The sequence below is a fragment of the Theobroma cacao genome, chromosome 9 (genome assembly GCF_053813885.1).
Source record: "Theobroma cacao isolate CCN51 chromosome 9, ASM5381388v1, whole genome shotgun sequence".
Taxonomy (NCBI): Eukaryota; Viridiplantae; Streptophyta; class Magnoliopsida; order Malvales; family Malvaceae; genus Theobroma; species Theobroma cacao.
Genome location: NC_142647.1, coordinates 38,026,239 through 38,098,327, shown reverse-complemented (window position 1 = coordinate 38,098,327; position 72,089 = coordinate 38,026,239). Strand labels below are relative to the sequence as shown.

The following is a 72,089-nucleotide window of genomic DNA, read 5'->3' as shown; positions in this document are numbered from 1 at the left end:
ATAGCAAATTAGGTGAATCTATCTAAACCAAACCATTGTTTTCCTTTAGACCAATGGGCAACTTTAACTCACGCACTAGCAAGTAGTTATCCTGCTTTTGCCCTCCCTTTCTCTTTCTACATAAGTTGTCTGATGCTAACTTTTTCATTTCTTTATAGAGTTGTATGAAGATTATTTTTATCATAAAAAAAGCTCTTAGATTAATCAAATTTTTTTCTTTGTAGTGATTTTTCTCATCCATTCCTTTAATTATTAAAATATTGCAAATGCTATATAAAATGTTTTCATCTAAAATCAAACATGCAAATAAACTTATACAACAAACTTGACATCAAACTTTCAATTTCAATGTAATTAAAAATGACTTTGATCGAAAAAAAATAAAAAATGACTAACGTTTTTCTGACTTCAAATCCAACAATGCTAGTTTGTTATTAAGTTTGATTTTCATTGCACATGGATGACAATTAGAAAGGAAATTCATTAGGTAATATTGTTTATTCCATGTTCATCACATTCATTGTAGAGTTTATTTTGGTGCAGATTGATCGGCTAAGTATATAGATTAACATTCTTTCGAACCTTCATGAGTTTTCAAAAATTTTGATTTTAAATTAGACGATTATTTGCTTAAAAATACTACCAGTTTTCTACTTTCTTATACCGAAAAAACCAACTAATGTTTTCTTTCTATTACAAACATAATATGCATGAAGTTTGGCTGTGGAAGTAATTACTAATATTCTTTAAATCAAGTCATATAAAAACAATATCTTCATTTGGACCATCACAAGACATAAATTTTGTGGAAGGATCTTCTTCTCATAAATTATTACCTGTATTATTTACGAAGAGCATTAATTTAGAATAAACCCTATACGAGGAAGAATGTGTTGGCTCCATAAGTTTTTTATGATAATAAAACATTCCCACTTATTTATGTCTAACTATACTACTTGAGTGTGCAGGACGAAAATGTATGTCAATAATAAATTAATCATTGAAAAGTAAATATCAAAACTCACAAGAATAAGGAGTTACAAATGAGCCACAAAACAGAAGCCTCTTAATCGGATAATCAAGGGAGTTAGTCAGCTAAAATTCAAAAGTGAAGTTGGTCGGTTCAAGGACAGTAAGCTCTTAGTCGGTTAAGGCCTTACTCAATTGAATAAGAGAGTAAAACAGATTATGAGACAGAGAAGACTTAGTCGACCAAGAAGCATGGTTAGTCAACTAAGAGCACACTGTCAGAAATCTCAATTACAAGACAGAAAGAACTAATCGACTAAGAAGCATGTTAAGTCAACTAAGAGCTCACAGCCAAAGAATTCAATTTCAAGACAGAGAAGACTTAATAAACTAAGAAGCATAGTTAGTAAACTAAGAGAACACTGTTTGAAAATTTGAATTTGAATGCTTGAAGACAAATTAACGACTAGAATTGACTCCAAACTATTTCCAACAGTCTAAAGCTGTCAACATCCATCAGAGTTGGTTTTTCAAGTATAAAACACACCCCTAACGGCTAAGAAAGAGAATAATTGCTTCTAAGATCAAAAAGAGCTCAAAAATAGTAAAACTCTCTCCATCCTTCTTGCACTTCACTCTAATCTTTGTAATAAAGTTAAGCACTTCATCTTGTACCATTCAGATCAGGTTAATGATCATAAGTTCTTCTCTATATCTTTTCTCCTTGATTACTTAAAGTGTGCAAGTCACTCTAAGAGGATTAATCAAGCTTGGATAAGCTTGATTGGGTGTATAGGTTCTAACTCAGCTTAGAAAAAATTAGATTTTAGGTTTTGGTTGATCTAGTGAAAAATCATTGTTAAAGGTTATGGCTGAGCTTGTGAAAAGCCATTGTAAAAGCTTGGTGGAAGCTTGGGAATTCCACCGTTTATAGTGATTTGGTTTAAAAATCCTTGATTGGAAGGTCAAGATAGTGGATGTACGTCAAAGAAATCGAACCACTATAAATCTTTGTGCATTGTCTACCCTCTTTTATTTTTCATTTCATTCTTCTTTAAATCATTCTTTCATCCATCATTTAACTTCTCATCATTGACCTTTAACTAGCCCACAATTAGAAGTCAAGTTTAGTGACATTCACAAAGTGTTATTCGCCCTCCTCTAGCACACTTCTTAGGGACCAACAAGTAGTATCAGAGCTTATCTCTCATTCTTAAGGCTTAACATTCTAAGGGAGATCCAAATGGCTCTTCAAAAATTTGTAGTTGCGAAGGGACAGTCCACAAATAGACCACCTCTGTTTGATGGATCAAACTACCCCTATTGGAGCACTGAAATGTCTATCTATATAAGGGCAATAGATTATGAAATGTGGGATGCCATCACTGATGGACCTTTTATCCCCTCAACCATAAATGTTGTGATCAATGAAATGATTCCTAAACCAAGGGCTGAATGGACTGAAACTGAGACCAAAAAGGTTCAAACAAACTTTAAGGCAATAAATACCTTACATTGTTCCTTGACTCCCACTGAGTTTAACAAAGTGTCAAGCTATACCACTGTCAAACAAGTTTGGGACAAACTTAAAGTTATCCATGATGGGACTTCATAAGTCAAGGAGTTCAAAATAGCTCTTCTAACTCACAACTATGAAATGTTCAAGATGGAACTTGGTGAAGATATCAGCAGCATGCTTGATAGGTTTACTAACATTACCAATAAACTCAATCAGTTAGGTAAGCCAATCCCTGCACAAGAACTTGTGAAAAGACTTCTTGAAAGCCTACCTAAAACTTGGAAGCCAAAAGTGACTACTATTCGAGAAGCTAAGGATTTAAATGTCATCATTCTTGATGAAATCTGCGGCTCTTTTCTCACTCATGAGATGGAGCTTAAAGAAGAAAAAAAAAAGACAAAAGAAAAGCCAAAGAAAAAAAGAGGAGCATTACTTTAAAAGCAAACACCTTTGTAGAAGAACTAGATAATTTATCATGTGATGATGATAAAGAGTTGGCTATGGTCGCAAGAAGATTCAAAAAACTTATGGGACAAAGAGATAGAAGACTAGCTAAGAAAAGCTACAAAAAATATCAAAGTTCTTCGTGGAAAACTAGAAATAATAATGAATTAAATAAGAACGAAGAAGTTATATATTTTGAGTGCAAGAAACTTGGACACTTCAGATTAGAATGCCCCTTGCTAAAGGAGAAAACTCCCAAGAAAATTAGAAAATCCAAGAAAGCTATGGTGGCTGCAATCTGGTCTAACAGTGATGCTTCAAGCTCAGAAGGTGATGAAGAGAAAGTGGAAGAAAGAGCAAACATATGTCTGATAGCCAAAGATGATGAATCTGAAGTATCTTCCACTCCTTGTGATATTTCAATTGATGAATTTCAAGAAGAATATGAATGCCTCTATGATGAGTTTGAAAAACTTGCATCAAAATATAATGCTTTAAAAAGAAAGACTACGTTTCTTGAGAATGATTTAGAAAAGATAAGACATGATTTCAACTCTGTTTTTTAACAAAAAAAATCATCTTCAAACTAAACTAGAACACTCTAAAACTGATTTTGAAGTTCTGAAATTGGAACTTGAAAACAGAACTGAAGTGTTGCAAAAGGCAATTAATGAAAATATTGTTCCTAAAGGTTTGAGAAAAGAAGCATCAAGAAGAAATACAAACTTTAAGAGAAATTCTGATGGTTTCTCATCTAGATGTTATGTTTGTGGCAGAATAGGTCATCTTTCTTATGACTATTATAAAAGAAAAAACACTCAAAGAACAAAAAAGATTTAGGTACCAAAAGGTTCCTATGTAGCAACTAACCTTTAAGGACCCATCAAAGTATGGGTACCTGTTAAGAAAAACTAAAAATTTGTCTTGCAAGTTGAGCCAAACCAAGAAGGCATATGTTCAAAAGCTCAACTGAAGCAGAAGCAACCATGGTACATGGATAGTGGCTGCTCAAGGATATAATTAGGAAGAAGGTATTGACTATGATGAAACCTTTGCACCTATTGCTAGGATAGAAGCTATAAGATAATTACTTGCATTTGCATGTTTCATGAATTTCAAATTATTTCAAATGGATGTGAAAAATGCATTTTTAAATGGTCTTATTCAAGAAGAAGTCTATATCAAACAACCCTCCGAGTTTGAGGACTTTGAAAAGCTTGATTATGTCTTCAAACTGCATAAGGCCTTATATGGATTAAAACAAGCTCCAAGAGCTTGGTATGAAAAACTCTCAAAGTTTAATTGAAAAAGGGTATATTTGAGGAAGTATTGATACAACACTATTTATTAAAAAATACTTGAATGATTTAATTATAGTTCAAATTTATGTGGATGATATTGTATTTGGTGCTACTAATGAAGCTTTATGTAAGAACTTTGCTGAAGAAATACAGGGTGAATTTGAAATAAGCATGATTGGTGAACTAAAATTCGTTATTGGCCTTCAAATCAAACAATGCAAAGAAGGTATCTTTATCAATAAAGAAAAATACACTCAAGACATGCTGAAAAGGTTTAATGTGATGAAGCTGAAGTCAATCAGCACTTCAATGAGTCCCTCTACCAAGCTTGATAAAGATGAAAAAAGAAAGAGTATTGATCAAAAGCTTTATAGAGATATGATTGGCTCTTTGCTCTACTTAACTGCTAGTAGACCTGACATACAATTTAGTGTATGCTTGTGTGCACGTTTTCAATCACATCCCAAAGAGTCACAGTTAATAGCTGTAAAAAGAATCCTTAGGTACTTCTTGGACACACAAAGTTTAGGATTAGGGTATCCAAAAGCATCATCATTTAATCTTATTGGATACTCTAATGCTGATTTTGTTGAAAGTAAAATAGATAGGAAAACTACTAGTGGTACCTATTAGTTTCTTGGAAATATGCTTGTATCTTGGTCAAGTAAAAAGCAAAACTTTATTGCATTATCAACAGCTAAAGCTGAATACATATTCTTGGAAGTTGTTGTGCTCAAATTATATAGATTAAACAACAATTAAAAGATTTTGGAGTAACTATGCATAATATACACATATTTTGTGATAACACAAGTACTATAAACATCTCAAAAAATCCAGTTCAGCACTCTAGAACCAAACACATTGAAATTCGACATCACTTTATATGAAATCATGTGGTTAAAGGACACATTAAGACTAAGTTTGGTAGCACATTACATCAATTGTCTGATATCTTTACCAAACCCTTAAATGAGGAAACATTTTGCGAAATTAGGAGAAATCTAGGAATGCTTAATGTAAATGAGTTTTAGGTAAATCTCTTGAGTTTTTCTTTCATAGGACAGTAAAAACTTAGTTGATTAAGAAAATTGCTTAACCAACTAAAAACGTTTTGTGCTGATCTTTTCTTTCAGAATGATAGACTTAGTCGGTTAAAGGTAAAACTTCGTTAGTTAAAAAACAGAAATAAAAATAATAAAATTTAAGGGAAAAGAAAAGCATAACGGGGAAGAAGAAAAAGAAAAACTGTCAAATTGAAAAACAAAAGTGGGAGCCAAAATTTTGAATTTTTAAAAAAGGATGTCCGACCGTATTTAAAGAGGAAGTTTAATAACCTATCTTAACTCCTCACCCTCTCTTTTTATTCACTTCCATTTGAAACCGCTCCTTTCAAAACCGAAACCCCTTATCTCAAACTCTTCAAACCTTAAGTTTGAAATTGCCAAGAATGATGGCCAAATCTACACTACCAAGTGACGCTTTGGAAAATAAGAAAGGGAAACTACCCATGGAAGATAGTCCACCATCCAAGGTTCAAAAGAAAGGAAAGAAGAATGAGCCAGTTTCAATAACTGAAAAAGTAGGGAAGAAACAGAAAGAGAAAGCATGGAAATCAAAGAAAGAGATGGAAAAAGGAAAATCCAACAAAAAAGGTAATCCTTCATCCTTGAAATTTAGGACTAATATTCATGAGGATAGATTCACCCATCTCTTGTGAAAAATATATTGATTGGGGTAGTTTTAATGAAGTTTCATAGATCAAAGAGGGTCTGCTAGAATATTTTGAAGAAATAAAATTAAAAAAATTAAGTGTCTTTGAGAATAAGTCTTATAAATCAGTATTGTCAAAGAATTTTACTCTAGCATTGCACTGGATGAAACTGAACTTGATGATCTAGAGGACTTTGTTAAGGATGGTCTTAATGTATTTCTGAATAGGAAGGAATTTGTGGTTACTGTTGCTGATCTAGGAAATTTGCTGAAAATCGACTATAATGTGGGAGAGTATGAAATTCCAAAGAAATATGATCCCTCATATCTGTGGGAAGTTATCACTGGGAAAAAGGAAATATACTCTTCCAAAAGTTATGCAAGTTTCATAAAGAGACCACAAATTATGATCCTGCACTATTTTATTGCTTCAACAATTCATGGAAAAAACGGTAACTTTAGCTATGTAAGTTTTCAAGATATGTGGTTGATGAAGCATGCATTCAATGCAACTCCACTCAATCTTGGAAGATTTATGATTGAAATGATGAAAGGAACCTGTCATGTTGATAAAGTTAATCTTGCTTATGGAAATCTCATCACTTCTCTGGTAAGAAAAAAGGGGATTTCGAACACAAGGTATCAGATGAATCAAGTAAAAAGCAAAGATCAAGCCATTTATCTAGGAAGTTTACCAAAAATGGGGTACAAACTTGAAGGAGAAAAATTCATCAAAACTCGTAAAAAAACCCAAAGGGATGAGTATCTTACCTTTGCTCAGACAAAGACAACCCCCTCTCAAATCTCAAATGAGATGATCTTGAATTTATTGATGAGAATTGATGGCAAGCTTACTGATCAGTTAGAGAGAATTCAGAAAATTGAAGATAATTTACAAAAGTTGGGAAATTTGATGCAAAAAAAAAAAAATCACCACCTAGTCTTGCAACTGAAGGTACCTCAACAGCCCCAAGTCAAGCACCAGCAAGACAAACTGCTGAGAATCTTACTTCTCAAGCTGAAGGTGGTGAACCTGAACTTGCTCCAATAAGAAAATAGTCTACTCCTGAACTTGAAGTTGAAGGAGAATTCAATGATGATACAAAAATGATTGGATCTATAAATGATAGTTCTAATCAACATGATGAAGCACAGAAAGATAAGCTATCTCCAACAAATTATGAGGAAGTATTAATTATGGATGTCTTTCATCAAATGGTGAGGAAAGAGCAAGCATGAAAAGAAGTAGCAAGAGGCAGAACATAGAAACCAACTCTTGCAAGAACTTCCCCTGAATCAGTTCACACCACAGGAAAAAGTGAACCTACTGATAAAGTAAAAGGGAAAGTAGTTGCATCTACACAAGAAAGACCTAAACCTACTAGAAAAGGCAAAAAGACTATGGCAACAAAAACCAAGTTCCTCAAAAGAATAGTGTTTTCCAGATTGGCTGACAAAGCTAGATCTTTAGTCAAATCCACTAGCTAGGATCCTCTCTAAGTCTCAGACAAGCCTTCTCCTGACTCCTTACCTCAAAAATCATCACCTCAATCATCCCCCAAACCCCTCAATGTTCATTTTGGAACTGATAAATCCACCCCCTCTGACTTTTCTTAAACTAGCAGACCATCCCTGTTTTGCTGATGATAAAAAGGGGGAGAAAGTATAAGTAACAATATAGTAATTTAGGAATCTGATTCTAATTATGCTTAGTTACTTATGACATTCTGCTATGTCAATTGTTGATGGTTAGAATTTGGATGCTGATAACTTACTTTTGTTATGCTTTTATGTTATCTTTATTGGCTTGTTAATGACATTTGATTTTGGAATGGATATGGTTTGTTGATGACATGCTCATGATGGTATGGATGGTCATAATATTGTTAATATCTTGTCACTTATAACTAGCAGTTCTGCAAGCTCATATGACAATTCATGAATATGTTCTGTCAAATGTCTGAATCAATGCTTGTTATTTCCATTAAGAAATAGATAAAATTAGCTAGCCTGCTAAGATGGATAACAAATTAACTTGAAAAGATTATGCATACATTAAGGTGGAGCACACGCTCAGGGAAAGAAATTCCTCATCTTGAGCAATACAAAAGGAACGAATAGACACTGTGCTATTAATCAAGGAATGTTTTGTCATCATCCAAAAAGGAGAGATTGTTGGCTCCATAAGTTTTTGATGATAATAAAACATTCTCACTCATTTATGTCTAACTATACTACTTGAGTGTGTAAGATGAAAATGTATGTCAATAATAAATTAATCACTAAAAAGCAAATATCGAAACTCATAAGAATAAGGGGTTACAAATGAGCCACAAAACAAAAGCCTCTTAATTAGATAATCAAGGGAGTTAGTCAACTAAAATTCAAAAGTGAAGTTGGCCGATTCAAGGACAGTCAGCTCTTAGTCGATTGAGGCCTTACTCAATTGACTAAGAGAGTAAAGCAGATTGTGAGACAGAGAAGACTTAGTCGACCAAGAAGCATGGTTAGTCAACTAAGAGCACACTACCAGAAATCTTAATTACAAGACAAAGAGAACTTAATCGACTAAAAAGCATGGTAAGTCAACTAAGAGCTCACTACCAGAGAATTCAATTTCAAGACAAAGAAGACTTAATTGACTAAGAAGTATAGTCAGTCAACTAAGAGCACACAGTCTGAAAATTTGAATTTAAATGTTTGAAGACAAACTAACAGCTAGAATTGACTCCAAACTATTTTCAACAGTCTGAAGCAATGAACATCCATCAGAGTTGGTTTTTCAAGAATACAACACACCCTTAACGGCTAAAAAAGAGAATAGTTGATTCCAAGATCAAAAAGAGCTCAAAAATAGCAAAAACTCTCTCTATCCTTCTTGCACTTCACTTTAATCTTCCTAATAAAGTTAAGCTTTTTATCTTGTACCATTTAGATTAGGTTAGTGATCATAGGTACTTTTCTATATCTTTTCTCCTTGATTACTTAGAGTGTGCAAGTCACTCTAAGAGGATTAATCAAGCTTGGGTTAGTTTGATTAGGTGTATAGGTTCTAACTTAGCCTATGAAAAGTTAGATTTTGGGTTTTGGTTGATCTCGTGAAAAACCATTATTAAAGGTTGTGGCTGAGCCTGTGAAAAGCCATTGTAAAAGCTTAGTGGAAGCTTGGGAATTCCACCATTTATAGTGATTTGGTTTGAAAATTCTTGATTGGAAGATCAAGGTAATGGATACAAGTCAAAGAGATCGAACTACTATAAATCTTTATGCATTGTCTGCCCTCTTTTATTTTTCATTTCATTTTTCTTTAAATCATTCTTTCATCCAGCATTTAACTTCTCATCATTGACCTTTAACTAGCCCATAATTAGAAGTCAAGTTTAGTGACATTCACAAAGTGCTATTCACCCCCCCTCTAGCACACTTCTTTGGGACCAACAGAATGTGAGATTTACTATAGTATAAGTAACATATAATCATTTAATTTAATAGAGTTTAAGTAGTCTCATAAATAAAAAAACACTAGTATTTATTTATATAATATAATAATAGTTAATCTCATGAAGATAATTGGGTGACTGTTGTCCTAGATCAGAGTCTTGGTCTTCAATTGAAGCATACCACGTAAGAGTGAAAGGTCCTTTTGGAGACCGAACTCACATGCGATTGTGGGCTCCAATTAGGGAAATCTGATAAATGACATGAGAATTTTCGAGTTAAGGCCAAGCAGACCGACAATTGTCTCCAACCATAGGATTAGATCTTGGAACAATTATTCTTACTATAATACCCCGCACCCTTGTTGGACACAAATAAGACTTTATTGATCAAACGAATGATCGTTTGATGCGAATTGACGTGCTAAAGAGCGACAAAGGATGAAAGGAACGTTCAAGAATAAAATGCTTCGCGCGTGCAGAAACAATAATTAAATAATAATATTTTCGTTGGAAATGAATTAGTAAGCTAAAGGATGATTCGAAAATAAACCAAGATGTAATAATGCGTTTTCGGACCAAAGAAGGCAAGTGAAAAATTTTGAAATAAAATAATATTTTATTTAATAAAATAATATTAAAATATTAATATTTTATATGTTATCGGAATTAGTCATGAAAAGTGGAATATGACTAATTTAAGTGGGGGAGAAGAAGTAAAGAAGAATTTTGAAGGAAAACGACGATAATTGTGACAGCGTGATTTTATTAAATCGAGCTAACGCGGGTAAGTAAATATTTAAATATTTTGGTGACACCGCGTTGAAATGCGATCTCGATATTTTGATTATACACGTGTAAGAAAAGGAAGATAGAAGAAAATTAAAATTTTTAAATGTCTCAAAATGATCAAATTTTAAGATACGAAAATTAGAAGATTGAGTAACAAATAAAATAAAGTTGACGAATTACATGTAAATTGCATTATTTGGAGAGAATAAAATAAATAAATAACAAAATAATTAGGAAATAAAAAGAATAGGAATGATGTGGTATGGATGGGAATGAAGAAAAGTCAAACCCAAGAATTCTAAATTCAATGGTCGGCCATAAAAAAAATTAAGGGAACAAAGACATAAAGAAACAAAGAAAATAAAGAGAAGAATGTAGAAATGATGGTGGGACCGGCCATGTGAGAGGAAAGAAAGGAGAAGTCAGCTATGAAGAGGAAAGAAAGGACAAAAGGTTGAACAAAAGAATAAAGAAAAGGAGAGGAAGTTGGTTGAGAGAGGAAGAAAGAAATTAAGAGAAAAAGGGAGAGAAAAATCGTGGGAGAGGAAGAGAAAAAGGAACGAAAATTCTGCTCTTTTTTTTTTGCACAGTTTTGTTGCACTTTGAGGGAGGAAAAGAAAGCTTTTTGCTGCAATTTTTGGAGGAAGAAAAAGCTGAAATTTTTTAGGTAAGAAAGCTGATTTTTTTTAGGTTAATTGTTGGAATTTTTGAGGTTTTTATGGCTGATTTTGGTGCTAAAAATTCAAGGTTGTTGCTGCTGAAATTGTGTGAATTTGCAGTTGGAAATTTTGGAGGTTTTGCTGCCATTAAAAGGCAGCAAAGTGCTGCCAATTTGTGCAAAAAATTTGGAGCTATTTGCTGCCAATTTGTGCAGAAAAATTGTCAAAAAAATTGGAGCTGTTTGTGCAGAAAAATTAGAGTTGTTTGCTGCAGAAAAATTGGAGCTGTTTGCTGCCAATTTGTGCAAAAAAATTGGACAGCATTGTGCTGCCAATTTAAGGGAGAAAAAGCAGCTTGGTGTTGCCAATTTTTTGAGGAAAAGAGAGCTGAAAGTGCTGCCACCGGAGGAGGAAGAAAACGACCCAAGGAAGAGAGGAAGCCACGGTGGTGAAGAGAGGAAGACATGGTGGTGAAGGGAGTGACGGTGAAAGAGAGAAAAAAGAAAGAAACAGAAAAGAAAAGAAAAGAAATAGAAAATAAAAATGGGCATGGCTCAAATAGAAAATAAAAATGGGCATGACCCAAATAGAAAATAAATGGGCATGACCCAATAGAAAATAAGTGGGCATGGCCCAATAGAAAATAAAAATAAATAGGTTTGGCCTAATTAGGAAAAATGGAGAAGCCCATGGAGAAGGCCCAATGGTAAGTTAATTTTATATTTTAAGATTTATGGGTAGTTTAATATTGTGCATATTTTGGATGAAAAATATGCAAGTTGCTTAAGGAATTTTTAATTAAATTGCTACCCATATAAATGTGTGATTAAGTAACTAAGTTTAAATTGTTGCTAGGAAAGTTGTCGTGGAGGCATGCCGAACAAAGTATGTGACCGACAAATAGGAATAATTATACGCATACGAATCAATAGTGAAGTAATATCCCACTATTATGAGGTGAGTAGGGGCTGTCAATTTTAAAGAATTCCGTATATATATACATATACGTATATTTTACGTGATGTGCAAAATTTATGGAAAGCATGCGTTGATAGAATTTTAAGGAATTGTGGGTGTAAGTTATTTTTAGAAATCATTTGAAATATATATATATATATATTAGACGTAAAGTGTTTTAAACCGAGAAACAAGCTTTTCGAAAAGATTTATATCAAAGGAAATTGTGCCTTATTGTTTTTGTGGTGTGCATTCATGAAATTTATTACATATTCACCATGTTATTTTGATACAAAATATCATGCAAATATTTACAATGAACATTTTATGAAAAGAGAGTTTTAACGTGATGTGGGGACCGATATTTTGAGAAAGATTTAAAATATCCCCTTGAAGATCAAATTTGAATTCTTTTAAAAGGTGATTTCATTTTAACCAAGAAATTCAAGAGTAATTGGAGATTGCTACTTGTTGTGTTATAGATTGTATTTTGAATCGAATGGCTTGTGACAATATTTGCATGAATGGTTGAATTAGTATTTGTGTTGAAATATATGAACTGTGTATTTAGCCTTAAGAGGCTGGATTGTGAAATAATTGTCATGTCATGCTATTGCAAATTTTATTGTATGGTGGGTTTAGCTTGCTGCAGTGGGCGGATTCTGTGGACCAACCTATTAGAGGGGTACGAAATCTTGTTATATATGTACCTCGGTCGGAGAGGCGCGTAGGGTATCTCCTGAGGTATGGTTAGAGTTCACATCACGCCGAACCACCTTGTGATGATGAACTCCGCTAACGCCAAGGAATGGCTGTGTTTTCAAAATTAAAATATGATTTATGCGTACATTACTTTTTAACAGCCTTGGTAGATTCGGTTGGGATAGCCTTAGGCCAAGGTATCCTTGACAACCGAGTATGAGAATGATTTTCAAGCCAAGTTTTTAAGAAAGTCATAAGCCATGTTGTTTATTTTTGACAAAAATGTAATGGTTTTATATGAGTTGAAATAAGTTTTAATATTATGAATTATACTTCTTTGCATGGTGAAAATAGAATTAAACGGTTTTTCTCAGCTTCCCTTTTTGTTTATCTATGAAATGAATCAGTAATTCCTCGCATATGGAGCGAGTTATGATTTGTGCATGATTTTAAATATTATTTGGTTTCTCGGGAGCTTGCTAAACTTTATTGATTTGATTTGAAAATGATTATTAATATATTTTGATGCGAAAAATTTTATTATCTCGATTATTTATACTGTATAAGAAATTCTTGATTTTTATATAAGGCACAAACTCTCATTTGAAATGAATTGCTTTTATAATCTTGCATTTTTATATTCAACTGATCTGCCATTTGCTTGTTTCCCATCTACGCCCCACTCGCTGAGTCGATGATTATCACTGAGTCAATGAGACTTACACCCCTTTTATTTCTCCTTTTGCAGATAGGGATCAGCCTAGCATGTAGTCAGTGACGCATTCGGTCCACTATGAATAGGTAAAGGCATCTCCTAACATTTTATTCCGAGTCGTTTCGCTGTTAGAGGTCAAGTCGTAGCATTTTATTTATTAAGTTGTAAACGAATTCTAAATTTTTATATAAGCATTAATTTGGAGATTATAGATTTTAATGCATATACTTACGAATAAAGGGAAAAAGTTTGTATTGATTTTTATATTTATGGTTCAAGTTAGTATATGAAAGTATCAATATTATATGGTGATTAAATGTAGTGGATTAACGAGCAAATTCTAGACAAGCTTGTTCGAGACTTGGCGGGTCTTTTTCGAAAGTCTTGGACGCCGACAGCGACCGGGGAGAGGTCGTTGCACTTACTCCTATCTTTTCATCAAGTTCTCTAATTTACCCCACCCAAGCTCTTTTGGTAACAAACAAAAAGAGTTATGATGATTACTGAATTGACCTTACAGATAGTGGCCATTTTGGAATCTGAAACACCAAGTTTGTACTCAAGTATCAGAAAATCTAATGATTTTATCAATGGTAAATTAGTCTTTTCAAGGTTTGAGAATGACTACTTTTTTGTTCCTCGATAACTTTGCTTTGGTTCGTAAAGAATCTTACCTTTTTTTGAAATTTGAAATCACCTATTGAAAATACCCTTACCTTCTTGTGTTTTTTCATGCATACCCTTACATCATTGGTCTTATTAAATATGTAGTTAGTATCATTCATCTTTACAACAATAGCCATACAATCATAGATGCTACGGCGGCTAAGCTTTGGCTTAGTCAAGCAAATCATAATGATCATTTTGAAGTTATAATTGAACAAAAATGAATTTTACTTTTGAGTTCAAATATTTTGACATGTAGCAATCTATATTGATCCTTTTATTTAAAAATACTAAAGTTGCTCGTGCTCTGCACTCGAGTTATTGAATTTATGACAAATTCTTAAATAGTAAAAGTAAAAATATAAAATTTATTTAAAAGTATATTTAAATGTATAAAAGATGATTTATTGCATTGTAGTCATCAATCGAATTTTATTGTTTGAAACCAATACTTGTTCATGGTAGCTATACTATCATAGATAATATGTTTATTTTTGTATCGCAACACAACATCATTTATCAACATAATAATGTACTTTTCAGCATGCAAAAGAAATAGCAAAAACTAGCATTTCCTGCGTTTACAATGCAAAGGAATAGTTTCTTATTTGCACACATAAACATTAAATATGTATAAGAGAGCACTACAAGAATATTCATCAACAGCATGAGATTAAAATGAAGCTACAAAAACACGTTCCATATAAATTGAAGCATAGCCACAAAAATTATAAATGGTTGGACAGATGTTATAGTTAACATGTTCCGACAACCTATTAAGGATACCTATTTCATTACGTATGAAAATAAGATTTCCCAATAAATCACAATAATATAATAGTAAGTTGTCTTGTAGAACCATAGAGATGTTGTCCCTGTTTGATTTTCTGTTCATATTTACCATAGGATTGTAATACAATGGAGTTACAAAAAACATGCTCCAACTATGGCAAAAATTACTTGCTCCTTTTTCCATAAAGCTTTCTTCTGGTTTTTGCACTTATGCTAGTTTCTGCAAAGCTATTGTTAATATAAAACAATAATATAGTTTTAGGATATTGGTTGTTATTGCATTATAAGGTAAATAAAAAGTATGTTGACTAACATAATTTACATACTTGGTTTTGATTTTCTTTGTTGGTGAGTCATCTGAGAATATTTTTCTTTGTCTTTGGATGCAACCAAAGCAGTCACAAACTACATTTGCAATTAATCAACTCCCACATAACTACCATACAAAACTCAACACCCAAAGATTGTATAAACTATTCATGTGTTAATTGTTTTTTAATAGTTACATTAAACATTCACCTTTTTCTTACAATTTTGTTTCACATTGTAGTTGTAGAACACATTTTATGTATAATTTAATATGAAAAAGAATATAAGCTAATTTGACTGACAATATTTGGTTCATCATCATTAACATTGGAAGTAAGTTAAGTTTTAGTAAGCATATCAATTGATTAATTTGATGTAAGGATACCTTAATGCTTTTGTTTCTCTCCAAGCTAAAAACCAATAGCCAAAGGAATAAAAAATTACATCTTTAGTCTATTAATTCCTATATAACCACCATATAAAATTGAACATTCAAAGCTAAAATAAACTATTCATGTGATGACCCTTCTTTTGGGAGTTGCATTTAACCTTCAAACATGAAACCTAAATTGAGAGTTATCAAATTATAAATTTATTGTCTTTATGTGAACATATCCTAATAGCTCTATTTGTATGGAAAACCAAAGCTGCTTACAAAACCAAAAATGAACTACAACTCTACTAAATGGTCTAGTATAGAATTAACCTTGTAATATAAAAAAAATCAACTGTTTATATCTTTGTTTATTATTATTCTTTTTCATTGTTTAATGTTTAATGTGTAATTCTTTCTTGACAGATATAGAACTAATCATATTATCTTATCTAATTCTTTTTCATTTTTCTTAACCATATTATCGAAACTAAATTAACTGGCATAGAATTGACCCTATATAGCACTAACATTGTTTAATGTTATCTTGAATATTTTTTTTCTTCATTTTTATTAAGTTTATTCTTTTTATTTAATATTATCCAAATATCTTTGTTTGTGTGGAAAACCAAAATCGCTAATGAAGTAAACAATCAACTACAATTCTATCAAAAGGATTTTTATAGATGTGATCAAATGATAATTAAATATAAACAACAAATTAAACATTCAAACATAACAACATATCTAAAATATAGAAGAAAAACCAAAAAACTTTGTAAAGTTACTCCTCAAAGAATATATTCAATTGTAAATGCTTAAATAATTTACAAATACAGCTTAGCAATCCCAAATTGTAACTGGAATCAAACGAAAACAACAAATAATTTAAAATTAATCGTAACCAAAAATAGTAATAAAGAAGAATTAAACTTGATACATTACAGAAAAAATCTTATTTATCATTAATGAAAAAGCAAAAGAATAAAAATTGAAGTGCAATAATGTCTTGTTACCTACTAATGATATTACTAACAAACTAATGAAGGAAAGGATTTTAGTACCTTTACTTGAACTGAGACAAGTTTTCTTCCTGCTACTAAACAAACAAAATAAACACAATTAACCCATATTTCATATCATACAAATTTCATAGCAAAAAGCAAATCCAACTAACAATCCAAAACATACAATAAATTAAAATCATGAAATGTAAAAAAAAAAAAAAAAAACCTTCAAATCATAAAGGAAATCATTTTCAAAATTAAAGGATTATAGTAAGGCAAGGAAAAAAATGAAAAATATTAAAAAGAAATAGAGTAGAACTGTATAGTGAAAAAGAAAATAAACAAAGAAAAAAACAGACTAAATTGCAGTCAGCAACTGAAACCAGGGGCAGAGCTAGCCAACTTTTGTTAGAGAGGCCAAAAACAAAAAAGAATAAAAGTTAAAAATTTTTAAAACTAATATGTTGAACTTAATCATTAACAATCAAAAGATTCATAATAGACGCATTCGAGTATTTGGTTCATTGGTTGATGCATGATTTCCCTTTCAAAAAGAATAGAATTCTAATCCCCTTCCCCAAATATAAAAAAAAAATCATAATAAACAAGAAAGACTTATAATAGTTTTCTAAGAAAGTTGTGTTCGATGACTATTTAAACTTAAAATATTAAATATATAACTATAATTCATAAAATATAAATAGTTAAATACAATACACAAGATTAATAATTTCCTTTTATATAATCAAAATTGTTTAAAGACTAAATATTTAAGATAATTTCCTTTCAACTATATATAAATCATAAAGCACATAAAAAAGATATACTCAAGATAATTTCTTCTTATATAATTAGGATTAATAAAAAAATGATATATTGGTGAAATTTTAATTAACAACCAATAATGCAATGTTGCAACTTATATTTGAGAATTATATAAAAAAAATTTCATTTTTAAAGACTAAAATCATTGAAAATAAAATCTATATAATAAAAAAAAGAAGAACATAATGAGTAGAAGATAGAGCCTATATAACAAAAAAGAAAAATATTGTTTATAGTTCATAGAAATTTGGAGAAGAAAGTCTACAGAAAACTCAAAATCTATGAGCAAATAGAATAGAATTAAAAAATAAAAAATAAATAAAAACTTTAGGAACCATTAAAAATATATATGTAATATATAGAAATTTTTAAAAATTTTGAGGGGTATATAGAAATTTTCAAAATTTTGGCGGGCCATAATGATAAGGCATTCCACCCCTGATTGGAACGAAACAAAAATAACAAATAATTAAAAATTAATCATAACAAAAAATAATTATAGTAAAAAAAAGAATTACATAGCATAACATTAAATAAAAGATTCTTATTTATCAATAATGAAAAAGCAAAAGGATAAAAATCAATGTGCTATAATATCATGTCATCCAATAACTATATTATGATCATAATATACATTATCAAAGCCATTACTAACAAATTAAAGAAGGAAAATATTTTAGTACCTTTACTTGAACTCAGACAAAGATGCTACAACCAAATAAACAAAATAAAAACAACTAACCCAGATTTCATATCATACGAATTTAATATTTGGTTATAAGGTATTTGAATCTTATAATTGAAATTTCAAGAAAATAATGAGTCAAAAAGAAAAAGAAGATGAAAGAGAAGAAAACCTTGTGAATAGATTAACTATTCTAAGCTAAAGAATAGGTATAGCCTACCAAAAGCTACTCAATCAGTCTTTAAAATGTATTTCTGGGATGAAATTACATTTGAGAATAAGAAAATGGATATATTCTCAAAATCTATCAATCTCCCACGCTTAATTTGATTTAGATTGAAATTAACAAAAATATAAACTTTTCTTTATAAACTCTATCTCATAAATTATCATAAAAGTAAACAACACGTTCAGCTAATCCAAATTTCTAGTTTGATATGAATAAAGACATTTGATTCCAAAGCACTTAAACCTTCACCATGAATCTACTTAAACATATCCATCATAAATATCCAAATATTCAGTTCACTTCCTTTTTTGATTTTTTCAATCAATTTTAATTTACTGATGAATTGATACTAATAATTATCTTACACGCAAGTAAACTAAGGAGTTAGAAATAAAAGCAAGTATAATCATATACCAATTTTTATCGGCACCAAACACAGCAAGCATAACCTTCACTTTGGAATTGGGAAACAACATGCAAAATAAAACTTATTTATCACAAAAATAAAAATAATTACGAGAAATTAAATTCTAAAAATCAAATAGATTTATAAATATAAACTTGAGAGCTTGAATTGAATGTCTTGGCTCCTTTCCAAAATTCCTCACTCTACTAAAATCAAAGCTATATCATAATCAACACCTCTGGCTAAAACCTACTATATGAAAAACGAACATAATTTTCGAACTCACCCAAACAACATAGTAAAGCAACCAAATACATTAAACCTTAACAGATTAAAAATCAAATAAAACAAAAAACAAGAAAAATCAAAGAAGAGAATCCAACAGATAATTTCTATAACATTAACAATAATAAATAAAGAAGAAATACAACTCCATTCGATCAGTACTTAAGTAAAATACAACTCTATAAAAAAAGATACACACCTGCAAATTATAAAGAGGAAGTAACTAAACAAATAAAAATGCATATAAAATTATCCAATTATACCGCAAAAAGTCCCACTCTTTGCACCACCAACCTTCCTTAATCCATTAATTTGCTAAAATAAGTTGACTATAGAAAAGGCTCAGTTTATGTCCATATTTTCAAAACGTTTTGCACATAAAATTTTTTATTTAAGTTTTCGATTGTTTGCCAAGTAAAAATGTCACGACCCGGAACCTCCCTCAGGCCCATGACAATCGCCGCGACGTCCCGATTGACACTCATTATCCGAAATGCCAACCGGAACCCCGCAAGGCATACATATCAGTTTCTTTCCTTTCCTGTGAGCAATCATTGTTAAATATCAAGTTTTTAGAGAATATATACTATTTTAGATCAAAAACAATCAAAATAAAATTTTTACCACACAGGGGTATTTTGATCATTTTTTTCTAAAAAATTTCGAAACTGGCTAAAACGTAATATACAAGTACAAAACACATAATTCATATTCAAAATGAGTTTAAAAGTCTAAAATCTTCATTTAAAACGAAATTACGGTTATTTGAATATAATAAGAAAATAAAAGAAATACTAAGGAAAATATTCTATTTTCTTATAAAACAATATTTATAGAGTTATACGTGAATAATTTTTATAGCGTAAAAGCTAAATAAATTTATACATACTGAAATACAGTAAGCCAAAATATTTAATTTAATTTACAATAACAAGAGGGCCCCCAAATAAACAAAAGTAAAGAGGACTTTGAACCTACGGTTTGGAAAATGCAGATCCAATGGTAGTCCTCGATGAGATCAGCTATCTACAGTCTATACTGAACCTGAAATGGGTGGAAAGGAGTTTGGTGAGATTTTGCAATCCCAATGAGTAAACAGACATTATCATAAATATCTAAAGGCGAGTAAAATGGAGGCAAGTTTAAACAACAAATTTCAACCCATTTCATAATGTTTTCAATTTGTTTCTTAAACCATAAAATATTTGTAATTTACCAAAACAGTTGTTAAGGCTTATGTCTTTTATTAAAACAAGGCTCAAGCCAAAACTAATCCTCGGGGATACCTTGGCCGAGGCATCTAACCAAGTCCGCCAAGGGTGTTAAAATATTCACACGTGAAACACATTTTTATTTTTAAAACCAGCCGTTCCTTGGAGTTGGTAGAGTTACACATTCACGTTGGGGTTCGACGTGAAGTGAGCTCTAATACTACCCCAGGAGTTACCCTCCTCGCCTCTACAACCGGAGTAACTATATAATTGGGTTTACCGTGCCCCTCTAATAGGCAGTCCACGGAAACCCGTCACTGCAGTGACTAACCCACCAATTTTAATAAAATTTCGACAGTATAACGTGGCTTTTATTTATTTATCCAGCCTGCATAGTAAAACAACTTACATAAATTTCCAAATGCATTCACAAAATATAGCCACATATACTCATTTCTCATAAGCCATTCCTAGGAAGATATATATTTCTCAAGTCAATTTGTAGCCTCCAATTACTCAATTTCATAATCAATACAATATATTTTTATTTGTCACATTTATTCCTAAAACATCAAAAATCCCGTTTTAATCTCGTTCTCATTTCATAAAATACATAAAGGGCATTTAAAAATAAACTCTAGATAATTTACAATAATAATAAGTTTACTCACCGTTTGTACAAACTAAAAGCTTTCTAAGCGCCCCGATCACTACTCGTCGGGTACGACTTCTTTGCCTTTTCCGGAAGGCTCTCCTCCTAGACACATTACAAAAATTTACACAATTCATCACATTGATGCTAAATCACTATATAATTAACTTAAATCCTATACTAATGCATGGTATGAAATGCAATAGCCTAAAACGGCTTAAACGTGGTATTAACCTATTTTTGGCACTTTGCTCGATAAATTGCTAATGCGCTCCATTTTAGCTCTAAATCATCCCATTCTCTCTCCAACATTTCTAACCATTAAATATCAGCCAATAACCTTATAAAAACAACACAATCAGCTCACTCCCTTCCTTGGAAAATTCGGCCAAAAATGGGACATTAAGTCGGTTAATTTTCTACTTTGTTTTTCTATCACGTTTAATCGTTTTTCATCATTTTCTCTTCATTTTCCTTAGAATAAAATCAATTCATCACCATTGTACAGCATTGAGCATCCAGCCAAGAGTGGGTATTGTGAAAATTTAATGATTTCTTGCCCAATTTAATTTCTAAACACATTTAACTAACTAAAACTATCAATTTAACTAAAAATCAAAACCTAAAAATTTCAATTTCTCTCCCCTAGAATTTCGTCCAGACCTTGATATCACTTTTTGATCTCTCTCCTCAAGCATGCTAAATGGAAATAAAGGCATAGGAAAGGTAGAAATCAAGCTAAAATCGAAAAATCTTACCGTTAGACGCGTAAACGGTCGAAAACCGCGAATTTCCCTTTGAATTTTCTTGTTTCTCTTTGGTTTTTCTTTTCTTTCTTCCTTTCCTCTCTATTTCCTCTCTTGTTCTTCCTTATGGCCAGCCAGCACTTAAAATTTGAGTTTAAATGGGCTGACTTTTCATTAAAATAATATTATATCATTAAAAAAATGCCACATGTCACTTTCCCATTGGCCCATTTTTAAAATTTCATCCATTTGTTTCCAAATTTTCACCATACATTTGTCTCATATATTCATAGCTTAGATAAAATTCTCAGACTCATCCAAAGTCTCGGTGGAATAATTTTTGAAATTTACACTTTTGCCCCCGTAAAAGTCAAAAATTACATTTTTGCCCCAAAATTGAAAAATTGCCCATAGACATATTTTTCATCCCTTATACTCATACCATTCTCCAATTTGTCAAATTTGATCTAAATTCTCACAAAATCTCAAATTTTGTCCGTGGGTGGCAACATTACGATTTGGCCCTACACTCCAAAAATCACTAGAATTAAACTTTTTCACTTCCTATCATTAAATTATACTCCAAATAGTTAATCTTGGTCAAAAATTTCACTCCATGATCAAATTATTATCTTAGGTTGCAAAATGACGATTTTGCCCTTGAATATCAAAATTTCTAATTTTACCTCAAATGAACCCTCGAACTCCGAATAATCATTTTTAGTGATTCCTGGACTATAAAATATTAAATTTCATCCTACAATTCCTATTTGAACTAGTTCGAGGTTAAATCAATTTAAGTGTACCGTTAGGTATAATATCGAGTTTCGTCTATTCTTAGGTGCTTTTCTAGCGTAATAACATGCTACTCAATGCATGTATGTCATGACATGTATTTATAGGGTCGGGTTTTACAAAAAATATTAATGAATTGAATAGAGTAAATATATAATTATTTCAATATTTAAATTTGCTGAAAATATAAACGAAAATGAAAGAAATAAATGATATTTGGAAGGCTTGAACATACAAAGTTGAAAGTAGTGAGAGTTTTCTGATAAACAGAACACAATAAAAGCATCCATTGTCAAGCCCGACCTTATAAAATGCTTGACAGGACATACATGTGATGGATAGCATGTTTGCATCTAGGAGAGTCCCGAAAAATTTACAAAAGTTGGTATTGTACCTAGAGGTACAATAAAGTTGATTTAAGCCTCAAACTAGATCAAATAGAGATTATAGGGCAAAATTGAAAATTTTACAGTCCAAGAATGATTTAAAATGGTAATTTGGAGTTCGAGGATTAATTTGGAGTCAAACCAAAAATTTCACTATCAGGGGCAAAATGGTAATTTTGCCACTCGATGACAAAATGGGAAATTTTTTGAAAGATTTTGAACACATTTGACTTATTGGAGTATGATTTGAGGTTGAGAAGTGAAAAATTGTAATCACGATATTTTTTGGAGCATAGGGGTAAAATGGTAATTTTGCCACCACAAGGGCAAAATTGTAATTTTACACACCCAACACTTGTCCAGCACATGGATTTTACCCAATATTATCGTGGATAATTGAAGAAATTTATATGGTGGAGAGAGAAAGCTTAATAGTTAAGAAATGACACATGGACCGATAATAAGGTGACATGTGTCAAGTTTATAACCATTTATTATTTAACTTTAAATTTAGCACAAAATCAGCCCATTTTCTTCATATGGCCGACCAATGGAAAACTAAAGGAAGAACAAAGGAAGAAAAGAAGAACAAGAACCCTAGGTGGGAAAATTTAAGGGAAAATTGGTGGATTTCAAGTAATCAAGCAATCAAAGGTAAAATTTCTTGATTTTGACTTGTAATCTACCTTTCCCATGCATTTTTCCTCATTTTCCATGGTTAAATTTCATGTTTTCATGGTGAATTTAGGGTTGGCCGAATGGGTATGGAGAGAGAATGATGTTGGATTGATTTGATTTCAAGTTATGTTAGTGTTTTTAGTTAGTTAGTGATGTGTAGCAAGAAAAGCCAACAAAAAACATTCATTTTCTCCCATTTCCCATAAGAGGCCAAATTTTCTAGGGAGAATATTGAGGCTGAAATTAATGATATTTCATGATATTTTGGTGATATTTGATGTTTGGTGAGGTTAGAAATTAAATGAGAAATTTTGGTGTGAAAATCTGAATTTTTGCTCAACGTATAGACATGTGTCATTATTGACCTAGGACTGATAAATTGAATCTCATTCACAGTCACTGAGGTAATTTAGGTATAATTGGAGTGTAGAAAGTGAGAAGAATTGATTTAGAGTTAAATTGGAGATTTTAGCCGATTAGACCAATCATAGTGTGACTTAGGTCGAATATCACATTTAAGCGATTAATCGGACATTTTGCATTCCATATCATGCATTAGTCTAAATTAGTTTAATTTCAATTTAGTACCAATGTAGTAAGATTCTCGATTTTGTACTGTGTCAAGGTGGTTAGTCCTCCGACAAGGGCAAGGAAATTGTACCCGAGGATCGATAGTTGGAGTACTATAGAAATTCGGCTCCTGAAATAGTGAGTAACCTTACTATCGTCTTAATTATCTAAAGTGGTTTTTATCCGATTTTATGATTTTATGAAAAATAAGTTTAAACAGCAAATCTTTATGATTTATAAACAAAATGTGTTTAAACGAAATGATTTTTATAAATTGTCTTAAAATTGAATAATGATTTTGAAAAATAGAGTAATTGGAGATCATTGATATGTTGCAAATTTATGATTTGAATAAATGGCTTATGTTAATGTGTTGGCATGACTGGTTGGGTTGTGGTTTTTGTGAATTGTATGAATTGTTCTATTTTACATTTGCAGGCTAGGTAGTATTAAATTAACCCTGTCATGCTGTCAAAATTTTATTGCATGGTGGGTATTGCTTGCTGCAGTGGGTTGGGTTCTGTGGACTAGCCTATTAGAGGGGCGCAAAATCCTAACATATTTTACCTCGATTGGAGAGGCGAGTAGGGTAACTCCTGAGGTATAACTTTTAAAGTTCACTTCACGCCAAACCACCATGTGAGGGGAAACTCGACCAACGTCAAGGAACGGCTATATTTTCTAAATAAATAACATGATTTATGAGTATATAACTTTTTAATAGCCTTGACGAACTCGGTTTGGGATAGCCCTCAGCCAAGGTATCCCTGATAACTGAGTAAGAGAATAATTTTTAGCATGAGCCAAGTTTTAAGAAATTCATAAGCCATGTTGATTACTCGATTTAAATGAATTGAATTTTATTCGGTTGAAATGAGTTGAAAGATGATAAATTCAAGTATGATGATTTATTTTATTTATCTCCATTTACTCGACTTTGGATATTTTAGATGGTATTTGTTTACTCACTGGGATTTTATAATCTCACCACCTTCCTTTCCACCCATTTCAAGCTCAGAATAAACTGTAAATAGCTGATCGCATCAAGGACTACCATTAGAATTGCATTTTCCAAACTGTAGGTTCAAAGTCCTCTTTACTTTTGAATATTCAGGGGTCCCACTTGTCACTGTAAATTAAATTTCATACTGCAGTTATCTGCACTACTGTATATAGGAATTTATTTTGCTTTTACGCTGTGAAAAAATTATTTACGCAGTGTTCTAAAAATTTTATTTTATAAGAAAATAGAATATTTTACTTAATATTTCTTTTATTTTTCTATTATATCCAAATAAGTATAATTTCATTTTAAATGAAGATTTTAGACTTTTAAACTCATTTTGATTATGAATTATGTGTTTTGTACTTGTATATTACATTTTACCCAGTTTTCGAAATTTTTGGAAAAAATGACCAAAATATCACTATGAGACGAAAATTACTATTTTATTTGTTTTAAGTTGACAACAGTTTAAAATCTTTTAGAACGTGGTAATTGGCAGCAGTTACTAACAGGGGAAACGATAAACTGATATTAAAGCCTTGCAAGGTTCCGGTTGACATTCCGAGTAATGAGTGTCGATCAGGGCATCGTGACGGTCGTCACGGGCTCGAGGGGAGTTTCAGATCGTGACATCCATACACCATGTGCCTTGAAAAAAACAAAACCAAAAAGAAAAAAAAATGGTTTAGAAATAATGGCTAAATTTTAGAGAAAAAACAAAGATAATTTTATCAAGACCTTTGTCACTTTTCGTATACCTATCGGATGATAACCTTTTTAGGTGTCTTAAGGACTGATTCACTCTGCGTAGATTAACTAAATGCAATAAGTCTTCAATTGGCACTTGAAAAAGCAGCTTTTAAGGTCTCATTGATTCGGTGAATCGCTTAAGCCTTTACACATTTTCAACACCATGAAGGTAGACTAGTGAGCTTTTACGCTTTCTGAAAAGGATGAAAGGATGGCTACTTGCAGAGGAGATTGGGGGTCAAGGGGAAAGCAAGGAAAAAAAAAGGTAAAATGTCCAACTTAGAAGCTTCTAAAGCTGCAAGAAAAACCTGAAAAAGCCCCCTCTTTAGACATGAAAACCCAAAAACAACCTCAACATTCAGAGCAATCAAAAAATGGCATACCAACAAATGTTCAAGCGACGTCATTTGACCGAATTGGGCAAAAAAGACATTGTTTTGATTAATTAAAGTAAAAAAAAGAAAGGACTGACCCTTCCATAGCCCATCATGTGTCACTTAAAGGGGACCACAACATGGCTAATTTTGAGAGTTTCGTAAAGGCTTCCTTTTATATAAGGTTATAGATATTAATAATAGAAGTATATTTAATTACATATTTACACTTTTATTCTACTCATATAATTAAAATAAATGTTAAGATTGTTTGTTAGAATTTCGCAACTGAAATTTCATCTTAAATCAAGTTTTAAACTTATATGAAATAACTTTAAGTATAAACTTGTTGCTCAAATTTATAATAATTAATTTGAATTTTTTAATTACTTTTGGAGCTAGAAAAATAAAATTTGATTGATTTAAATCGATTTCTAGTGTTTCAATTTTATTAACTGAGCTCAAATTGAGTTTTTGGTTCAAATAACTCAAGATGTCAAGTATTTATCTCCAATGTATATATAAAATGGTTACAATATCATTTATTACTTTACACTGTAATTTTGCACACAGGAACCTTTGTTGAATATATCAATTTATTGCTGGCAAATAACTTTTTGTTATAAACTATGTAACATTTTCTTTCTAATAGTGTTGTTTGTAAACATAGCAAAAATCTCTCTCTGTTTCTTTGCTTTGCCACAACATGGAACTTTTTAATCATAGAAGTTAAAAAAGACTACTATAACATTCATTTTTTATTTTCTAATGTATAACTCAGTCAATATCATGACATGACCTTCGTTTGTTATTAATTGTATTGGTTACTATTTCAATTGTTTATCCTTATAAATAATTTTTCTATATCATTTCATCATATTTGTATATCATTTCAAAAAATTTAATACAAAACCTGAAATACCCCATACTTTGATATGGTGATAAATAAAGTTGATTGAATGCAAATTGAGGTCAATTAAAATGTTTAAAAGTGATAAAAGACGAAAGGAGTAGTTTAGGATAAAATATTTTGCAAGTGAGAAAATAACAATAAAATAATAATAATTTTATCAGAGGAGAATTTGTGAGATAAAAGGCGATTTGGAAGTCAAGTGAGGCATAATAAGGTATTTTGGGTACCAAAGAGACAAGATAAAATTTTTAGAATAAAATAATATTTTATTAATAAAATATTAATATTTAGCCGGATGTCGAAGTCAATCAAGAAGAAAGATCATATGGTTGATCCAAGTGGGGGAGAAGATGACAAGCTCGACTCTATAAAAATATTTATCATGACATACATGTGATGGATAGTATGTTTGCATGCTAGGAGAGTTTCGAAAAATTTACAAAAGTCGGTATTGTACCTAGAGGTACAATAAAGTTTATTTAAGCCTCGAACTAGATCAAATAGAGAATTTACAATGAAATTAAGAATTTTAAAGTCCCAGAATGGGTTAATATGGTGATTCGGAGTTCGAGGATCAATTTGGAGTCAAATTGGAATTTTCGCTATCTAGGGGCAAAATGGTCATTTGCCACCTGGGGACAAAATGGAAATTTTTAGAAAAGATTTTTGGCCCCATTTGACTTATTGGCGTAAGATTTGAGGTTTAGAAGTGAAAAATTTTAATTTCGGTATAATTTGGAGTAAAAGGGTAAAATGGTAATTTTACCATTCGGAATCGAAAATTTAATTTTTTGAAAGGATTTTGATCAAATTTAATTATTTGGAGTGTGAAATGAGTATGAGGAGTGAAAATTATGCATTATGGAAAATTTTCAATTTTTGGGGTAAAAATGTAATTTTTGAAAAGTTCAGGGGCAAAAGTGTAATTTTGAAAAATTTGCTCCACCAAAACTTTGGAAAAATCTGGAAATATCACTTAAGACTTGGATAAGTCAAAGGGAATGCATGGTGAAAGAAAATAGGACAAGTGGATGGCTAGAAAAAAGAAATGAATTAATAAAATATTTAAAATATGAATAAAATAATATTATTTCATTAAACAATAAAAATGCATAAAAAAAATCAGCCCACCCATTCTTCTTCTTCAACATTCGGCCAAGCAAGAAACAAGAGAGAGAAAGGAGAAAACAAAACCCTAGAGAGAGAAAATCAAAGAAAAAGTGTGAATTTTCAAGGAAATTAAGTGAAAAAGGTGAGATTTTTTCTATTAAGCTTGAGTTTTCTTATTCCCAAGCATTTCTCTTTATTTTTCATGATTAAATTACATGTTTTCATGATGAATTCAATTCTGAAAAAATGGGTTAGGATAGAGAAAGTTGTTGGATTTATTTGATTTTAATTTATGTTAGTGTTTTTAGTTAGTTTAGCATATTTAGAAACAAAACAACAAGAAAAGAATTTATTTTCTCCCCCAACCATTAATGGCTGAATTTACCATGTAGTGAGTGAGGATGAGTTTGATTTTATTCTAGGAGAATTGGTTAAGGAATAATGAATTATGAGCCTAGAAAAATAATGGGAATTTTCGGAGCAAAAATACGAATTTTTACCCACTAGGGGTATTTTCGTAATTTACTATTGGGACTGATAATTTGCATCACACTGAGGGACATTAAGTTAATTTGGGTGCAATTGAGGTATAGAAACTGAAAAGAATTAAATTGGAGTTTAAACGAACCCGTTAGGAATTTAATCGGGTGATAAGACGAATTAGGCTAATACCGGATTTAGATAGTTACCAGTGCATTTTTGCATTCCATATCATGCATTGGTAGTCCAAATTAGTTTAATTTTGATTTAGTACCAACTTAGTGAATTCTCGATTTTGTACTGTGTCAAGGTGGTGAGTCCTTCAATAAAGGCAAGAAAATTACATCCGAGGACCAGTAGACAGAGTGCTTCGGAAGTCTGCATTCTAGACATTGTGAGTAAACTTATTATCGTCTTAATTATCTAGAGTAGTTTTATACAACTATGTGATTTTATGAAAAATGGGTTTAAATGGTAAATTGTTATGTTTTAAGGGAAATTGTGATTTTATAAAATGATTTTATAAATTTTCTGAAAAATCGAATATTGGTTTTGAAAATAGAGTAATTGGAGACTGCTAGTTTGTGTTGCAAATTTATGGTTTTGAATTGAATGGCTTATGACAATAAATGAGCATGAATGGCTAAACTGATTTTGGTGTTATAATTATTTATACTGTGTATTCAGCCTTGAGAGGCTAGGTTGTGATAAATTGTCATGTCATGCTAGAATGAATTTTATTGATTGGTGGATTATATATTAATTATTTACTGCAGAGGGGGTTCCGTGGACCAGCCTATTAGAGGGGCACGGTAAACTCCATTATATTATTACCTCGAACGGAGAGGCGCGTAGGGTATCTCCTGGGGTATAGCTTAGGGTTCACTTCACGCCAAACCACCACGTGAAGGGGAACTCAGCCAACGCCAAGGAACGACTGTATTTTTCTCAAACAAAAATATATTTTAAGAGTATACAAAATTTTAACAGCCTTGGCGGACTCGGTTAGATGCCCTGCGCAAGGTATCACCGAGTATGAGTTTTGGCACGAGCCAAAGTTTTAAGAAATTCATAAGCCAAATTGATTACTCGATTTTTATGGATTAATTTTATTTGGTTGAAATGAGTTGAATGGTAATGAAATTACAGTATGATGATTTATTTTAATTGTCTCCATTTACTCGACTTTAGATAGTTTAGATGGTATCTGTTTACTCGTTGGGATTTTATAATCTCACCACCCTCATTTCCTCACATTTCAGGCTCAGGGAATTTCGTAGTTAGTTGACTTGAACAAGGACCTTCATTTGGACTCGAATCGGTAAAAGCTGTAGGTTTCCAGCTTCCGATGCATTTTGGATAGATATGGGCCCACGTGTCACTGTAAAAGAAATTTTATGCTTTGGTTATTTGCTTTATAGTATATATAAATATAATTATCTTTTACGCTATAAGAATTATGTACCGATAGTTTTATGAAAATTATTTTACAAGAAAATAGTTTATTTTATTGAATATTTTTATCATATTCAAATGGTCAAATTTTCACTTCAAATGAACGTTTTAGATACTTAATTTTTTTTAATCATTAAATATATATTTTCGGCTTACCTACTACATTTTTAGCAAGTTTCGAGGTTTTCAATAAAAATGACGAAAATGCCCTTGTGAGCAAAAAAAAAAAAACAATATGTTATGTTATAATTTGGAAATGATTTGTAATCCTTCGTATTTTGATTATTTGATAACTATTGCTCACCGGGGAAGTGCGAAAGCTGATACGAGAGCCTTGCGAGGTTTCGATCGACATTCAGGGTGAAGAATGTTTGTCGAGGCTTCGCGGCGGTTGTCACGGGCTCGATGGGGAGTTCCGGGTCGTGACAAAACCCTTATATAAAAATATCATTTTTCTTTAATAAATTTTTTTCACCAATAACTTAAAAAATTTTACAAACCATGCTACGTAGCGTGGGCTACTTTCTAGTCTACCTAGTAGCAATCATTCAAAGCCTTTTCCACATTATTTGATAACACTTTCAAGAGTATTGTGTTGTTTTAATCATCATGTTGATAAGTCTACCAAGATTATCTAAATATCTCATAATCTTTGCTCGGTGTAATGTTATGAATCATATGTGATTTTAAATTGTTATGTTTGATATTACATTGAAAAAGTAATAGCATCAAGTCCAAAATGTCCAAAAATGATTAATAATTAGGATTAAGAGGAAAGTAGCAATTTCAGTTATTATTGAATAAACAATTTATAAGCTAATAATTATTTTTGTATAGGAAATTACAATGCATGAACCAATTTTGATAAGTATAATTCCCTTAAATAACCTATCAAAGTAATTAATGTATTTTCATAAAGTTCAATGTCACGAAGGTTGTGCTGAAAATATGTTACAAAATAATTTTAAAGATCACTCCTTCTTGGTGATAAAATTTTCGCATCCTTTTAAATGAGATTTAAATAATTTTTTAAGGTAGTGATCTTTCATTTTCATGACCTAATCATGATAAATAAATTACCCATAGCAAATACAACCTTAGACAATAGCAAATGAGGTGAATTTATCCATACCAAACCCTTGTTATTATACATAGTTTAAATTATTTTCCTTAAAACCCATGGGTGACTCTGACTCCTGCATTAACAAGTAGTTACATGCTTTTGTCTTAGCAAATTCACCCTTTTCCTTTTCTCTTTCTATGTAAGTTGTCAAGCCTTACTCTATTATATACTTGTCATGTCATTCATGTACTTGATAGCATATCTACATAGTGGGATGCCTTGGAAAATTGTTAATAGTCAGTATCATACCTAATGATACAATTAAGTTGATTAAAACCTTGAACTAGTTTGAATAGAGATTTTAGGATATATTTGAGAGTTATTGAACCTTAGAATGTCTTAATATGGTGATTTGGAGTTCGAAGATTAATTTGGAGTCAAATTAGGAATTTTCATAATGTAGGGGCAAAATGGTCATTTTACCATCCAAGGGCAAAATTGGAATGTTGGATGATATTTTGACTAAATTTGATTAATTAGAGCATTATTTGAATTTGAGAAGTGAAAAATTTCAATTTCGACTTTTTTTCTAACATAGGGGTAAAACGATCATTTTAAGTGTCCATGAGAACGAAATTGGAAATTTTGGAAATTTACACCACCATGACACTTGTCAATCCCATGAATTTCACCCATTATTTTTTTAAGTGAGAGATTATATGTGGTGGGAAAGAAATGCTTAATTGTTAAGTTTTTAAACATGGACCAATTAAAAGGTGACAAGTGTTAAGCTTTAATATTATTTTAATTACCTACATAAACTCACTTAAAACCCTCACATTCACACTCTTATGGCTGGCCAAACAAGGGAACGAAGAGAAAAAGAGAAGAAAAAACCTTAGGAAGGAAAAATCTAAGAGAAATTGTTGGATTTCAAGGAATCAAGTAAGCAAAGGTAAGATTTTTTTTTATTTTAGCTTGTGATCTACCTTTCCCATGCATTCTTTTTCATTCTCCATGGCTGAAATTCAAGTTTTCAAGAAGGAACCTTTGTTGGCCAAACCTAGAGAGAGAAGTTTTGGTGATGAGTTTTGCTAGATTTCATAATATCCTAGTGTTTTTAGTCATTTTGTGATGTTTGGAAGGAAAAACAAGCAAAAAAATCACATGTTCTTCAACCACCCTCATTTGGTCGAATTTTCTATAGGGCATGTTGATGATGGATTTGGTTGTAATTCATGTTATTTAGCTCGTAATTGATGATTTATGGTATCGGATATCGAAATCGGAATGAATTTTGGTTACGGTGAATTAAGTCACAATTAAGCTCATTGAGGTACTTTGGTGTATTTGGAATATTGGAAGTGTAATGAAGATATTTGGAGTTGAATTGGATGTTTTGGCTAATTAACTAAGGCATAGTGTGTCACGACCCTGAACCTCCCTCAGGCCCATGACAATCGCCGCGACGTCCCCAATTGACACTCATTATCCGGAATGCCAACCGGAACCCTGCAAGGCTTACATATCAGTTTCTTTCCTTTCCTGTGAGCAATAATTGTTAAATATCGAGTTTTTAGAGAATATACACTATTTTAGATCAAAAACAATCAAAATAAAATTTTCACCACACAGGGGTATCTTGGTCATTGTTTTCTCAAAAATTTTGAAACTAGCTAAAATGTAATATACAAGTACAAAACACATAATTCATATTCAAAATGAGTTTAAAAGTCTAAAATCTTCATTTAAAACGAAATTACAGTTATTTGAATATAATAAGAAAATAAAAGAAATATTAAGGGAAATATTCTATTTTCTTATAAAACAATATTTATAGAGTTATACGTGAATAATTTTTATAGCGTAAAAGCTAAATAAATTTATACATACTGAAATACAGTAAGCCAAAATATTTAGTTTAATTTACAATAACAAGAGGGCCCCCAAATAAACAAAAGTAATGAGGACTGTGAACCTACGGTTTGGAAAATGTAGATCCAATGGTAGTCCTCGATGAGATCAGCTATCTACAGTCTATACTGAACCTGAAATGGGTGGAAAGGAGTTGGGTGAGATTTTGCAATCCCAATGAGTAAACAGACATTATCATAAATATCTAAAGGCGAGTAAAATGGAGGCAAGTTTAAACAACAAATTTCAACCCATTTCATAATGTTTTCAATTTATTTCTTAAACCATAAAATATTTGTAATTTACCAAAACAGTTGTTAAGGCTTATATCTTTTATTAAAACAAGGCTCAAGCCAAAACTAATCCTCAGGGATACCTTGGCCGAGGCATCTAACCGAGTCCGCCAAGGGTGTTAAAATATTCACACGTGAAACACATTTTTATTTTTAAAACCAGTCGTTCCTTGGCGTTGGCCGAGTTACACATTCACGTGGAGGTTCGACGTGAAGTGAGCTCTAATACTACCCCGGGAGTTACCCTCATCGCCTCTACAACCGGAGTAACTATATAAGTAGGTTTACCGTGCCCCTCTAATAGGCAGTCCACGAAAACCCGTCACTGCAGTGACTAACCCACCAATTTTAATAAAATTTCGACAGTATAACGTAGCTTTTATTTATTTATCTAGCTTGCATAGTAAAAACAACTTACATAAATTTCCTAATGCACTTACAAAATATAGCCACATATACTCATTTCTCATAAGCCATTCCTAGGAAAATATATATATTTTTAAGTCAATTTGCAGCCTCCAATTACTCAATTTCATAATCAATACAATATATTTTTATTTGTCACATTTATTCCTAAAACATCAAAAATCCCGTTTTAATCTCGTTCTCATTTCATAAAATACATAAAGGGCATTTAAAAATAAACTCTAGATAATTTATAATAATAATAAGTTTACTCACCGTTTTGTACAAACTAAAAGCTTTCTAAGCGCCCCGATCACTACTCGTCGGGTACGACTTCTTTGCCTTTTCCTGAAGGCTCTCCTCCTAGACACATTACAAAAATTTACACAATTCATCATATTGATGGTAAATCACTATATAATTAACTTAAATCCTATACTAATGCATGGTATGAAATGCAATAGCCTAAAACGGCTTAAACGCGGTATTAACCGATTTTTGGCACTTTGCCCGATAAATTGCTAACGCGCTCCATTTTAGCTCTAAATCATCCCATTCTCTCTCCAACATTTCTAACCATTAAATATAAGCCAATAACCTTCTAAAAACAACAAAATCAGCTCACTCTTTTCCTTGAAAAATTCGGCCAAAAATGGGACATTAACTTGGTTAATTTTCTACTTTGTTTTTCTATCACGTTTAATCGTTTTTCATCATTTTCTCTTCATTTTCCTTAGAATAAAATCAATTCATCATCATTGTACAGCATTGAGCATCCAGCCAAGAGTGGGTATTGTGAAAATTTAATGATTTCTTACCCAATTTAATTTCTAAACACATTTAACTAAAAATCAAAACCTAAAAATTTCAATTTCTCTCCCCTAGAATTTCATCCAGCCCTTGATATCACTTTTTGATCTCTCTCCTCAAGCATGTTAAATGGAAATAAAGGCATAGGAAAGGTAGAAATCAAGCTAAAATCGAAAAATCTTACCGTTAGACGCGTAAACGGTCGAAAACCGCGAATTCCCCTTTGAATTTTCTTGTTTCTCTTTGGTTTTTCTTTTTTTCTTCCTTTCCTCTCTATTTCTTCTCTTGTTCTTCCTTATGGCGGGCCAGCACTTAAAATGGGGTTTAAATGAGCTAACTTTTCATTAAAATAATATTATTTCATTAAAAAAAATGCCATGTGTCACTTTCCCATTAGCCCATTTTTAAAATTTCATCCATTTGTTTCCAAATTTTCACCATACACTTGTCCCACATATCCATAGCTTAGATAAAATTCTCAGACTTATCCAAAGTCTCGGTGGAGTAATTTTTGAAATTTACACTTTTACCCCCGTAAAAGTGAAAAATTACATTTTTGCCCCAAAATTGAAAAATTGCCCATAGACATATTTTTCGTCCCTTATACTCATACCATTCTCCAATTTGTCAAATTTGATCTAAATTCTCTCAAAATCTCAAATTTTGTCCGCGGGTGGCAAAATTACGATTTTACCCCTACACTCCAAAAATCATCAGAATTAAACTTTTTCACTTCCTATCATTAAATTATACTCCAAATAGTTAATCTTGATCAAAAATTTCACTCCATGATCAAATTATTATCTTAGGTGGCAAAATGACGATTTTGCCCTTGAACATCAAAATTTTCAATTTTATCCCAAATGAACCCTCAAACTCCGAACAATCATTTTTAGTGATTCCTGGACTATAAAATATTAAATTTCATCCTACAATTCCTATTTGAACTAGTTCGAGATTAAATCAACTCAAGTGTATCCTAAGGTACGATATCGGGTTTCGTCTTTTCTTAGGTGCTTTCCTAGCATAATAACATGCTGCTCAGTGCATGTATGTCATGACATGTATTTATAGGGTCGGGTTTTACATAGTGCGAGTTAGGTCGAATGTCAATTCAGTCCGATCATAATTGAATTCACGTAGAACACCGTCCTTAAGTGATTATTCGAACAATTCTCATTCAATGTCATGCATTCATATAGAGCCTAAAATAGTTTTATAACAGTTTGGCACAAATATATTGAATTACGTGTCATGTATTATATATAGGTGGTGAGCCCTTTAATAAGGGTAAAGATATTGTGCCCGAGGATCGAGAACAGGAATACTCCTACCACTCCAAATTCCCATTATAGTGAGTAATCAGATGTTCATCTTAATTATCTAAAGTGGTTTATACTTGTTTTAAGATTTTAAAGAATAAGGCACTTAATTTGTAAATTATTATGTTTTACATTTAAAATGTTGGTTAAATGAATGAGATTTATAAATTATTCTAAAACTAAATGTTGATTTTTGAAATAGAGTAAGTGGAAGCTATACATTCGTATTATATATATATATACATGATTTGAATTGATGGCTTATGAAATTGTGGTAGCATAAATGGCTGAAATTGTGGTTTTGTGAATTATATAAATTGTTTTGTCTTACATTGATAGGTTGGATAATACTATATTAGTCATGTTATACTGCCGAAATTTTATTGATTTGGTGGGTTATGTATTTAGCTTATTGCAATGGACGGGTTCCCATGGACCAGCCTATTAGAGGGGCACAGTAGACCCTGTTATATCTTACCTTAGTATGAGAGGCGCGGAGGGTATCTCCTAAGGTAAGTTTAGAGTTCACTTCACGCCGAACCACCACGTGAGGATGAAACTCAGCCAACGCCAAGGAATTGCTATATTTTAAAAGTAAAAACATGTTTTATGGGTATATGTTGTTTTAACATCCTTGAGGGACTCGGTTTGATGTCCGGGCCAAAATGTCACCGAGTATGAGTTTTGGCACAAGCCAAGTTATTAAGAGAATCATAAGTCTTGTTGATTATTTTGATGAAATGTAATTGTTTTATAGAAATTGAAATGAGTTTTGAATGTTATGAACTATATTATGATGGGATGATTTAACTGTCTCTATTTACTCGGCTTTAGATGTTATAGATGAATTTTGCTTACTCATTGGATTTGTAAAAACTCATCCCTTCTTTTTACCCATTTCAGGCTTATGACAGTTTGTAGACAGCCGATTTTGTCGAGGGTTGCTTTTGGATTTGAATCTTTAGAAATCGAAAGTCTACAATCTTATATATTTTCGATTATTTTGGGGCCCACATGTCATTGTAGAATATGTTCGTAGACCTGGTTTAGTGTGCTATTATAAATATGAATTTATTTTGCTCTTAAGTTACAAAAATTATTTATGCAGGATTCTATAAATATTATTTTATAATAAAATGAAATATTTTATTTAATATTTTTATTTAGTTTGATTAGCCAAAATTTCATTTTAAATGGATGATTTAGATTACTAAAATTATTTTTAGATAAGAAATGTATATTTTTGATCGTATGCTGTATTTGCACCAGGTTTTAAAATTTTTGGGTAAAAATGATCAAAATACCTCTGTGTGGCAGAAATTACTTTTGTTTGTTTTTTATTTAAAAATAGTTATATTCCCTTAAAACATGATATTTAGTAACTGTTGCTCACAGGGGAGACGTAAAATTGATGCAAGAGCCTTGCGAGGTTTCTGTTGACATTTCGGGTAATGAATGTCTATAGAGACATCGCGACGGTTGTCACGGGCTCGAAGGGAATACTGGGTCGTGACATAAGTTGTCCAATGCTAGCCTTTTCATTTCTTTATAAAGTCGTATGGAGATTATTTTTTATCACAAAAAAGGGTTTTGGATTGATTAAATCTCTTTTTTTTGTAGTGATTTTTCTCATCTATTCCTTTAATTATTAAATATTACAAATACTATATAAAATGTTTCCATCTAAAATCAAACATGCAAATAAACTTATACACAAAACTTGATAACAAACTTTTAATTTCAAAGTAATTAAAAATTACTTTAACCGAACAAAAAAATAAAAAAATGACTAATGTTTTTCTTATTTCAAATTGAATAATGCCAGTTTATTATTAAGTTTGATTTCCATTGTATATGTATCACAAATTGAAAGGAAACTCATTAAGTAAGATTGTTGATTCCATGTGCATCACATTCAGTATATGGTTCATTTTTGTGTAGATTAATCGGCTAACTATATAGATTAATGTTCTTTTCGAACCTTCATAAATTTTCACAAATTTCGATTTCAAATTAGATGATTATTTGCTTAAAAATATTATCGGCGTTCTAATCTCTTAATAAAAAAAACCAACTAATGTTTTCTTTTTATTACAAACATAAGATGTATGAAATTTATCTGTTGGAAGTAATTACTAGCATTCATCAAATTAAATCATATAGAAACAATATTTTCATTTGGATCATCACAAAACATAACACTTGTGGAAAGATCTTCTTTTTATAAATTATTACCTTTATTATTTATGGAGCACATTAATTTAGAATAAACCCTTCACGAGGAAGAATGTGAGATCTCATATAGTATAAGTAACGTATAATCATTTAATTTAATAGAGTTTGAGAAGTTTCATGAATAAAAAAAACACTAGTATTTATTTATATAAAATAATAATAGTTAAATAAGTAATCTCATGAAGACAATTGGGTTATTGATGTCTTGGATTAGAGTCTTGGTGTTCAATTAAAGCATGCCACGTTAGTGTGAAGGGTCTTCTTGGAGAGCACACTCATGTGCGATTATGGACTCTTCTTGGAAAAATTAGAAAAAAGACATGGAATTTTCAAGTTAAGACAAAACAAACTGACAATTGTCTCCAATTGTAGGATCAGCTCTCGAAACAATCATTCTTACCCCTATCTTTTCATCAAATTCTCTAATTTACCCCACCCAAGCTTTTTCAATGCCAAACAATGAGGATTACAGTGATTGTTGAATTGACCTTACAAACCATGGCCATTTTGGAATTTGTGATACCAAGCTTGTAGTTAGGTACTAGTGAATCTAATGATTTTATCAAAGGTAAGTTGGTATTTTCAAGAATTGGGAATGACTACTTTTTTTTTCCCGAATAACTTTGCTTTGGTTCATTAAGAATCTTATCTTTTTTGAAATTTGATATCACCTGCCGAAAATACCCTACAACACTAGTCCTACTAGATATGTAGTTAGGACCACCCGCCTTATTTAAATATCAAGAGTATTGTGTTGTTTTAATCATCATGTTGATAAGTCTACCAAGATTATCTAAATATCTCGTAATCTTTGCTATGTGTAATGTTACGAATCATATGTGATTTTAAATTGTTATGTTTGATATTACATAGAAAAAGTAATAGCATCAAGTCCAAAATGTCCAAAAATGATGAATAATTAGGATTGAGAAGAAAGTAGCAAATTTAAGTTATTTTTGAATAAACAATTTATAAGCTAATAATTATTTTTGAATGGGAAATTACAATGCATGAACCAATTTTGATTAGTATAATTCCCTAAAATAACCTATCAAAGTAATTAATGTATTTTCGTAAAGTTCAATGTCACAAAGGTTGTGCTAGAATATATGTTACAAAATGATTTTAGAGATCACTCCATCTTGGTGATAAAATTTCCACATCCTTTTAAATGAGATTCAAATAATTTTTTAAGGTAATAATCTTTCATTTTGATGATCTAATCATGATAAATAAATTACTCATAGCAAATGCAACCTTAGACAATAGCAAATGATATGAATTTATCCATACCAAACCCTTGTTATTAGATACAGTTTAAATTGTTTTCCTTGAGACCAATGGGCGACTATGACTCATACACTAACAAGTAGTTACATGTTTTTGTCTTAGCAAATTCACCCTTTTTCCCTTTCTTTTTCTATGTAAGTTGTCCAATGCTAGCCTTTTCATTTCTTCATAGAGTCATATGATGATTTTTTTTTATCATTAAAAAAGGTTTTGGATTGATCAAATCTTTTTCTTTACAGTGATTTTTTTCATCCATTCCTTTAATTATTAAAATTGTAAATACTATATAAAATGTTTCCATCTAAAATCAAATATGCAAATAAACTTATACACGAAACTTGACAACAAACTTTTAATTTCAATGTAATTAAAAATGACTTTAATCGAATCAAAAAATAAAAAATGACTAATGTTTTTCTTACTTCAGATCCAATAAATGCCAGTTTATTATTAAGTTTGATTTCCATTGTACATGGATCTCAATTTGAAAGGAAACTCATTAGGTAAGATTGTTTATTCTATGTTCATCACATTCATTATAGGGTTCATTTTTGTGCAGATTAATTGACTAACTATATAAATTAATGTTCTTTCGAATCTTCATTAGTTTTCACAAATTTCGATTTCAAATTGGACGACTATTTGCTTAAAAATACTATTGACGTTCTAATTTCTTATACCAAAAGAATCAACTAATATTTGTTTTTATTACAAACATAGGATGTATGAAATTTGGCTGGTGGAAGTAATTACTAGCATTCATTAAATCAAATCATATCAAAACAATATCTTCATTTGGATCATCACAAGACATAAAACTTGTCGAAGGATCTTCTTTTTATAAATTATTACCTTTATTATTTATGGAGCACATTAATTTAGAATAAACCCTACACAAGGACAAATGTAAGATCTCTTATAGTACAAGTAACATAGAATCATTTAATTTAATAAAGTTTAAGTAGTTTCATGAATAAAAAATTAATATTTATTTATATAATATAATAATAGTTAAATAAGTAATCTCGTGAAGACGATTGGGTAATTGGTGTCTTGGATTAAAGTCTTGGTGTTCAATTAAAGCATGCCACATCAGTGTGAAGGGTCATTTTGGAGAGCACACTCATGTGTGATTATGGACTCCAACTAGCGATATCAGAAAAAAGACGTGGGAATTTTTGAGTTAAGACAAAGTAAACCAACAATTGTCTCCAACTGTAGGATCAGATCTCAGAATAATCGTTCTTACTCTTATCTGTTTATCAAATTCTCTAATGTACCCCACCCAAGCTCTTTTGATACCAAACAAAGAGGATTACAGTGATTGCTGAATTGACCTTATAAACCATGGCCATTTTAGAATTTGTGATACCAAGCTTATAGTCAGGTACCGGTGAATCTAATGATTTTATCGAAGGTAAATTGGTATTTTCAAGGATCAAGAACGGCTACTTTTTCATTTTCCCCAATAAATTTGCTTTGGTTCATAAAGAATCTTATTTTTTTTTTAAATTTGATATCACTTGTCGAAAATACCCTACAACACTGGTCTTATTGGATATGTAGTTAGCACCACTTGTCTTGATAGTGATAGCATACGATCATAGATGCCAAGACGACTAAGCTTTGGCTTAGTTAAGTAAATTCTAATGATCGTTGGAGGTTATAGTTGAAGAAAAATAAATTTTACTTTTGAGTTTAAATATTTTGACATATAACAACCTATATATTTGTGTAGATTTTTTTATTTAAAAAGTATTACTAATAGAAATATATTTAATTACATATTTACACTTTTATCCTACTTGTATAATTTAAATAAATATTTAGATTGTTTGTTCTAATTTCGTACTAGAAATTTAATCTTAAATTGAGTTTTAAACTTATATGAAATAATTTTAAGTATAACCTCTTTACTCAAATTGATAATAATTAATTTGAATTTTAATTATTTTTGGAGTGAGAATCAAGTTTTAAAAAAAAAATTGATCGATTTAAACAGATTTTTAGTGTTTCAATTTTGTTAATTGAACTCAAATTGCTTGAGATGTAAAATATTTATCTCCAAAGATTAATTTATTTCTTAACCATCGAATAATTAGAAAGAAGCATAGAGAAAAATTTAGAGCATGAACTTTATTTAACAAAAGAAGTGGTTTAGCAAACAGTGGGCATTTTGCAAATTAAATAAACATGAAGCCTCATTCTCTGCCCAACCCGCTCCACCAATAGCAGTTAAGAAGAAAGAAAGAAAAAAAACAAGTCCATTCTCTTTTTTCTTGGCTTCATTCTCCGCTTTGCTTCCTTTGAGGCTAAGTAGCTTAAAGTAGCTGCCCTTCTGTCTCACTCACTCACTCTCTCTTCGGTCTCTGTTTCTCACTTTATAGTTGTTTTTCTCTCTCTTAGGGTTTTTCTCTGTGAGCTCTCTTTCCTCTTCACATTGCCTTCACCATTTCGGTGTTTAATCTGTTGCTGTTTTTGGTAGACGATTTAGTAGCTCAAAGTATACTCTTTAATTGCTTGGTACTTCACCTTCTTTGCTTAACTCTTTATTTTTTGTTCTCTGTAGGAGTGTTTTTCTTTTATGTTTAATTTCAGTGCTTGGAAATCTTTATTTTCAGTTAAATTTTCCAGTTTCTTTTGGTGTTTCACTGTAGTTTCTTTCCTTACCAGAGTCTTTTTCTTCTCCTTCGCATCTTAGATTCACTAGCTTTTACTTTGTTGCTTTCTGAAAACTTGACTTTTTTCTTTTCCATTTTTGGTTTCTGGGTGTTTATGATGTGTTATTAAGCTGAGATAGGTTAAATTTTGGTTTTTGATTTTGTATTTCTGTTCAAACCTAATGCAAGATGAAAAGAAACAGCTTTTTTTCTTGCAGCGAAGTTAGTGTTTTTTTCCCTGTTGAGATTTTGGGTGGAAGGCGAGGGCAAAGATGTCCTCGAGCAGGGGGTCAGATCAATCGCAACCGCTGAGGCGGATCACACGCACGCAGACTGCTGGTAATCTAGGAGAGACAGCTTTTGACAGTGAGGTGGTGCCATCTTCTCTTAGCGAGATTGCACCCATTCTCCGTGTTGCTAATGAGGTCGAATCAAGCAACCCAAGGGTGGCTTATCTATGTAAGTTTCTGCCTTAGTTTGCTTTTCACAATATGGATTTTCTTTATGTTTTAACGCCATTATTTGCAGTACTATTTTCATACATGTTTCTCGCTATTACTATTACTACGAGTTAGCCTTATTCTTGTGTGTTAAGTGTGTAAAGTATAGCAGTTTCAAATCCCAATATATCTAACCTACTTTTCTGATTCCATATGTACATTGTGTACTATTGGATATATTTTCTGTTGTATGCACATGTAGGTGAAAGTGAAAATATACTTACGCTTGCAGCTCCTTGACAAGTTGGCTTACACTGTTGTCTACTTCACTGAGTTAATTATTATTTAGTACTATTTTTATTTGCATCTCACTTTTTTGTTAAGATAACTACTCAAAATTTCAAATATTTGACAACCTATCACTTGGATTTTTCCAACTATGTATTGCCTTAAAAATGATACATTATGGGGTTTCCTATTGTTGCGTTATTCGGATGCATCTCAATAAGAAAATTTGTTTTCTACTCTGTAAATCTTTTATAAGATCAGCAGCAAGTATTGCAACTTTGAACCATTAAATGATTTTCCCCTAGAAGCAAGATGCAATAATAATGAAGCAGAAGTATGCCGATAACTCTTTGTAACATTTTCTAGCGTTGAAGTTATTTTTCCTGGATTTTCAAGAATTAGTGTTGTCTACTTTTGTCTACAGTCATCTAGATCTTAAAATCATACTTCTTTCGGTGCTGTGATTTGGTTGATGTTTGACATCCCTGCTTATTTGGTTTTTCTTGGAAGAGCGTTATTTCAAATTTCACCTGTTTTGTTCTGTCAAATATTTAAATATGGGCATTTATATTTGTCTGTCTTTACTCAACCTCAAACATATTGGTACCACTTGTTTCATTTCATTGTTGCTATTAATTTGCTTCTTGCTTCATGGTTACTTGCAGTGTGATTCTGTAAAATATCTGCATTCTCAAGTTGAATCTTTTCATTGCGGTTTTCTTTGTAGGTCGATTCTATGCATTTGAGAAAGCTCACAGGCTGGATCCCACTTCCAGTGGGCGTGGTGTTCGCCAATTTAAAACTGCACTGCTTCAACGTCTTGAAAGAGTGAGTATCTTGTGTTCTTCTCTTTTGAAGAATTTGCTTAGCATATATTTTAAATGCCTTTGAAATGTAGAAATGACGTTCAATTGGGGTAGAGTAGCATGAGAATAATGGCATTATTGACATCATTTGAGCTTAAAGATCCACAGACCAGTATAAGTATTTATTGACTATATTTTGGAACTTATCCTAAATTTGTAGTGGAACCTAGTATGTTTAGAGCTGCCAAACTGAAATTCAGCTGCTTAATACATGAGAGAGATGGGGAAAAACACAGAAGGGAGCTGGGTTTAAACCCTGTTTTAATTACTGTTTTCTTGTCGGTGATGGTGGACTTTGGGATTGAGCAGAAAGTTGTGTTTATACACTCCCTATTGGCTTCTTTCTTAAAAATGTGAGTTACCAATCCTGCAGCTCATGTCATTTTTGGAAATCCATGCTTTCCAAAAGGATTTTCACAAATTTGGCTAACTAAGAATGAGCTTCTGAATTTCAATTTGGGTAGAGAAGCATGAGAATAGTGGCATGGTTGATATCATTGGAGCTTAATGATCCATGAACCAATGATGAAGTATTTATTGACTATTTTTCTGTGACTTTTTCCAATATTTTGTGGAACCTGGTATATTTAGAGCTTCCATTATGAAATTCTGCTGCTTAATGCTGGATAGATGGGGGAAAAACACAGAAGGGAACTGGGTTTATCCCTTGTTTTAATTACTGTTTTCTAGTCGGTGATGGTTATTTAAAACTTTTGGATATAGTAGAAAGTTGTGTCTATTTTCTCCCTTTTAGTTTTTTCTTAAGAATGTAATTTACCATTCTTGCCACTCGTTTCACTTTTGAAAATCGATGAAGGATTTTCACAAATTTGGCAAACTAAAAATGAGCTTATGCTTAGCCAAATTCACTTATATTAGAATTCATCTTAGCTTCTAAGTCAACCCAACTCTAAATAATTGTCCCTCTCCTTCCTTTCTCTCATGCATGGTATATATTTATTTTATGCCAACTTCTTTTTCCTTTTTGTTAATAAATTTTTGTATTTAGTTAATTTTGTTTATGAGTAGTCATATTAGCTTTTACATATTTTTATATTGGATGCTTTGTGATTCATATCCTGAAGGGTGGTTACGGCTTCGATAGCGATTTTTGACATGGACCCTAGTTTGTCCCAGATGGACGTTGAAAATGCATAACAAGTTGCCAATGATGGCCTTGAAACTTGCGAAAGGGAATGTTTAAAGCACATTCTGATCAGGAATTTCTCTTATTCATTTATATAATACTTGTTTTAATCGTCAAAGTAAGACATTATTTTGTTTGGGTTGACATAGTTCTTAAAAGTTATCAAGTAGGACAATCAGAACTCTCATATTGTTGTCACTTCTATAGTTAACTAAACCCTTGATTGTTGGGTTCATAAACTGGTTACACATATGGTTTCAAGAGTCAGATTGATGAGTTTTTAGAAGTTAATTTTTCATAGACGGATTACGAAAGCATGAATTGGTTTGAGAAATGGTTCAACGTTAATAAGGTTGATGAGTTTCGTAGGAGTTAATTGTTCATAAGTTGAAGTGTCCTAGGCATGCTAATAACAGTTCATGGTATAGCTTCCCTAGGATCACCAGTTTCCAATATTTTAGATCCTTACCCAACAGATCTGATGTGGAGTCCGTGTTAGTAAGTAGAATTTCATCTGTAATCAGAGCTTTTCATGGCTGAAATGCACCTAATGTAAAATAAATTTGGTTATACTGTCTACATGTCCTCATTTTCATTTATTTATGCTTCTAGTTCTTTATATCTATTCTTTGCTGTTGGTCTCATGAGGAGATTTCATCTTGTCATTACAGGAGAATGATCCAACTCTACAGGGAAGGGTTAAGAAAAGTGATGCCCGTGAAATGCAAAGTTTTTATCAACATTACTACAAAAAGTACATCCAGGCATTGACAAATGCTGCTGATAAAGCTGATCGGTAAGTCCTAAAGGTGGTATGGTATTAAGTTATTTGGGTGATTATTGTGGAAATTGCTATTCATAGTTCTTTACTTGACATCCATTTTTTTTTTTTTTATGTAGGGCGCAACTTACAAAAGCATACCAAACCGCGAATGTTCTTTTTGAGGTTTTGAAGGCCGTCAATTTGACACAATCTATTGAAGTTGACCGTGAGGTGAAACTATTTTATATATCTTGACCTATGATCATTTTTTTTATTGTCTTGTTTGATGTAGATATCTTTCACTGGCTAGATTAATTTACTAAGAAACCATGAGCTCCAAATTTCATTTTTTTGCATGTGAAAGATGTAATTATGGTTAAGGTTAGTGCAGATTTTGGAAGCTCAAGATAAAGTTGCAGAACAGACACAGATCTTGGTCCCTTACAACATCCTTCCTCTTGATCCTGAAAGTGCAAACCAGGCTATAATGCAATATCCTGAGGTATATTTTGAGCTTGCATCTTGTCTGATAGTTGTTTTGAACTTCCAATTTGCTTTTCCCTTCTTTTGGTTACATATTGTTATTTACCTTAATTGTAGATCCAAGCAGCTGTTTATGCTCTTCGTAACACTAGGGGTCTTCCATGGCCCAAAGACCACAAGAGAAAGAAAGATGAAGACATTCTAGATTGGCTTCAAGAAATGTTTGGGTTTCAGGTGAAAAATAAATGGAGTAGAACTACTTGTTTACAGTGCAGTGGGGTGTTCTGTGTTCCCTTGCCAATGCTTGAAATTTGCTAGTAAAGTATTGGTAAAAGCCAATTCAATTTGTTTATTTGGACCCATACTTATATCTCAATTGGTATCTCTTCAGAAAGATAATGTGGCAAATCAAAGGGAGCATTTGATCTTATTGCTTGCAAATGTGCACATACGGCAATTTCCAAAGCCTGATCAACAACCCAAGGTTTGCTTGCTAACTATACATATATATTTCTATGTGAGCATGAACTTTCTATTGCAAATATTCAAATGGTGATGGTTACCTTTATCCCCTTTTCTTTTATATGTGGCCCATTTCATCCTTGTATTTTTATCAAAAGTTTGGATTAGTCCCTGAACTTTTACTAGGTTAAATTAGTATTATGGGGTATAGTGTCGTAAAGAGGTGAAACAAGATGAAGTAGAGCAGCATAGAGGATTTGGAATGGTCGCTAGAGTATGGAGTGCTGTGGTAGGTGGAATGATTGAAAGGTAAAGTGGGAAGTGGTGAATAGGGGTAATGATTTGGGAACATGAACTTGGAGTGGTGCACGGAAGTGTGAAGCAAATACTTAAGAGTAGCGTAGACGTGAGAACAAGAGCCTGGAGTGGTGTGCAAAAGCGTGAAGCAAATACTTAGAGTAGTGTGGAAGCAAGGACAAGCCCTTGAAGCTATGCCCCGAGGAGTAGGAACAAGAGCATATAGCAGTGAGTGGGAAGTGGAAACAAGTAATGAGGCTTAAAGACCGCATATAGGCTAGAGGTATAAGTAGTGCAACCAATAAAAAGCTGCTAGCTCATGCCTCATTAAATGATGGAGAGTTAATTCTCAGGTTAGAAAGAATTGATTCTCAAGCAGCGGTTAAGGAATGTGATGATGTGTTGAATAGGAGACATGGGTAAGCAATCTCCTACTCCAGAGAGAAATTTAAGGAGAAAATCCATTTCGGAGCCATCAAGTCAAATTCTCTACAACATCTCGTAATGCAGAATTAACCTAAAACCCTGCACCTACTTTGAGGTTAAATCCATCGACTTGCTGTGCATCCAATTTTTGCTAGACATGCTTGGGAACAATGATTCATTAGTGAGTCCATAATTGTTCAAAAATCATCTACATGGGGCTATTGAGTTTGATCTATAAGGGGTGTTTAGTTTTGTGAATATGTGTGTGCCTTTTATTTTTGATAAACCCATCTTAATCATCAAAAGTATGCAATTCTTCTTACTTAATTTTCCCGTTTCTCAATTTCCTTTTCCAGTTATTCAAAATACTTTTCTAATCTTATCTCATAGATCTCTCTTAAAGTCCTTGTGCAGTGTTACCAGCAGTGCTAAGCAGCAATGATCGTTTCTCATTTGTTTGCTGATAATTGTTGCTCACTCTTTCTTGTGTGATTTAACAGAAATCGTCCTTATTGTTGAGAAAGAGCAAAACACTGTTATTTATGTAAACATAAAATCATATGGACAAACAATAGACAAATAAGAGGCACAAACAGCTTAACAAACGAGGTAACAAGTAACGTGAGCTCATAACTTGTTAAGCATGCTACTAAAACCAATTGGCAATAAGTGAAGAGATCGAACTAATTTGTAAGGTTACAACAAATTCTAAAGCTAACCTATATGATAACACCTGCTAACACTCCCTTCATGTGTAATGTTAACACCTGATGCCAAGGAGTGGCCAAACATGTGGAAATAAATGCCCAATTTGTTATGTTGTTTCTTACCCCTTATTTGTTAGCCATATGTTAGGCGTGTTTATTTACGCTGTTAGCATGGAGTTTACATGTGAAGGGAATGTTTAATCATCTTATCCCATGAAAACTTAAGAGTTTGTTGTGGCCTTATGTTTTGGTTGGTCCTTTCTACGGATTGCCAATTGGTTTTACAGTGGAAGCTAAACTTGGTATTAGAGCTTAAGTTGTTTCTTACCTTGTTTATTTTTGTTGATTGTTGCTCATTATTTGTTCACATGTTAGGCTCATTTGTTTCAATTGTTAGTATTGGCCGGCATGTGGGGGGGAGTTTTCTCAGAATAATATATCTTAAGCTTATTTTTGACAAGTGGAGAGTTATTATCTGTTAAAATGTTTGTTTTCTTTGTGCTATGAACTCTTTTTAATTAGTATAATACAAAAGCGTTTCTTTCTTTCTTTTATATGTGCTTCAAATGGAGTTTGTGGCCTCAGCAATTGGATCTTATGTTGTTTGTTGAGAGGGTACATGGCTAAAAAATTGTCTGACATAATTATTTCTTGCGCAGTTGGATGATCATGCACTGACAGAAGTGATGAAGAAACTTTTTAAGAACTACAAAAAGTGGTGCAAGTACTTGGATCGGAAAAGTAGTCTTTGGTGAGACTCCATGCTATTATTAAGCAGTAAAATCTTGCTGGACTATGTAACTTCAATGGAAGCTGCTTTATGTTGCTTGTAGGATATATTTTAAGATAAATATATGTCATGAATTAAGTTAATTATAACAAGTGTTTCAACATATCAAAAGTGAACTCCAATCGATAAATTGGGGGAAGGAAGCACTTCATTTTGTAGGGTGCTTGTTGTGTATCTTTCCTTTTGCTCTTCACCCCTAGTCTTTCAAGATGTTCAACTTCAGTCATGTTCTAAGGAATGGATTTCCCCTATTTCTTCTGTCTTAATTCTCCTTGATATTTCAAATCTGCAGGTTGCCAACCATTCAGCAGGAAGTGCAGCAGCGAAAATTATTGTACATGGGTCTGTATCTTTTAATATGGGGTGAAGCTGCAAACTTGAGATTCATGCCAGAATGCCTTTGCTACATCTATCATCATGTATGTTCCAAAAACTCCATTTCTTTCCATAAATATGCATACTCATGTATATTGAATTAAGGCTTTTAAGCAAACTGGAGCAGGCTTCTGTATAATGGGCATGGAAATAGTAGCCATTTGTTTTTGAACCACACTTCTATCAGAAAAGATTTAGCAATTGATAGAAAAAAAAGTTTGTTCTATAAGTGTTTCTGCATTTAATTTGTGAGAAATTCTTTGTCTTGTAGAACTGAACATTATCAAACTAGAATATCTTCATGGGTGCCTATAGAAGCTAGCGGTTAAAATTAGGTCCTTCTTTGATACCATTGCATTGGTCTTTTGGCTATTTGTAGAGGTCAAACTTGATGTGCAATGTGAGAAGTTGGCAAAATGTCAGTTCATTGTAGCCAAAAAAGGTGATATGCATTTGGGGTTCATTAATCATTTCTGTGTCAATGGCTGTTAGTTTGAATGAAAATTGCCAACCATTGATTTATTTGTAAAATTGGTCATGTCATGTCATTTTTTGGGTTAGACAGATTTATGTGTTGCGTCACTCAAGTTTCTAATAGTATTTTTGTGTTAAAGTTCAAGTTGTGTTGTCATGTGTTTGATATTGCCATCATAAATGCATAGTTGTGAATTGTTGTGTATTGTTATAGCACCTTGGCTAAGTTAGGGTTTTGTTGCAACTTATATTCAAGTTAAGCCATTTCACTTATGGCCAGTTAGTGTTAAGTTAGATTTTTAGCATGGTTTCAAAGCCTAGTTTGCTTGTTGCCTTTTTTTTTTTTTTGCTTGCTGCTGTTTTCGATTTTCAAGGTTGTAGCATTGTTTGTTTAAATTGCTAATATGTGGCCTACATATGATGGAGACTGTACGTAATCTATCCCACACCGGCTAAACTTGAGGTTTATTTAAATTTTACTGATCAGAGCAAGCTGCCCCATCATTTATTGTCTGCGGTAGGGTTGTAATTCACTACTGCTGAAGTACATACCATGTCTTAGGTCTATTCTTCCTACATGTGAGGGCGAGTGGGATCTCTTGGGTTCGTTAATATGATTGAGTCCTCTCCACCTATTGCGAATTGGTTTTAAGTTAAATGGCTTGTAATCTATTTGATATGAACAACCTAATGAAAATTATGTCCGCCCATATCTCTCTAGCGTTGGAGAAATGACATTGTTGCCATTCATGTACCTCTCCAACATTAATGAAAGGACATTGTTTTAAGTTGGCTTTTATCCAATTTCATTCTTATCAACTTACTCTGGAATTTGTTGCCATCTATAGTGGCATTTTCGTTGTGGTTATCAATCTTCTCTTTGTCTTGACTGTATTTATGTAGTTCTGTATGGGGACTAGTGTCAGTGCCTGGCTTGTGTTTCTAACCATAACATCTCTATCTCTAGATAACTGCTTTGATAAATCTATTCTGCTTTATTAAATAGTAAATGCTTCTTTCCTTTGCTTACTGTAGATGGCATTTGAACTTTATGGTATGCTAGCTGGAAATGTCAGTCCTATGACCGGAGAGAATGTGAAGCCAGCCTATGGAGGCGAGGAGGAGGCTTTTTTGAAGAAAGTTGTTACACCTATCTATGATGTTATTCGGAGGGTACCCTATGCAATTCCTGTCCACTTTGCATACATTTTATTCTCTCTCTCTCTCTCTCTCTCTCTCCTTTTCTGTTGGTGTGTGTGTTTGTGCCTTTTAATTTAAAGGTGAATATGCTGGAGAATTGGTCTTCCTGTTTCTGAAAAAAAGATGATTTTCTTTGCAGGAAGCTGAAATAAGTAAACGAGGGAAATCAAAGCATTCACAATGGAGGAATTACGATGATTTAAATGAATACTTCTGGTATGAATTTTTTATTTGTAAGTTTTATCTCTCCACGTTTATATTCCTAAAGATATATTTACCCATGTTTAATTGTAGGTCCGTTGATTGTTTCCGGTTGGGTTGGCCAATGCGTGCTGATGCTGATTTCTTTTCTCGGCCAATTGATCAACTTCGTGAGAAAAATGGGGTAAGCTTATTTTTGGATCTCTGTTTGTTCTCTCCCTTGCATTTGTTAAACCAAAAGAAGAATGTTCAATGGGCAGCAGTGAGTTTATTGTATATATGGTTCTCAGTTCTTGCATCTGGGAGGCTTTAGACAATTAAATCTATTGTGGCGATCAAAGTAATTTTGTAAATTCTCCTCATGAGGTTCTAGCTTGCATGTCTTGTATTTGCTTGATCAACTTTAGGTCATGGGCTTTATGGTGGACTTCAAGTTGAAGTAATGTCAATTTCCTCTTTCTTATGAGTCTCAATATGTTTTGTTTTCTATTTCGTAGAATGGTAGATAAGTCTATTTTGATGGCACTGACCGCTAAGGTAATTGGACTATGTAATCTACAACTTTTAGTGACTGTGGAGATTTGAAAGTTGTCTTGGTTATTGAAAACAAATGGGAAGCTAGCAATAAAGGACACCTGGCTAATTGTATTAAGTCATTTTAGCATGATTGTTTTCTCCTACTTAGTTTGTGGCTGATGGTTCTTATATGTAGGATAACAAGCCATCTACTAATGATCGATGGATGGGGAAAGTTAACTTTGTTGAGATACGCTCATTCTGGCATGTTTTCAGAAGCTTTGATCGAATGTGGAGTTTTTTCATCCTGTCCTTGCAGGTAGCACTTACCTTTGGTGCACCTGATTTTCCATATTTACCTTTGAGATTTTTTATTTTTTTGGCATGGTGTTGATAGAGTCTGGTTCTTGTAAGGCCATGATTATTATTGCTTGGCATGGCTCGGGGCAACCAAGTTCAATCTTTAGGGGTGATTTGTTCAAGAAAGTGCTGAGTGTCTTCATAACTGCTGCTATATTGAAGCTTGGCCAAGGTGAGTGAAACCAGTTAATCTTACTTCAGCGTCTGTCGTTATCATTTTAACTATTTGCAACAGAAGCTTTCTTGATTGAGTGGAACATCCTCTTTGAGATGGTAGGCAAATCATTATGAAGATAATAAAAATAGAAAAAAATGCTACTTGTTGGTTTCTGAAATCTGAGGTTATTTTGGTGAATTATATTTCAAGTTCTTTGTAGAAAGCACTTTATTTGCACTAACACCTTGTTTCTACACCCATTTAAGGCTAACAGTAAATAATTATTGTTTGACACTTACTGAGAAAGAAGATTTGAGTCGTAGTACTTTTGAGGGCATACATAATTTTCCTTTTATATGTTGAATCATGACAGCAGATAGATAACAGTTTCCCAGTTGTATCGTATAGCTTCTCTTTTGTTTTAGTATTGTAGATAACATATCATTTCTATGCACACTGTTTCTGGCATCTGACGTGGTTAACATTAAGTTATTTACATTGCACCTTGTAGGATCACCCTTTCCATTTCTTTCATTATCAATAATGAGACTGGTCTTGATCTGTTGTATACTGTTGGTTGATGGATGCCATCAACTTAGGTGCCAATCACTAGTGGACTATGTTTTTTAAATGTCTGGTATTTCAGTCTACATGCTTGTGTATAAGTTAAGTTGGAAATTTCTTTCTGCTTCACTCTTTGTTTCTCTATGGCAAGATGCATGTTTGTTTATTGCTTATGTCAACCCGATAATGAAGCTGTTGCATTTTATGGAATGCAGAAACCTTTTCATTGTACTGCATGTCAGCTATGTTGAAGTTTTTACTGATATTTCTATAATGTTTGCAGCTGTCCTTGATGTAATCCTTAGCTGGAAAGCACAGCAGAGCATGTCATTTCATGTTAAGTTAAGATACATATTGAAAGTTCTTTCTGCAGCCGCGTGGGTGATCGTTCTACCTGTCACTTATGCTTATACTTGGGACGATCCTTCAGGGTTTGCACGAACCATCCAAAGCTGGTTTGGCAATACCTCAAATTCACCTTCCTTGTTTATTTTGGCTGTTGTAATTTACTTGTCACCAAATATGCTGGCCGCAATGTTGTTTCTTTTTCCATTCATTCGTCGATTCCTTGAAAGTTCACACTACAAAATTGTGATGCTTATGATGTGGTGGTCACAGGTAGACAACTATTCTTATATAATCTTCTTTTCCCTACTTGTTTTCTAGTTCACTTATTGCCTTGCCTGATTCTTTCAGCCTCGTCTCTATGTTGGTAGGGCAATGCACGAGAGCACATTTTCTCTCTTCAAGTAAGAGTTCGATGTTTTTAAGATTGATTGATTGCCTTTGTGGTAACCATGTCAAATATTTGATTTCTAATTTATTTGTTGTTGAACTTTCAGGTATACAATGTTTTGGGTCCTACTTATCATCACTAAGTTGACATTTAGTTATTATATTGAGGTGTGTCTTTCAATCATTTGATCCTTAACTCCCCCCTGCCCATACACATGATCATACTTTCTTTTTCTGCACTGATCATTAAATCAATCAAAATACTGTCATGGTCAGCTATTGATACCAAAAGGTGGCCATGATTAAAGTAATGGTGAAGCTGGACTTAAGGCAACCCAGAATCACTTCAGTTGGCATTTCTCTTGTTTTGATCTTAAAAGATCTTCTATTTTATCTACCTATTTCTGTTGAGCATATCTGATTTTGAAATTTTTTTAGAAACTGATTCAACCTTTTATCATTTCTTCCTTTCTTGGTGACAGATAAAGCCTTTAGTTGGTCCCACAAAAGCTGTTATGTCTGTTCGGATAAGTAAATTCCAATGGCATGAATTTTTCCCCCGAGGTAGTGGACATTAAAATGTGTCATTCTCTTCTCTTTCCCATAACAGAAGGTTCATTTCCTCTTGTCTTTTTTGCAGCAAAGAACAACATTGGTGTCGTGATTGCTCTCTGGGCTCCAATCATTCTTGTATGGCTTATGTCATGCTCATAGTTGATCCATGTTTTTCTGTGATAAGCTTGACTGGGATATTTTAAGGTCTAATTTGCAGATTTTTATTTTCTAGGTCTATTTTATGGATACCCAGATTTGGTATGCAATATTCTCCACATTGTTTGGAGGTATTTATGGCGCATTTAGACGACTTGGAGAGGTTAGTTGAGCTTTACATAACTAGTTACTACAATCTTGTCTTATTACTTTTACTCCTTTGCTCATTTTTCTGATTATTTAACAAAATGTCTTCTTATTTTGTCAAGCATTTTCAGGAAACATGCACTATGGTCGTTGTTTACCATGTGTTTGCTTCCTTCACCTATTTTATGTGGATGATGTCAACTGTAGAACAGCCTTTTTTTTTTTTTGTAAACTTTGCCATAATGAAAATTGCTGGTTTCACTTTTATTTGGAGATAGTGAAAATCTCATCTTTATCTGCTTCTCAATAATTATTATAGAATCTTTTTCGAACCTAGATTGGTTTTGTTTTATTTCTGCTGTGTTTGGATTTTTACTGTTTCATTCTTTATTTGTTTATAAACTCCAGATTCGAACATTAGGAATGCTCAGATCTCGTTTTGAATCATTGCCTGGTGCTTTTAATGCCCGTTTAATTCCAGAGGATCTAAGCAAGAAAAAGAGGAAAGGAGTTTGGGGTTTTTTCTCTCGCAGCTTTGGGCAGGTCAAACCGCTTTGACATTACCTACCATATAACTTGTAATCTCTCTATGATTTTGTGATAGAAGCATTACAAAATACCTTGCCATCTAATAATAGTCTATTTTTTCAGCCACCATCTAATAAAGAGAAAGGGGCTGCAAAATTTGCTCAGTTGTGGAACAAAATAATCAGCAGTTTTCGACAGGAAGATCTTATAAGCAATAAGTATTTATACTCTCTGCTCTAAGTTATACTCTGTAATTCCAGCTTTAATCTTATTCTTACTACGTGCTGAGCTTGTTTCATTTTCAGGGAAATGAACCTGTTGCTTGTTCCCTATTGGGCTGACCGTGATTTAGAGCAAATCCAGTGGCCACCATTTTTGCTTGCTAGCAAGGTTTGTTTCAAGTTATTTTGCTCCGGTGATTTTGAGAATTGAGTATCATAATATTAACTATGAATCTTCATGTAGATCCCAATAGCATTGGATATGGCCAAGGACAGTGATAGCAGGGATAAAGAGCTGCAAAAGAGAATTGAAGCTGACCCTTACATGTTCTGTGCAATTGGTGAATGCTATGCCTCATTCAGAAGTATTATTAAGTTTTTGGTTGAAGGGCCCCGGGAAAAAGAGTAAGCTCTTGTTCAATGTAGAATGTTAACCACAGATGTAATCCATATCATTCAAGCTACAATTTCCTCCTATTAAGATTATTATTAGGTGAAGCCTACTGTTGTCTAACATAATATTTATTCATTCCAATATGTTTCCAGGGTTATAAATGACATATTTTCCAAGGTTGACAAACGTATAGAAGATGGTAGTCTAATTATGGCTTACAAAATGAGTGCTCTCCCTAGTCTCTATGACCATATTGTGAAGTTGATCAAATTTTTGGTAATATTCAAAACCTAGCTTGGTTTAAGAAGATTTTCATTCCTATGGGATTTGGGTGGTAATGAGAAGTCCTAAGATGACCTGCTTGATTTTTGCAGTTGGAAAATAAGCAGGAGGAAAGGGGTCAAGTGGTACTCTGTTTCCAGGATATGCTGGAGACTGTGACAAAAGACATAATGACAGAGGATGAAATCTCCAGGTTTGGCATCTTCACATGATTGTTTCCTTAATGTGTGTATGTCCTAGTGCCTTAACTTACTCATTTTTATTTTATTCTTTATACTTAAAAGTTTGGTGGATTCAATACATGGAGGGTCCGGGCATGAGGGGATGATCCTACTTGATCAACATTATCAATTATTTGATCAAAAAAAATTAGATCAATTATTTGCCTCTGCTGGAGCCATCAAGTTTCCAATATCTCCTGTTACAGAAGCGTGGAAAGAAAAGGTGAGTTCATTGTTGGAGACTAAAGCTTAAAGTATTTCTTTCTAGATAAATCTATTAATTGTTTCTATCGTGGCTTTTCCTAATTTTTTTTGCAGATCAACCGACTTTATCTGTTACTTACCACAAAGGAATCTGCTATGGACGTGCCATCTAATTTAGAGGCTAGGAGGCGAATTTCTTTCTTTTCAAATTCTTTGTTTATGGATATGCCTGCTGCGCCTAAAGTTCGCAATATGCTTTCATTCTCGTAAGCTTTATCCCAGATTTATTGTTTCTTTCTAATAGTGCTTTTTACTCTTCTTATATCTCATTGAGTATCAACTAATGAATATTTCTTGTTGACGATTGAATGGGAAATTGAAAGAGCATATTTGTGCTATTTTTAAAAAATTATTGATATATAAAATCTTGCAAGAAAGCCCTTTGTTTTGTTTGTCCAACAGTAGAAGCTATCCAATTTATTCATATTCAGAAGTTTTTATAACATTATAAGCAGATTAGTAAACCTTGGAAAAGGAGAAAAACTTTTTCTATGTTGTTTTTATTTTCTTAATAAAAGATACCAGTAGTGTAAAATTCGCACACCTGCCAGCTATCGTAATCACACTGATGACTGTTGCGCTATAAATGCAATACTCAACCTCTGAGCTAAGCTGGTTCAAATAACAGAATTTTTGCAACCATTAGTATTCAACAAACGATTAGGATCTTGCTTGTTGATTATAGTAGTCATTTATATTAGTTATTTGTAGATAACATGAATTAGTTCAGAGTATATGTTACAATTTATAAACCCAAAGCTCTACCCTATCTATCTGCCTATCCATGGAATAGAATGGCTTGCAGTGTAGATGACATGTATCTAGTTCTCCATAAATCTTTCCTTTTATTTCCTTCCCGTTTTTATTCTATTCCTACTTGTTTTTACTGCTACTATACGCACCTGTTCTACAATTGACAAAACTAGATTTTATTGGTATAAAATATACAGAAAAGATCAATTAAATAAATTAAGTACTACTATATGAGGTTTTACTTGCAAAAATTCAATGCCTTTTCCCACTATTGGGTTGGTATATGGATCTCACTGTGTCACTATACGCTATGTAAGACTAATCTCTGTAGGCTAAGTAAAATGAGGTCTTTTCTTATAGTTCCCCTACATATCTCTTCAGTCTTCCTCTACTGCTGGAAATGGATATCATCTATTAAATCAAATCTTCTTGTAGGGGCATTTGTTGGTCTCCTCTTTATGTTTCCAGACTGCCTTAAATGATGTAATTTCATGAAGATTAAATAATTTAAGATAATGAAATGTAAAAAACTTAATTACAAACAAATTGACATAATTTTTCTTATTTCATTTTTGTCCATGATTACGAAGTTGGTTGAATATTGTTCTCTCTCTTCGAGCTAATTAGCTTGAAGTAAATTCCTATTCCATATGATTGCTGAACCTCTGGTTAAATGTTGAAAATGAGTTCTAGTTCGCTATCTGGTAAAAATTAATGAATACTGTACATGGGCTTGAGCATTTCAAATATCGTTAGCTTCATTTTTGCTTGATGATCATGATTACATGATAATCCATTTTGTTTTTAATGCATGTTGCTGAAGTGATAAAATCATGTTTTTTGTAGTGTTTTGACTCCTTACTACACAGAGGAAGTTCTTTTCTCCTTGCAAGAATTGGAAAATCCAAATGAAGATGGTGTTTCCATCCTCTTTTACTTGCAAAAAATCTTTCCAGGTTTGAATTCACCCTTTTTTTTTTTTAATTTTTATAAAGGGTTTACATTCACTTGTACATTGGAAACGCGAAATCTTCGCACTGTTCTTCCATTTTTGGCTGATTGCTGATTAATAATGTACAGATGAATGGAATAACTTTCTTGAACGGGTGAAATGCAGCAGTGAAGAAGAACTTAAAGAATCTCCTGAGTTAGAAGAACACCTTCGTTTATGGGCATCATATAGGGGCCAAACTTTAACGAGAACTGGTTCTCTCTCTCTCTCTCTCTGTGTGTGTGGTGTGTGTGCATGCTCACGTGTGCATTCATGTGTGTTTGTGTTCATGCATATGTTTGCACTGGTTTCCTTTTTTCTATAGACTAATAGATCATTATAAATGCCAGTTAGAGGTATGATGTACTATCGTGAAGCTTTGGAGCTGCAGGCTTTCCTTGATATGGCCAAACATGAAGGTAACTGTTTCACCTTGCTGTAAAATTGCAGTATAACTAATTGTATGCTGCTAATCGCATTACTGATGCTCTTACATCTTCGTTACTAATATTTCTATTCTTGCATGAATTATTGTGTGATATGAGATATTCAAGCTCACTTGGTTTTAATGTCAACCTTCTTAGATTTGATGGAAGGCTATAAGGCCATAGAATTAAGTACGGAGGATAACAAAGAGGATAGGTCACTGAAGGTACAGTGTGAAGCAGTAGCTGATATGAAATTCACATATGTTGTGTCTTGTCAACTATATGGCATTCAGAAGCGGTCTGGTGACCAGCGTGCACAGGACATTCTGAGGCTTATGACTAAGTAAGCATGCTAATTTTCCAAAGATTTCTCAGTTGCTTTTAGCAACCGACATATTTTTTTTTAAGTGGATATATCTTTTACTGGCAGATACCCGTCACTTCGCGTTGCATACATTGATGAGGTTGAACAACGTAATGAGGATAGGTTGAAGAAGCTTAATGGCAAGGTTAATTACTTTTCTGTTCTAGTGAGGGCTGTGCCAAAGTCTAGTGATTCTTCAGAGCCGGTGCAAAATCTAGACCAGGTAATGCTTTATCTAATTTCAAGATCATATGCAATTATGTGTTTTACACTATTTTTCAAGTGTTGTTATCTCACCTTAGTTGAATTTGGGGTCTGTTGTTATCTCGTATTGAGGTTAGGCAGGACCTACTGCCAAATGGTTTTGGGTTGGATGCCTTTTTATAGTATCAGAGCTTAGGTATACTTTTTTGTTTTGTTGGGATTATCGCCTTTTATTTGATGTCCATGTGGTATGCTCATTTGCTTAAATTGTTAGATTGTGCCTGCTTATGAGGGGGGTTTTTAAGTTTTGTATTATCCCACTTCATTCATGTTTGGGTTTGTTGTGGTTTTTTGTTGAAGTGGCACTCTCCAAATATGATCAATTAGTAATTGAGTGCTTAACACTAGCTAAACAGTAGCAATAGTTCTTTATATGAAAAGGTGGTTGTAGGTATAAAATGAATAATAATCTTCTTGAAGCAATTACTGTTCTTTTGCATGTCATTATTCTTGGAAAAATATTTAAAACAATCTTCCTTTTTACTTTTTATGTAATGATTCTATACTCTTCTCTATTCACATTCAAAAAGTTGAAGACTGATCCTAGATCACAGTAATTTGAGGATGCTTCTGACAATTAGACATATATTTATTCTTTTACTTTAATTTTTATTATAATTTAATAATTTTTGTTTTAGTGTTGTGTAAAGGTGTTTCTTTTTTATTCTTTCTAATGCTAAAAGTTCTCTTTTTCCTATAGGTCATTCTTTTAGCATCGGGGAAATTACTGAACTTATTTTACTGACATAAGTGTTTCATACTGCTAAACAAATGAAATCAACCACTTGTTTGGAACTATTCTTGTGCAGTTGGCCCTCCAGCCATTTATATTTACTTTGACAAATGGCAATACATTTATAAATTGAGAAGCTGTTACTATATTTTCTTTGTAGATCCCCAATGATAAGCTTTTAAGAAAGATTAATCACCAGCTTTGAGAGAAATACAACATAAGCATTTAAACTACATTTTGCTAAAGTTTCTGTGGGTTTTTAGATCTTCATTACATGCAGAGAGTTGTAATAGTCTTTGTTTTTTAATATGCCCTTACTGCTAACATTCTCTCCCTCTCTCTCTCTCTGTGTGTTTGTTTTTACTCGCTTACAATTCATTTGCGTCTATGAAGATAAAATGTCATCATAATATGCCTTAAAATATTGGGCATGAATTTTGCTTACACATGCATTTTGTTCTTGAACTCCTTCAGATTGTCCAGAGGATATTCTATATTTCTAAATTCAATGGAATCCTTTGATTGTTCACTTTGTTGATTTTGAATAGCCACTTTTGCTTTGCCTATTTCTCACTCTATTTCAGCATCCTAAAATTTTTCCTTTTAATTGTCATTTTCCACAAACAGGAAATTTATCGGATAAAACTTCCAGGGCCTGCTATCTTGGGTGAAGGGAAACCTGAAAACCAAAATCATGCCATTATCTTCTCACGAGGAGAAGGCTTGCAAACAATAGATATGAACCAGGTATGATAGTTGTACCAAACATCATAATTCTCTACATTGTGCCTATTACTTCTATTTTATTGCTTATTCGCATAGGATTATTACCTTCCTCTTTTGGATGAATTGCATAGGATAATTACATGGAAGAGGCATTGAAAATGAGGAATTTGTTGCAAGAATTCCTCACAAAGCATGATGGTGTAAGATACCCGACAATTCTTGGGCTTAGAGAGCACATATTTACAGGAAGGTGTGGTGGCATTCTCGTCTCCAAGTTAGTAACTGCTTTCTTGTCATGTTAATATGATGGTTAATACTTCTACCATTTGGTGCAGTGTTTCTTCTCTTGCATGGTTCATGTCAAATCAGGAGACAAGTTTTGTTACTATTGGTCAGAGACTGTTAGCCAACCCTCTAAAGTAAGTTGTTTTTTTTTTCTTTAAATCTTCTTCAGAGCTCTATAATATTTGTTTATTTATTCAATGGGTAATGCTGGGGTTTTAATCCCTTATAATGAAAGTAAAGCACCCAGGAATTCTTAGATCTGTTTGTTTCCTTTTGAAATACATGATCAATTACACTACCCTCCCTCTCGTTTCTAGAAGAGACTTAGAAACGACTTATTTGAGCTATAGCAAATTGGTATTAGTTGGATGTTTGACAAGTTATTAGAGCCCTGGTTGTTTGTTGCTCTGTTTCTATTGTTATTTGTTGTTTGTTTCTCCATATTCATTTTCACACTGTTAAGCCTATTTATTTGACTTGTTAGTGTTGAAGCTAGATGAGGAGAAGTGTTAAATGGTGTTATCCAATATTAATCAAGTTTGGGAATATGTTGTTTAGGCCTGTTCACTTATTATTAGTGGTTTTAGGTTTGATATTGATGGTAAAGCTGAAAATAATCCTTCAAATAGGGTTTTAGGTAGCTCAAGGTATTCTACCTCTGAAGCTCAAACTGCGTGCATCATAAGTTAACAAGTCATTGTAATCATTGTTGTTAATTCTTAGTGGTTTGAACTTAAAAGGGACACCACCTAAAAGCTGTGCATTCCTCTTTTGAGCAGAACCATGAATTGAACAAAGTGTGGAAGAATATTTTTTCAATATGATTAAATCTTAGTTATGTAGCAATGTTGAGAAGATGCTATTGCTATACCATTACCCTTTTGTGAAAGATTCAATTGAATGGAGGACACTCATGTCAATGGAGATGAAGACCAAAGAGGACATGGAATAGAGAACAATGGCGCGATATGATCCAAAATATAAACATATATGTGAAAGCTTTTTAAGGTGGTTTGGAAGTGTAAAGAATTGACCTAGAAATACCCTCATGAGAAGATGTGATGTAATGGAGGATAGGGAGGCCAAAGAGGACAGTGATGGAAAACACAAAAAATAACATCATTTTTACAGAGCTTGTTGAGGGGTACAATGTTAAATAGAGCACATTGGCATGATATGATCCATATAGTTAGCTCTACATGATGAGATTGTAATTGTTGCTTGTTTTCAGTAATAGATGAAAAGAAAACTAATAAAACTATGAACCACTGTAGCTGGTGTATCTGTTAAATTATTGAAACGAATCAAGGTTCCCGTAGGAAATTTCTTGTTAGTACAAAGAATTGAGCTTTCTTAGGAATCTATACTAATATATATTGGGAGAGTTTGATTAGTCTCTTTTAAATAATTTGAATTAGTTGACATTTTTATTCAACTTGGACAACTCATTGACTCATTGGTTTTTTGCTTTAAATTATATGTTAAAAACTACTATCAAAGTTTTTTTGCCTATTTCCAAAATTGTCTTTGTTGGTATCATTTTTGTAAGAAATTTTGCGTAAAAATGTCTCTTATTTTTTCACCTTTTTATCTCCAAAATGTTTTCAGTTATCCATTTAAAAAAAAAAAAAAAATCTCTTTCAAAAGCAAAGAGCAAGCTATCCTCTGTCTATTGAACTGCTTTATTTGGAATTCTAATGCCATGAAGACTAAGTCCATATGCTCTAAAGAATAAGTCTTATGATATTGGCCTCAGAATATTGGCAAATTATCTATGATCTTGCAAATTCTTATGATTAGTCTTTTTAGTGAGGATGAGATTTCTATTGGTGCATCAACCCAGCAATACTACTATGGTGCAATTGGTTTATTCCAGGAAATCTATATTCTTTGAGTTTTTGGAGTTTTTTCAAGGGAATAAGCATTCTCTTTAATCCCATGTCTCTGGTTCACTTACGTTTTCATTACATCTTTTATTTTAACCAATGCTCGATCTCTTATGTACAATTTTCCTGTTTGTGTAGGGTTCGGTTCCACTATGGTCATCCGGATGTATTTGATAGGCTCTTTCACCTCACAAGAGGGGGTGTAAGTAAAGCATCCAAAGTCATTAATTTGAGTGAAGATATTTTTGCTGGTATGAAATGCCTCTATATTTGTGCCATGTTTGTATTAATGTTTGGTTCTGTCTTCTATTAGTAACTTTTGTGATTGTGATTGTGATTGCAGGCTTCAATTCTACACTTCGTGAAGGCAATGTCACCCATCATGAATACATACAAGTTGGGAAGGGAAGGGATGTGGGTCTCAATCAGATATCTATGTTTGAGGCAAAAATAGCTAATGGCAATGGAGAGCAGACTTTGAGTCGGGATATATACCGGCTTGGACATCGTTTTGACTTTTTCAGAATGCTGTCTTGTTATTTCACTACAGTTGGTTTTTACTTCAATACTTTGGTAATTGTGCAAATTTCTCTTTTATTTGTGACTTTAAAATATTATGACTCTATGTAACACGCCAAGCATCATTCTCTGTTCTTTTTCAGATAACAGTGCTCACTGTCTATGTGTTCCTTTATGGTCGCCTCTATCTTGTACTGAGTGGCCTTGAACAAGGATTAAGTGAGCAACCAGCAATTCGTGATAATAAGCCTCTTCAAGTGGCTCTTGCTTCTCAATCTTTTGTTCAAATTGGATTTTTGATGGCATTACCTATGTTGATGGAGATTGGCTTGGAAAGGGGTTTCCGAACTGCATTAAGTGAATTTATATTAATGCAGTTGCAATTGGCACCAGTATTTTTCACATTTTCTCTTGGAACAAAGACCCACTATTATGGAAGGACATTGCTTCATGGAGGTGCAAAGTACAGGCCTACAGGCCGAGGGTTTGTGGTGTTCCATGCCAAGTTTGCTGACAACTACCGGCTTTATTCACGTAGCCATTTTGTGAAGGGTATTGAGATGATGATCTTGCTTCTAGTGTACCAAATCTTTGGTCATACTTACAGAAGTGCAGTTGCTTATGTATTGATCACTGTATCTTTGTGGTTTATGGTGGGCACATGGCTTTTTGCTCCCTTCCTATTCAATCCTTCTGGTTTCGAGTGGCAGAAGATTGTTGATGATTGGACTGATTGGAATAAGTGGATAAACAACCGAGGTGGTATAGGTGTACCTCCAGAAAAAAGTTGGGAATCATGGTGGGAGGAAGAGCAAGAGCATCTTCAATATTCTGGGAAGCGTGGTATTATTGCTGAGATATTGTTAGCTTTACGATTCTTTATCTACCAGTATGGGCTTGTCTATCACTTGAATGTTATCAAAGAAAACAGAAGCTTTTTGGTATGTTCCTCTCCGTTTCTTTGGCCATTTTTTCCTTATTTTTCATCTTTATATGTTTACATTGGGTATTTTCGTTCGCTTGGTCACAGATCTATGGTGCATCATGGCTGGTGATTGTTCTGATATTATTTGTGATGAAGGTAGGTGGCTAGATTCTTCAAATATTGGCCTTGACGTGTTTCAAAAAGTCCTCTTGTTAATTGCTTATTATCTTCCTGAGAGTAGACTAGGCATAAGTTGTCATGAAGCATTTTATTTTTCCTGTTCATATTCCTGTTAGATCATTTATTGTCTAATTATTCTTTTTGGTTCCTTTGTAAACATATTTATATTTTTGAATGTGAACTTTTTCAAGAGAAAGAAAACCAAGTAATTGCACAGGTAAACAGGGCTTAAATTCATTGTGTTATGGTTTACTTAACCACGGTCAACTGCTGATAAACGATAGCTGCTTAAACAGATAAAGAGAACCAAATGCTTCAGAATAGTTTATAAATAGTTGTGTGAACACACAGGAAAATGATTTATTGACAGATGTCTTTTCAAAATTGAATGGTTTCATCTTCCTATTTATGTTGTCATATGTATCAGATAACAATGACAGTGATGTTGGTCTTGATTTCTAATTTGGAGGCGAACTAAACTCTATATATCTAGCTCTAAGCATTCTTAATCATTTTACATTTTTGTGTTTTTCTTGCTTAGACTGTATCTGTTGGGAGGCGAAAGTTCAGTGCAAGTTATCAACTTGTTTTTCGGCTCATCAAGGGATTAATATTCTTGACATTCGTGGCCATTCTGGTTACTTTGATTGCTCTCCCTCACATGACACTTCAAGACATTATTGTGTGCATTCTTGCATTTATGCCTACAGGTTGGGGAATACTTCTGGTAAACATCTCTCTCTCTCTCTCTCTCTCTCTTACACACACACATTACTGCTACAATTTTTACAGTCATATATGATAATGGTTGAACTTGTGTTTCTGTTACTTCAAAATGTATGTTAATGCTATTTATACCTTGTTTCCGTATTTTTGTCAGATTGCTCAAGCTTTGAGGCCTTTTGTTAAGAAAGCTGGTTTTTGGGGATCAGTACGAACTCTTGCTCGGGGTTATGAGATAGTGATGGGGTTGCTTCTTTTCACTCCGGTAGCATTCCTGGCCTGGTTTCCTTTTGTCTCAGAATTTCAGACTCGTATGCTTTTCAACCAAGCATTCAGTAGAGGTCTGCAGATTTCTCGTATTCTTGGTGGACAACGTAAAGATCGCACTTCTCGTAACAAGGAGTAAGCAATAGTGGTAATGATATGCATGTTATTGATCCCCCTGATTCAATCATGGAACGCTTTGTTAATAGTTGTAATTATATTATGGATGAAGAGGGGACAGCAATTTTGGCATTGGGAACTGACCCAATTGCTTACCACCTAGCATGACTTTGAACAATATTTGTAAGATTATGATGAAACATACTATTATTCAATTTCATCAATATATCTATATATATTTTGTGTGTAACTTCAGTGTTGGATCACATTTGGACCTTGGGGCTGGAGGAGGGTAGGAGAGAAGGTTAGAGATGTAGATGAATTGATGGGTTGCCTGTCAACATTTTATATAACCAATTCAGTCGATTCCGGTAGAACCCAAATCAAATTATTAAAAATTGAATTACCCAATGTAATATTTTAATCGATTGAAATACTTCCAACAATTTACATAGGCTACACTATTTAACCGAATTATGAAAAAAAATAATCTCCTGTAATTTATTGTACAATAATTGTCAAAATAAAAAATATACATATATTCACGTCTTCAGTTAGAAGTGAAATAATCAAATAGACCATAAACATTTAAATTTTATTCTAACAATAAAAAATTATGATAAATTTACAAATTCTAACATTCATAAAGAATATAATTAAAATTATTTCAATGATTGATCTATTTACTGAATTAATTTGAGGCTCTCATTGCGTAAATGTTTCTTCTCTGTCTCATACAACAAAACTTGTAGTCATAAATTTTTGGCAATTGACATTGCGGCGCCTTATTAGTTGGCATATTTAAGCACCAAGGAGCAAAGGGCTATCGTAAACTACAAACTGTCCAAATATACAGCTTTCAATGTTAATCCATACGAGCAACGAGTGGGAAAATCTTCAAGGGAGAGAGGAGAGAGTCTAGGCCAATTAGACTAGTGCTAACTAGAGACTCTCGGGCTTTTCTACTCAAGAATGCCGAAAGTGCTCTTATTGTGTACAAAAGTGTAACCGAAAGACTCATGTTTATAGACAATTACATTAATTTTGACTCTAGTAAGTTTTGCAAAACTTTTATGTTATTTTTAAAACTACACCAATTTAATTGAACCCTTTCAATTAAATCTTTGGAATTCGAAACTTCATTACAATTAAATCCAATTTAATTCCCTATTTTAATTTCTCACATCGTTACTCTTAATATGTATGACTTGTTAAGTTTTTAACATGTTGACACTATATACGACTTATAATCTTAAAATGAATAGGATTACAAGAATCAAACTCTTGCATTCATAATCAATTCTAGTTGACATCTAATAATGTATCATGACCACTCAATGTTAAGAAGAGTCAAAGTTATTCGACTTAACCTTTCAACATGGTCTTACATTCAATCCTTTTATCGACAAGCATGCCTATTAGACATAGAGTATGGTATAGTGTTTACTCTATATATGTTTTAACCATGTTAGCAATTGAAAATAATCATTAATGCTTTTAATGAAATTTGAAAACTCTTTCCTGAATCTTCATTTAATCTTGGTCAAGGATTTTGTTAGCTTAATAAATGTCGAGAAGCAATAGTGTATTCCTTAAAGAATCACTTAGGCTGATGAATCCTCTATTGATGATTTATTTATCTCCATATGGCTTCATGCTATACCCAATTTATGTGATTGTATATCCTTGGCTAAGACTACATAAGACAATGTCAAAGTATAACACTCCACATACAAAACAACCTAATGATCTCAGGTCTAAGGATCACTTAAACAACTGTTACACGGGAATTTGTTTCCATAAACACTTCATTGAGATACCAAAAGGAATTTTGATGACGGGTCATGTTAAGTGAACTTGTTAATTTAACAAACACTCGTATGTTTGTTTGAGTATTCTCACACTTCAATCTATGAGATCAATTGCTTATTTCACAAGTAAAAACATAACATATGCTGCAATTCCCTATAGTAATAAAGCATCGACTTTGAATATTAAGGAATAATACTTTGATGCAGTAAAAATCTTATAATTATAGCACTTTATAATTCTTTTTGCAAAGTACATTTATTCCATGGACTTTATTTTAATAGTAAATAACAACAATTATATATAAATGCATAGATAAAAAAGACTTTATTGATTAAATGTAGTGCAAAATATAACAAAAATATATCTTTATATCTATCCAAATGGTAATAAAATATATATTAATTCTAACACATTATTAGAAAGTTGGGAAGGTAGAAATTCCTTTTGCAAAGCACATTTATTCCGTGGACTTTATCTTAATAGTAAATAACAACAATTATATATAAATGCATAGATAAAAAAGACTTTATTGATTAAATGTAGTGCAAAATATAGCAAAAATATATCTTTATATCTATCCAAATGGTAATAAAATATATATTAATTCTAACACATTATTAGAAAGTTGGGAAGGTAGAAATTCCTTTTGCAAAGCACATTTATTCCGTGGACTTTATCTTAATAGTAAATAACAACAATTATATATAAATGGATAGATAAAAAAGCTTTTATTGATTAAATGTAGTGCAAAATATAGCAAAAATATATCTTTATATCTATCCAAATGGTAATAAAATATATATTAATTCTAACACATTATTAGAAAGTTGGGAAGGTAGAAATTCCTTTTGCAAAGCACATTTATTCCGTGGACTTTATCTTAATAGTAAATAACAACAATTATATATAAATGCATAGATAAAAAAGACTTTATTGATTAAATGTAGTGCAAAATATAACAAAAATATATCTTTATATCTATCCAAATGGTAATAAAATATATATTAATTCTAACACATTATTAGAAAGTTGGGAAGGTAGAAATTCCTTTTGCAAAGCACATTTATTCCGTGGACTTTATCTTAATAGTAAATAACAACAATTATACATAAATGGATAGATAAAAAAGCTTTTATTGATTAAATGTAGTGCAAACTATAGCAAAAATATATCTTTATATCTATCCAAATGGCAATAAAATATATATTAATTCTAACACATTATTAGAAAGTTGGGAAGGTAGAAAGGAGTATTGGATTAGAAAGCAGGCAAGGTTATAAGATGCAGGAGATTGGAAGAAAAGAGCAAAAAGGCAAGTAAGCTTAATAGGAAATGTGGTTAGTCAAACTATGTAAGGTCGTTTGCTTGCAACTCAACCAAGAAGTTATTTTAGTATGAGGTGTATCAAAATTTGTAGGATTGATAAGCTTGAGAATCTAAGCCTCATCTTGATTGAATTTCCTAAGTCGCTAATCTACAAATTAGTTAGCTTGAGGATTTTAGCCTTAAAATGATTTAAAATGATTCTCCACCTTCACTGAAGTTCACAAGTTGATAAGTTTAGAAGGCTTCAGCCGTTTAAGAGTTTGCTCTTGGCCAGGTTTGAAAGCAAAAGCAATGGGATATTCTTCAGTTTATTAGAAAGCATATTTCAAGTAAGACTAAAAGATCATTCAAGCTTTACAAAACAACCAAGGGATGCTAATTGAGTGAGTGCTTCACAAGTTTAAGCATCACATCACATAAGGAAAATATACCAAGTGAAGTTGGATCAAGTTTATGGTTTAAGAAAGGACTAGAGCTAAGTGAGGAAAGCTTCAAACTCTAAGAGGAAAATCTTTTGTTTCCGTTGTCTGGTTTTTTTAGTAGGTCTTAAATTTTACGAGATCATGTTCAACATTTTTAGGGAAATGGAAGAGTGCCTAACTACATGTTACTCGTCACCATTGATTCCACTATAAAGAGTTAGGGTTTCTGAAACCAGATTCAAGCACATTTATCTTTTATGTTTTTAAGTTTTCTTTAGTTTTACCCTCAGTTTGTAACTAGTTCTTAGTCTCAATAGTTTTAATCCTTCAAACTTGTCATTCTCCATCTTTACTGTAATTTTCAAAGGCGAGAACCCTTAGGTAGATCAAGGCCAAGATTACCAAGCTCGTATCCAAACTTCGGCTTAAAAGGGCTTACAATTCAATGGCACTTGGACATAAAATAATTCTTTCAACTCTTATATATGCTTAGGCTCATTACGATTTGAAGAATATTGTTTATACAATAGCAGAGAAAGATCCACATGTGTGGCTTGAATGGTCAACCAATGCCTCATGGGCTCATACAACTCCAAAGAAGACAACTACTAGAGTTACTTCGTACATACATGGTGTATGGATATGATGTTGTTTTACATGTGGAGATAAATATTCAATCTTTACTGGTAGTATTATAACATAATTTGTTGCATGAGGAATATAGCTAAATTAGAAAGCCAAGATCAAGTAAGAATAAAGGCTTTAGAAAGTGTGATCATACACAATTAAAAGCAAGTTATTAATGCTTAGAATTAGGGGCGGAGTTAGGATTTCGTGTTTGAGAGGGCAAAGATAATATCCATAAAATAGTCATACTAGAAATTTATTTTTTCACAAAAACATAAAGTAACTTAGATGGAAAAAATTTATATGAAAATATGAAAATTACACAAATAACTCCAACTACGTGTTAAATAAAAACATTTTTAAACAACTATTGTATGCTAAGATTAGATATCTTTAATTGAGCTCGATAGTCTTCCGTAGAGTTGAAGGCATCTCTCATTGAATCAATGTCAAAGCTTTGAATGATTTCCTTTTCAATGAGAATGATCAATGAATTTCTAAGAAAATCATTTGACATTCTATTACAAGTCTTATTCTTAATGAATTTCATAGTAAAAAATGCATGCTCTGATGTTGTAGTGGAAACTGGAAGAGTTAAGACAAGCTGAATCAATCTGTCAACAAAGAAGTAAACTTTTGATATTCCTGTCTTTTTTAACACTTAACATAGCTCAAAAAGTATAGATACATTTTTCAAAACCTGATTATGAAGAATGTCAAACTTGAATAGATCTAATTTGATAGCATAGATGCATTTTATCATGCTCAGTAAAGTTATCAAGGTAATATTTATTTGCATGGCTGCAAATACTTTCAACGTCAAACAATTTGACATTGTCTTGAGGGTCCAAAGATGTGCCAAGAGTGAGCTACTCCACTACATTTTCATTAAATTTGGAATCCAATTCTTGCAAGAGTGAGTCAATAGTGGCTAGAAACAAGTCAACTTGATAATGGTGTTCAATTGTGGCATGATCTTTTTGACGATGACCTTTACCTAATTAATATCTAGCCCCCATGTCAGGAATCGTAATTTCATATTTCTCACAAAAATTCTTCATTGACACAAGCAAAGATTCCCATCCATCTTCTCTCAATTGTTGGAGACGCTTTTTAGTAAGCGATACTAAACGAATTGCATTTAGTATGTCTTGAGAGTTAGGTGGTAAAGCTTTTGAAAGGTCATTTGTTATCTCCAACAGCGATGCAAGATAAATACAAATTCAAATGACATATTGGTATGTTATAACAATTATAAAATAAGAGGCAAAATTATAAAATTATTGTAGGGGAAAAATTATAAATTTGAAAAAAAAAAGGGTTGTAGTAAAAATTTTAAAATTTTTAAGGGGCGAGAGCCTCTACTAGCCCCTCCTCCCCACTGCCTCTGCTTACGATAACAACTTTTGGAATGGTTTTTGAAGAAAAAGAAATTGTGTGGAAGACTATTCTTCGAATAGGAGCCTTGGAAATTGTTCTCTTAATTAGAAACGACCTTACTGCTGGGAAACACTATGATAACAATTTTACAAAACACAGCAAAAATGTAAATTTTTTTTCTAAAGCAAGATCATCTATGATTGTTTAATATAAATATATCCTAACTATTGGGTAAAAGTTTCTTTAACCTTCGAGGCTTTGATATCTAAATTAAAAGCTTCATGACAATTTGGGTTTCAAAGAACCTCCCAAAAAGCTTAGGTAGTTGCAAACCTTAAGCTACCAAAGTGTGTAGCCTCTAATTGTGATCCACACGAGATGCAATTATTTTTTAACATTAACATTATATTTAATTACTTTAATTTGAATAAATTGATTACATTCAAATATTTAAATGTTATGATATAATTTAAAAGTAAAAAGTATTATAACATTTAATGTTAACATTATAATTATATAAGTATAAGTAACATTATATTTTTAAAGGTAATATACATAACATTAATATTAATTTACATAACGTTAATGTTATATATTAATACCAATATAACATGTATATAAATGTTATGTATTATGCACAGCGATCTTATATATTAATGTTAGTTAAGGTTAACATTAATATATATGAAACTATATGTGTTTACATAATATAAGTATAATGTTAACATTAATTTATAAGAAATCATTAGTATCAATAATGATCTTATACTTCTGGCTTTTGGGTAATCTAAACCTGGCTATTTGAAATGAGAAATCTTGTTGCAAACATAGTTGCTCTGTCTGGTGTGCATACAAGTCCTCTACGGGACATTGTTATTGGGATATCAAATGTACCTACTAGGGATGGCATAAAGGACAGACATTCCTTAAACGTTGATGGAAACCCTTTGCACACTTCCTAGGATCACTATCCCTGATCGATTGTTTCTGAAGACAAAGTCAATTAATTTTGTTTCTCCACCTACTAGAATGCCACACCAAAATTCCCATTTCACAATTTAAACTGAAAATTTACTTCAATGCATAATTATATCTAAGTACTAATTTTTACTTAAAAAAATAAATCAACTTTCTTCACTTCATTTCAAGCTACTCAACTTCATTTTTCAATCTTTTACAATTATTTAAAATATTTTTTGTTTTAGTTGTTGGTTTTATCACAATGAGATCGATCCCCTAACGCAAGGGATTGGTCCCTTTTCACTTTTGTATTAAAAAATCTTTTAATTGAAGTCGTATGATTTAATGAATATTATTTGAAGTACATAATTTGTTCCATTATGTATTTACAATTTCTAAATTGTTTATTAAGCTTGAATCCAAAATAAAAACTTATTGTATCAAATTTCATAATTTTGATAATGTCATATGAAAAGAAC

General features: G+C 32.3%; 1 protein-coding gene and 1 long non-coding RNA gene across 2 annotated transcripts; both read left to right on the top strand.

Annotated features, from left to right (window-relative positions):
- The first annotated feature begins 10,665 nt into the window (after nt 1-10,665).
- On the top strand, nt 10,666-13,512 carry LOC108663352 (uncharacterized). Its single transcript, XR_016028471.1, has 4 exons — nt 10,666-10,842; nt 10,955-11,540; nt 11,690-11,791; nt 13,242-13,512. It is a non-coding gene; the product is annotated as an uncharacterized LOC108663352 (long non-coding RNA).
- Nucleotides 13,513-41,580: 28,068 nt separating this feature from the next.
- LOC18589684 (callose synthase 3-like) lies at nt 41,581-65,333 on the top strand. The gene is made up of 43 exons (XM_018127495.2): nt 41,581-41,766; nt 42,122-42,362; nt 43,359-43,459; nt 45,316-45,440; nt 45,545-45,638; nt 45,799-45,909; nt 46,008-46,124; nt 46,282-46,374; nt 48,442-48,533; nt 48,865-48,991; nt 50,457-50,594; nt 50,761-50,837; nt 50,916-51,006; nt 51,535-51,657; nt 51,753-51,870; nt 52,703-53,037; nt 53,116-53,168; nt 53,262-53,322; nt 53,637-53,718; nt 53,795-53,844; nt 53,942-54,028; nt 54,421-54,555; nt 54,664-54,758; nt 54,846-54,930; nt 55,006-55,166; nt 55,308-55,431; nt 55,530-55,630; nt 55,722-55,881; nt 55,977-56,128; nt 57,522-57,631; nt 57,756-57,881; nt 58,017-58,085; nt 58,251-58,437; nt 58,525-58,681; nt 60,083-60,202; nt 60,313-60,431; nt 60,517-60,600; nt 62,491-62,603; nt 62,696-62,925; nt 63,015-63,812; nt 63,902-63,952; nt 64,518-64,703; nt 64,857-65,333. Exons 2-43 carry the CDS (start codon nt 42,176-42,178, stop codon nt 65,103-65,105), a joined length of 5,874 nt encoding a protein of 1,957 aa, XP_017982984.2. The 5' UTR covers nt 41,581-41,766; nt 42,122-42,175; the 3' UTR covers nt 65,106-65,333.
- Nucleotides 65,334-72,089: the final 6,756 nt, after the last annotated feature.

What these genes read in the sequence shown, in the direction of transcription:
- LOC18589684 (XM_018127495.2), top strand. Translation starts at nt 42,176, where the DNA reads ATGTCCTCGAGCAGGGGGTCAGATCAATCGCAACCGCTGAGGCGGATC. An exon ending in TTTGCTACATCTATCATCAT is followed by an intron (nt 48,992 to 50,456) that starts GTATGTTCCAAA and finishes TGCTTACTGTAG; the next exon opens with ATGGCATTTGAACTTTATGG. An exon ending in CGGTGCAAAATCTAGACCAG is followed by an intron (nt 58,682 to 60,082) that starts GTAATGCTTTAT and finishes TTCCACAAACAG; the next exon opens with GAAATTTATCGGATAAAACT.